The 72,089-nt window shown below is 37.8% G+C and overlaps 1 protein-coding gene across 15 annotated transcripts; it reads right to left on the bottom strand.

Annotated features, from left to right (window-relative positions):
* Window positions 1-14,054: 14,054 nt before the first annotated feature.
* Window positions 14,055-68,114, bottom strand: SETH5 (transducin family protein / WD-40 repeat family protein). Of its 15 annotated transcripts, none has more exons than XR_016041476.1 (20): window positions 66,235-68,114; window positions 57,880-58,191; window positions 57,512-57,763; window positions 57,251-57,374; window positions 56,972-57,114; window positions 56,173-56,800; window positions 45,303-45,367; window positions 45,127-45,228; window positions 44,732-44,874; window positions 44,173-44,228; window positions 35,832-36,496; window positions 35,515-35,705; window positions 34,929-35,238; window positions 33,105-33,392; window positions 32,888-32,997; window positions 16,530-16,857; window positions 15,289-15,782; window positions 14,795-15,038; window positions 14,580-14,697; window positions 14,055-14,424 (listed from the first exon to the last, which is right to left on the bottom strand). XR_016041476.1 is itself a non-coding variant. In XM_011622980.3 (19 exons), the coding sequence occupies exons 1-19, from the start codon at window positions 67,876-67,878 to the stop codon at window positions 14,663-14,665; spliced, it is 6,051 nt and encodes a 2,016-aa protein (XP_011621282.2). In that variant the 5' UTR covers window positions 67,879-68,114; the 3' UTR covers window positions 14,055-14,662. The 15 variants fall into 15 exon arrangements, 2 of the variants coding, with proteins under 2 accessions (XP_011621282.2, XP_020519433.2); XR_002280003.2 differs by having other exon boundaries at window positions 15,289-15,699; XR_016041474.1 differs by having other exon boundaries at window positions 15,289-15,699; window positions 16,530-16,821.
* Window positions 68,115-72,089: the final 3,975 nt, after the last annotated feature.

Here is a 72,089-nt window from a genome sequence, read left to right as displayed (position 1 = left end):
TTTCAGAGAGTACTGAGGCTTCTTGAGCAAGAAACGAGGCTTCTCATAGCCTTAACGAGATTTGCAGTGGTGCTCTGCCGGAGCTCCAACGCTTTTCCCGCCATCCCGCCGCTGAAGGGGAGGTTGCAGAGAGGTTAGGGAAATTCGACGGTCCCCTGGTTATAGGAACAAGGAGGAGGAGCAACAGTGGGCTCACCAGAAACTCAGTGGAATTCTGGTGAATTTCTGTCAAGCTGCTGAAGTGCGAAAACAGGGAGAAGGGAGACCCACAGGGTCACATGGAAGCTTTTTGGGAATTCCGGCAATTTTTCGATAGTTCCGGCTGCCGAAAAGGGGAAAGAACAGGGTCAGACGCGGATTCCTGGCTGACGGAGAGAATCTTTGGTGAAGGGGGAAACGTCGATGAGAACCCAAAGGGTTGCGAGGCCATAACAGTCGAGGGGGCAAAGCGTCGTAGGAAGTTTGACCGTCAGCGAGGAGCGACAGTTGGGGAAACCGAAGAGGCGTGGGAGTTAATGCCTCCTGGGAATTGGGGACGGTGGGATCCGAGGCACAACAAGGGCATGCGCATCATTAAGTCACATGCGGCACTGCCTTTGCAAGTCTCTATGTTGTGCATGGCGATAGCCACGCTTGGGATCATTCCACTTGCAGCAATGGTCTAATGTGGCATAGGCCTACCCGTGGTAATAGTAGCATGCGGCACTGAGCTGCGCACGACAGTGGTTACCTGCGGCATTAAATCACACGTGGCGATGATCATGTCTGGCATTGAGTTACGCGTGGCGATGGCCATGGATGGCGATGCCTTGTTAAGAGTGATGGAAAATGAGAAGGCCCAGTCACTGTGGTCTATTGACAGCCAAGTCTTCCAGCACAACAGTGAAGTCCATGTTTTTTGGAGGAAGGGAATCCATCATGGGCCAGCTCCTTGCTAGAGAAGTCTTCTTTGTATGTTGGATGGATTGAAGCTGACTCGGAAATGGTTGGTCTCTTCTTTTAGCCTGTAACCTTCCTTTTTGAGAACATCTGGCAGATGAATTGAACTTGATTTCCAAGTGGTTTTGCTTCTTCTTCATGCTGAGAGTGTTTCTTTTTGGCCTTTAATCGTCCTTTTATTCTCAGATACAAGAACTTTGTAACCTCCCTAATAAGGGGCTTTTGATTGTAGCTTGTAACCTTGTTTAATGCAATGAAAGAAATGAACTTCTTTTGAGCCAGTTTTTTGTTTTTCTTTTCCATTTCCTTCTTTTTATTGTATGCACTGAATTTTAGGGATATATCAGGGTTAGTACTTCTTTAAGTATCGCCCATTGCTAGGGGGCATCGCCTCTTCTCCATCTGAGTTTCCCAGTATATAGGCCATGTTTGATGTGACCATTTTTACTATAAATGGACCTTCCCACTTGGGTTCGAAATTTCCTTTCTGGTGCCCATGCACCACAAAGACTCTTGACTGCTAAGACTAGATCTCCACAAGTGAATGATCGAACCTTGACAGATTTGTCAAAGGCGCTCTTCATTCTTTCCTGATTGAGCTCGAGGTTCTGTTGGGCCTCAAGTTTCGTCAAGGGCATCCAACTCCTGATAACGGAGCTTGGTCCTCTCATCTTCGATTAGTCTTTGATGTATAGTGACACGGAGTGAAGGTATTTGAATTTCGAAGGGTAAGACTGCCTCACTTCCATAGACCAGAGAATAAGGGGTAGAGTTTGTAGCATTGCGAGTAGTGGTGCGATAGGCCCATAGAGCTTCAGGCAGCTTCTCATGCCAGTTCTTCCTTGACTTCGAAACTGACTTCCAGAGCACCCCACTGCACAAGGTTTTGTTGAACGCCTCAGTTAAACTGTTGGCTCGAGGGTAGTACATGGTCGAGTATTTCCCCTCGAAGCCGAACTAGTTGACGAGGCGATCAATGTGATTACTTATGAACTGAGGGCCATTATCAGAGATTATTTGGTCCGATTCCCCGAGCCAGTATATGATGTGGTGACGCACGAAGTTGGCCATAGTGGTCCCTGGAACATGCTTGAGAGGAACTGCTTCAGCCCATTTGGAAAAGTAATCTGTCATTGCTAGAATGAAGGCATTACCCAAAGCAGAAGGAGGGTCGATGGGTCATACAATATCCATACCCCATTGGGAAAAGGGCCATGAAGTTACTGTAGGATGGAGACGCTCCGGGGCTGATGAATGAGGCTTGAGTGAATTTGGCACAGCTGACATCTTTTAGCATAGTTTTGGGCGTTCGCCACCATTGAAGGCCAATAATAGCCGAGTCTGGATATGCACTCATACAGCTTAGGGCTGGATTGATGCAGCCCACAGATACGTGAATGCACTTCTTTGAGTACTTTGGTTGCTTCTTGTGTATCGACGCATCTGAGGAGAATTTCATCAAATGATTGATGAAGGAGAACATCCTCGTCGAGAAGGGTGTATTTGTTAGACATCCGTCGTACACTGTTGTGTTCCGCCAGATCTTCGGGCAGCCTTCCATGCTTTATGAAATTCATGATAGGCTTCTTCCAGTCTTCTACTTGTTCTACCTCTACACACATCGGGTCTGCTTCTCAACTTTTGATTCTTTACCTTGGGACATTTCTTCCTCTGCCTTAATGGTATACTTGGCAGCGAGGAGTGCTCTAAACAGATAAGGTGGGCATTTAGGGAAGATATCTCTCTCTTCGTCTGCATCAACTTTGGTTCTCAAGTTGATATGTCTTCAGTCTGTTACCTAGGCAGATGTGGGTTCTGATGAAGACATTTGAATGGTAGCCTCGAGCTTGGAGAGCGCATCGACCTGCGAGTTCAGCCTCCTAGGGATATGATTTAGAGAGAAATCATCGAACTGGGCCATATAAGATTTGGCTGTATCATGATAAGGCTTGAGAGTATCTTTCCGCACGTCATAAATCCCTTTAAGCTACTGGATGGCCAGCTCAAGGTCGCCGAAGATATTTAGCTACTCTAGTTCTACCTCTTGGGCGATCTCTAATCCGATTATGAGGGCTTGATATTCAAATTCATTATGAGAAAATGCCTCTACAAGTGAGAAGGATAGAGGAATCAATCCACCGTCAAGAGTCAGGAACACGACTCTAGTGCCCCCTCTATCAGACTGGAATGCTCCATCGAAATACATCTCCCACAGTAGAGCAAGTAACAATGGAGCTTACGTACCGTAAAGCTCAAGGCCAGGCACATCTTTTCGATTGGAGGGTAATTCTTCTCGGCTCACTGCATCCAGCGACTGAGATAATAGAGTGTTGTTTCCTTCCCAACATCGTTGTTCTGTGCTAGGAGTGCCTCGAGTGACTCATCAAGGGCTGTCATGTATAGGATGAGAGGCCTCCCTAACACTGGCGTAGAGAGCATTGGAGGATTCAATAGATACTACTTGATATCATCGAGTGCAGCTTGGCACGCCTCATCCCATATGAAGGGAGTGTCCTTCTTCAAGAGGTGTGAAAAGGGCTTGCATCATCCTGAAAGGTTTGAGATGAACCTTCGAATATGGGCCAGCTGTCCTTGGAGAGACCGTAGTTCATGCAGGGTTGTAGGCGGTAACATGTCTTGAATTGCCTTGATTTTGACCGGCTCGATCTCCAGTCCACAGTACCTCACTATGAACCCTAAGAATTTTCCTGAGCGTACGCCAAAGGCGCATTTGAAGGGGTTCATCTTGAGTTGGTGACGCCGCAACCATTCGAATACCTTTTTAAGGTCTTGTATGTTTCAGATTTCACCACCAAGTCATCCACATAGCACTCGACCTCCTTGTGGATCATATCCTTGAAGATGGTCGTCATGGCTGGCTGGTACATGGCACCGGCGTTCTTTAAACCGAAAGGCATCACAGTGTAGCAAAAGACACCTTTTGGGGTTAAAAACACAGTGGCCTCTTCATCCTCTGGTGCCATTCAGATCTGATTATAACCTGAACACCCATCCAAAAAGGAAAAGATTTGACAATGAGCCGTGGACCCGACAAGCATCTTGGTGAACAGTAGGGGGAAGTGGTCCTTGGTGCAGGCAGGGTTCAAGTTGCGAAAGTCAATACAGACCCTAAGTTGGCCATTTTTCTTCTTATCTAGGACAACATTCTCCAGCCATCTTGGGTATTTGACTTCACGTATGAATCCAAGCCTGAGTTTATTCACCTCAGCATCGATATATATAAATATATATATATATATATATATATATATATATATATATATATATATATATATATATATATATATATATATATATATATATATATCTTGTTAATCTTGATGAAATAAGACTACTTCAAACTTGGAAGTAGGAAATAAAAATATTTATGATGAAATAAATTAAAATAAAGTAAAATAGAAAAGCCTAGATTGAACTGAAACATATTTGTTTTGTATTTTTAAAAAATTTATTTTGATCTGAATGTTTTTGTGCAGTCACAAAAGAGTCCCTAGATCATATCCACAAAGTTCCAGAGGTTTTTGAGACCTAGTGTCGCCCATAAAACCGAAACCCTGGATTCTGGTCACAGCCGACGTTTGAGACCTTTTGTGACTGAAAACAGTGAATAAAAATTGTATTTTGAAGCTTGGATCAGGCTGGAAATAGCCCCACGGTGGGCGCCAAATTGTTTATGATGAAAATCTGACATATCTTTCGATGAAGATCTCTCGAATTTTAACACCTTAAACTAATTAAAAAGATGTAAATAAAGTGGTATAGAAAGTGTGACAGATCGAATTCAAATCAGAGGCTAGATTTGCCCGAAAACGAGCAGATCTACTCTCATATCTATGGCAAAGCCAGCATGATCTAGAGCATTAAAATACAATTTTTAATAACTAGTTAACAAACAAAAAATAAATAAAAGAAGCAAAACAGTAAAAAGAAGAAGAAAGAGAGAGGAATAAATAATACCAAATTGGGTCGGATGGCCCGGGATTCCCGAGCCTTCGAGGGCTCGTCCATATCAAAATTGGTCTTCTTTGCCTCTCTTATTCGGATGTTGACCAGTAGATCTCAGGTATAAAGGGTTAGATCTAGGGTCGTTGTGACCTAATCCTAGTTTTGATCTAGGGTTTTTGTGCCCTAAGTCTAAGTTTTCTCAGTCTTGGGGGATAGGACTTCAGAAGTCTAGGGTTTCAATCTTTTCTAGGGTTTTCAATCTAGAGATTTTTCTAAAGCTATCGGTCTTTCTCAGGGTCTGGAGGATATTTTTCTTAGTTTTCTAAGGGTTTTGTGATCTCCAGAGGTTGAATATGAATTCTGAGATTTTCTCTAATTTTTTGGGATTTTTCTTAAAGTTTTAAGAATTTTCTAAGGGTTTTCTCTATTTTTTGTATTTTTAGATAATTTTTCTAATTTTGAGAATTTTTAAGGTTTTTTGGTCTCTTTTTCTCTCCCCTTTGGGTTAGGGAGAGGGGGTATTTATAAGATTCAATTGGTGATTTTTTCTAAATTGTTTGAAGTTTTTTTGGAATTTTTTGGATTTATCTTGAAGTTTTAGCCTTATATAATTAAATAAAATGCGTTTCCTACGTCATCAGATGCGTTGACTCATCATCCAGCGTCTGGGCTTATCGAGCCCGTTATAGCCTGGCCCGTGGCCCGACAGTTGGGTCTCACAGGGACTAAATTGTTATTTGTTATATCTTTTTATCCGTAGGTTGGATTCAGGCAATTCTTGGACCGTTAGAAAGCTCTTAGGCTCTACTTCAAATTGGGATAGGATTTGGGTAGTTTTGAAGTAATTAAATTGGGTCTACTAGGATAATGTGGTCCTAAGGGTTTAGAAAACCATAGAATTTGCTAGATTTAAAATGGGGTGTCTACAAGCCTACATTTAAATAGTGTTGAAAAATGTGGTTTCAATACTGGAAATCTTTGTGATAGCACCTTAAAATATATTTTCATCTTGATTTACAAAGTTTAAGGTATAAAAAATAGTGAAAATTGACAGTTAAAAAATGCGTTATAAAATACACTATTTTTAAAATTTAAAATCCATTTTTTTTTCATGTCCATGCATCTTGATGTGAAGATAATCGATATTTAGGCATCAAAACAACCTCGAAATTTAGGCTTTTAGTATTAGGCCTAAAATGAATAATTAATTTGTTTGGGTATACAATAAGTTCTTCATCGGAGACGAATAACACAAGATGTTTTGGCCATGTGGTGCATCACGAGTCAATTGTCATTTGTAGGTGTTAAAAGTCGAACGGTTAAGGGAGACGATTATAATAGGTGGAAGGGAGATAATAATTAATAAAATAATAACATAAAAAGGGTGTGTGATTCAGAGGACGAATTTCGTTGTTTTATTTATAAGAATCTGAAAATAGAATAATAATAGTGTTAAGGAAAAAAATATTTAAAACTTTAACCACTAAGAAAATAATTTATAGGGTCACATGTATTTTTTTTCAAGTAATCAAAGAGAAATTGATTTGGAGATATTTATTGGGGAAAAAAGTTTATATAAGGATGCAACTTTATAATGTAAAACTACGGATGCACCTCAAAAATCCATCGAAAAAATAGTTTTAATGTTGAAAAATCCTTTGATTGATCATCTGGACATCGAGATATATGACCATGAAAAATAAAAAGATTTAAAGTTTGAAAAATAGTGCATTTTACAACATATTATCTACACCGTCCATTTTCAAGATTTTCATATGTTTATAGATCTACTTGATTTTAACCATTTTAAAATTTAAAATTTTATAATTAGATATAAAAATAAATTTTGAGATAATCCATACGCTAACTGCACCCTTGGGCACCAAATCGTTACCTTTTCCTAAAAATGACTTTGGAGCAATCAATCCAAACTTAATTTGCATCGTAAATTTTCCTTAAGTGTACTTGAGAACCATCAATCCAAACTTCATTTGCAATGTAAATGTAGGAAATTGTTGATCGACACCATCATCATCCATTATTATGATGACATTTGTAAGCGTAGAATTTCTGTGGTTAAAATGGAAATATCAAGGAGTGTTTCCATTAAAATATGCTATCATATATATCCTCAATAACTCTAGGGGAGAGAGAGATTGGGTCACATCCTCCTTTTCTTAACTATTTTCTCAGTAATAAGTAGTGATGGTCACATGCAATCGGGAATTCTAATGTTTCATATAGGATGAGGAATAGTAAGTACTTTAAATTTTAAATATTTGGGATGAGACTATAGTGATATATACATCTTACAACTACATTCACTAGACGTACCACCCTCAATACTTTTCATATCACACCACTTAAAGAAAGACCTATGTGATTTTTTATTGGAGAATATATTTTTGTTTTTGTTTTTTTCTTCACCTTTTTCTTTTGCCAAAAGATAATTTACAGGTTCGTCTTTATTACAATAAGATAAATTTCAAAATAAAATCAACATGACAATAAAGCCAAGATCTTAACAACTTGATGTCATTGAAACAACTATGCACTATACTTGATAATAAAAGATAAGATTGCAAAAAAGAAAAAGAATAATTCTGGAGATTATTTCAACTGGACTTATTACATGCCACACCGAGTCATCACCATCCGATGGTACGGGATCAATGATCAACCTTCAATCTCAACTGGGAAAACAAGTTTAGGCCAAACCACATCAATAGAACATGAACATCTTTGATTACAAACTCAAACCCTAGGTGAATTCTCTTAGCAACCTACTTTGAGAGAGATAGATTATCTTTTTGTTAAACCCTAAATCCCCTATTCATAAATCCATAGTTGAGAGATAAGAGAGAAAAAAACTCCATAACTTAAACCATTAGGTTCTTTCATAATGTGGGAGAGAGAGATCAAAGATAAGAGTGTGGTGCGTGCCCCTTTTGGCTTTCATAAAAGAGATAAGCTTTTTTTAAGAGAGAGAAATTCTAAGTGGGGCGTGCCCCTTTGTAAGATATGAGAGAGAAAGATGGGAATTAGGTACAAGAGATAAGGTATAGAGATTTTTGAGTAAAGACAATCCATTTTTATAGGCTTTGAATAATATTAGGGTTTCTAAGGGTTTTTCTTGCTTGCATCTTCTTGTGAGATTGAATATGAACCATTGATCTTGGGTGACTTGTGGGGTTAGAGATGTGAGTCATCCATTCCATAGATGGGGCATCAACATTATGGAAGGTACATGAATCATTATCCTCATTTCCTAAACCATTTTCCCATCAATAGAAATTAAATAAATTAAATCTAATCAAAATATTGTGCATACCATAAAATAACACAAGTCTACTCAAAATAACATAAGTCTACTCAATCATTCCACAAAAACTTTCAAAGATATATCAAGTCAATAGTTAATCAATATCTTCCAACCATATGGCCACATACCATATCACCAAAAATAAGAAAGAGACTAAGAGTGGGGCGTGCCACCCAAGGGAGGCACTCATAAATCCACCTTCTAGAAGTATGGGGAACCCATGTGCATAATGGGGCCCCATGATATTTTTATATATTTAAAATGAAAATTATCGCTAATATACCCATATTTTCAAGAAATTGGAAAAAAAACCCTAACTTCCCAAAACTTCACCCACACTCTTTTACCCCATTTTCACAAAATTCAGACAAAAATGCCCTTTACGGTCGTAAAAACAATTAAGGTCCTTTTATGACCACAATGTTATTTAAAAACATTACGGTGTAAGAGTACCGTAATGTTCATTATAGTACTAAGAGTACCGTAATGCTCATTACGGTACTCTTAGTACCGTAATGTTATTTAAAACCATTACGGTTACGGTACTAAAACTACCGTAATGGTTTTTTTTTTTTTTTCTTATCTTAGAGCATTACGGTACTCTTAATACCGTAATGTTATTTTAAAAAATTACGGTACTAAAAGTACCATAATGGTTTTTTTTTATTTTTTTTATCTTGGAGCATTACAGTACTCTTAGTACCGTAATGTTATTTAAAACCATTACGGTACTAAGAGTACTGTAATGGTTTTTTTTCTTAATTATATCGACTGACCAATCTAGATTACGGTATTAAAAATATCATAATTGTTTTTACGGTACAACGACTACGGTAAATGGCATTTTTGTCCGAAATTTAGCAAAAATGGGCAAAAGGGTGTCGGTGAGGTTTTGGGAAGATGGAGGTTTTTTTCCAATTTCTTGACAATATGGGTATATTAGCGATAATTTTCCTAGTTAAAATTAATAAAAAGATTTTAGAATATTATTTGAATATTTAAACCACTGTAAAATCAATATCTTTAATTGTATAAATCTAAAAATTATAAATAAAATATCCAGAAGTTCATAAAAATTCAAATAATAATCTTAAACTAATTTTCATCATAAAACGAACACAATTAAATTAATTTGATGGGAAAATGATCCATATGGTTTAGAAATCAACAATCATGGGGCACTCCACCTTCAACTATGGACTACAAACCACACTTACTTTATCAGACCAACCTAGTGTTTCTCGTGACCCACAGTCCAAGCAGCGGCTCATTAACGGGTCACCAAAGTCCGGTCGATGAGCCAAGGGGTCGCAATCCCACTCTATAGATTTTAGGTCCTCCTCTAGAGACGAGTTAAGATCACCTAGACCTAATGCGACCGCAGCTCCTATGGTGCATAAGAGAATCTCTCGCAAATGCATATGCTTCACCCGAAAGGTAGATTTCTGGCTTTTTCGAACGATCTATCGATATGCATGCCGTATAATGGCACACAAATGAAACTTTGGCTCCCGTCTCCATAGGCCACCATCACACACAATAGTCACACAGTTTATCGACTCACTTATCCAAGCATATTCTCCGACCTCATTAAGGGCTAACCCATTAAAACCTTTTTCGGTTTGTTCTTTATGCTCAGATAACATAGGTTTTTTTCAACCAACTGGTCTAGATCGTTAATCACAGTCTGATATCAGCAAACATCGTTTATTTAAATACGGTCCACAAGGAACCACACTTCTATTGAGTTCAAGTTCCATTATATCATTTCATATTTACAAGCACTCATAAGGCCTTTAAAAACAACATAAACCCAACAACCACTAACTCCATCAGTATTCATTTTTGCATCTCCCCCTCCCCCCAAATTGAAAAAGTAGTTCTTTTCGAATGAAAATATCCCCATATTTTTTATCTCTAAAAAGTTGAAAATTGAAATTAAAAAAGAGGACAACTACAAAAAATTTAGACAAAAATTATCTCAAATTTCAAATTTTAGTGAGATAAACTATCTCAAAATTTTTAGAAATAGAACCAATCTTTTTTAGATTGAAATTAAAAAGTGAAGGTATAAGAATGAATGTGGGGTTAAACATTTGAGGTATTTTTATCCTAAACAAACTAATTTTTTGCTCGGCGGGCTAGATGCAAGAATAAAGAGGTTAATGATTAAAGCTGCTAGCTGGACCCGGTCCAAGGCCCGGAACGCCCAAAATATTTCGGGCCGGACCACATAGGCCCAACCCATAAATAAGAGATGAAAAGGCCCGACCTGGAAGACCCAAAAATTGCACCAAAGCCCGCCGGCCCCGGTTAGGCCCGGTAGTCCCCTACTGAAAAAAAAAAACCTTGATCTACTTGTGCTACTCCCGGCCATTGGGGTTGTCTCTCTCTAAATATAATTGGTCATCCTCTCTCTAAATCTCTCAAAATATTATAGTTGTAGTATGTCTCCCTCTCTATCTCTTGTCTTTTTCTCTCAAAATAAAAAAAATGGATGCCTGTGTTCAGGCACAATGGTTGTTCCTTTCGGTGGGAAGAATGAAAAGCCTTGATCTTCATGGATAGATCAGTGAGAAACTAAACAAACCCTGGAAACATCGCATCACGAACCCAAAAATAAATCTAGAGAGAGATAAACCCTAAAATTCAAATTCAAGCCATACACTCTGGAGCTGGTGAACTTGGTGACAGCCTTGGTGCCCTCTGAAAATGTATGCTTGACAAGCTCACCGGGAAGAACCAAATGAGCAAAGGTCTGGATCTCCCTCGAAGTTATGGTGGGCTTCTTGTTGTAGCGAGCATGTTTCAAGGCTTCTTGAGCAAGCTTCTCGATAATGTCATTGATGAAGCCTTGAACATGTAGACCTTGTAAGAGCAGAAACGCCAGAGAGCACAGTGGCGAGAGAGTTAGGTTTAAGAAGAGAGAAGGTTTAGAGAGAGAAATTACTTTATTTTGATAAAAGAAAAGCTAGAGAGAGAGCGAGAACGCTTTTTTTTTATTTGGGTGGTAAATGAGAGAGACGCTTGGAATTAATCGGGTATTTTTGGGTTAAAATATTCTTTAGAGAGAGTTTGGGAGTTTTTTGAGAGAGTTTGATTGAGAATGGGTTTTTTTGGGAGAGAGATTAGATTTTTAAACAGATAATCGATTCTTATTAGAGAGAAAAAATATAATGGGTTTTTAGAGAGAGAGATTGGATTTTTTAAAGAGTGAAGTTGGGATGCATAGGTAGCTGTAGAGGTAAGGTGCACCTTCAAATTTTATCATATTATATAATTTTGAGGTGAAATATTCTTAGGATTATCTCAAAATCTATTTTTATATTTAATTATAAAATTTTAAATTTAAAAAATGATTAAAATCAAGTAGATCTATAAACATATAAAAATCCTGAAAATGGACTGTGTAAATTATATGTTGTAAAATGCACTATTTATGAGACTTAAAATCTTTTTATTTTTCATGGTCATGCATCTTGATGTCGAGATGATCAAAGGGTTTTTCAACATTAAAACTATATTTTTCAATTGATTTTTTAGGTGTAACCGTGGTTCTACATTATAAGATTGCATCCTTATATAAACTTCTTCCTTTCTTAGAAGAGAGGAAATGCATTTTTATAGAGAGATTGAGTTTCTAGAAAGAGAATATAAAAACAGAGATTGAGTTTTTAGAGAGATAAATAAATTGGTTTTTAGAGAGAGAAATAGATATTTGTTTTTAGGGAAATAGAATGACTAGAAAGAGATTAGATTTCTAAAGACAAAAGGTTTTAAATTTTCTAAAAATTATTTTAGCATATATTATTATTAGAGAAAAATTTATATAGAGCAGAGGATTGAAACAATCAAATTGTAGCCTACATCAAAAATTTCACTAGTTAAAGTTATTTTGATGCTCAAATTTCCTCAAAATGATCATCTCAACATCAAGATACATGGATAAGAGAAAAAAATGGATTTCAGATTTTTGGATATAATGTATTTTGTAACGCATTTTTAGAACTACGGATGGACCTCAAAAATCCAGCCGAAAAGGTAGTTTTAATGTTGAAAAGCCCTTTGATTGATCATCTCGACATCAAGATGTATGACTAAGAAAAATAAAAAGACTTTAAGTCTCAAAAATAGTGCATTTTACAACATATTATCTACACCGTCCATTTTCAAGATTTTCATATGTTTATAGATCTACTTGATTTTAACTATTTTTTAACTTTTAAATTTTATAATTAGATATAAAAATAGATTTTGAGATAATTCTAAAAACATTTTACGTCAAAATTATATGCCAAGATAAAATTTGAAAAAGTACACTTTACCTCTACAACTATAGATGCATCTATATGCCAACTGCACCCTTCACATAATTAGAAACAAAATTGGAGTAAGGGAAAATTCGCTTTATATGGACTTAATAATAGAAGTAGGATAGAAGGATGGAATTAATAATAGAAGTAGGATAGAAGGAAGATCTTGAAACACAAAAAATAAAGCATGAGTTTTTTTTTCTAGGGTCAAACTTCACCGGTCAAACCATTCGACAAGTGGTTTATTCTCAATTAAAGAGGCTTGGGAGTTCATTCGGGACTAGGGCACCTCTCAACCAATCTTCATAATCTTGTGATCATCAAAATGTCACCCCCGAACAAAATAGTTTTCTTGGTTGGCTCTTCACGACGGGTTACCCACTATATCTCTCTTGTGGAAGCGTGGGATAGCAATGGCTCCTTCTGTCTGTCCTTTTTATGAAAATAGTAATGACAATCCTTATCATATGTTGTTCCTTTGTGATTTTTCGTAGGCTATATGAAAGTCTCTTGTATGGCGAAGCGGTAAGCAATTTATTTTTGGCTCTTCTATTCCCGTTATGTTAAGAATTGGTTATCTTCCATATTCAAATATAATGGATTCTTTAATATTTTGACTTATTTATTTTTCACAACTATTTGATTTTTATGGGTAGAGCATAATCAAAGAGTCTTCCGATTCAAAATAATCAGGAGGGAATAATTGCTTCGATAAATCATTTATCATGTTCGGGAGCATTCAGTTAAAATGTTTCTCTTCAGATTAAAAGCGACCCAACATTGCTCGTTAATGTTATTAATGAACATTATCAGTGTTCGTGGAAGTTATATACAATTGCAACAAACTATCGACAACGGTTCTCAAATCATGGGTGGTTCATCACCAACATTTTTCATGAGGCCAACATGGTTGGTGATATTCTTGCAAAAAGAGCCACATCTCATTTACAAGCCATTGTTTGGCATACTCGTCCACCGGACTGTATTTCCCTTTGCTTTGTCATTGGTGCCCTATTCTAGGGCTGTAAAAAATTAGTCTGTAATCTTTATTTTAAAATATTAATAAAAAACGTGTAAGGGGACTTCTCCCCCACTAACTTACCCCCATAAAAAAGAACCATTCGCCACCGGCTTAGAAACCGGGGCTAGTCTACCACTAGGCCAAAGGCCTACGGGCAAGCTGCTTTTCCTCGACGTTAATTTTTTTCAGAAATAATTTAAGATTCGTTTCAACTTGTAAATTTCTTATCTGATTCCATAAAATCTATTTCTATGTAAATATCTAGCTTATATTTTTATCTATTTCTATGTAACTCTCTACCTTATATTTTTTGTTTAATTTTTTTTTCCCATTAAGATTTGGATCTCTTGTTATCAAGGACAATATTTCCAAAGAAAATCACATGGAGTTTCCTGGAAAATACTAAAATTCAATATATCAAATCAGGTATATGGAAAACCTCTAAGATTGCATTCGTTTATGTCATAAAACAAGGAAAAAGCAAGAAAGAAGATTTTTCATCAATGCTTGAAGCTTACATTATAAGGGGGGCTGATCTCTATTCGAAGTGAAGAATGACTAACATTGACCCAGAAGAAAGAAATTTGATGCTCTTCCAGCGATTCTCAATCTATACAATTGTTTCCTACCAAAACTAGTGGTGAACAATACTTTACATGAGGATGTATTGCTATAACATTCATGATTAAATAGATATTACACGAATAAGAGCATTGGGTATCAATGAAATTGCTAATCCAATGAAAGACTAAGATAAAGAACCTGCAAGTAAGCCCAGCATGGTTCCTCATTCTGAATTCTGATGCAGGTTCTCATATTCAGGAAACTTCAGAATCAAAATATAGTGCCTTTCCAATCAAGACCTACAATAGGGAGAATCTTCAGTGTAAGATTTTTGTCTCTCCAAAAATAAATTTAATGGGATACACATGGAAGACAAAATCAACTAGAAGAAGAGCATGCCAAGACCCGCAACCCCTTCCGAATGCACGTGTATCAACGTAAACATTTTAAACACCTTATAATGTCTGCCTTGATTTTCCCTTTTGTATCTGTATTCTCCACTTCTAAAACAAAATTAAATATTTTGAGAAGTACGAACTATGTTACTGTCCTTTTCTTTCTCTTCTCACTACCTGCAAAATGTGTTTATGCACATGGTAAAGATACAAACATTAAATTGCAGTTTCCTAGTATGGAGAAAATCAAAGAAAATAAACACAGGATACTTACTGAAGATATTGGATTTTAAAGGAAACTGAAACGATGAAGTTCCCCTAATTGTCAGCTCTCCAGCTCGCTGGTTTTTATTTGATTTCTCGCCTTTCCGTGAGCTGCTAGTGCTTCCACCTTTTGAATTTCCTGTATTTTTTTTCACCTTGTCATGGTAAATTGCTGGGGGTGAGAGCCTTAATTGAGGCAGTGGGTCAATTTTCAGAGATTTCAGGGTATTCTGAAGATTCCCCAAGATCTCAAACTGCACAAATAAAGAGAACGGAGGGAGAAAAATGTCCAATCACTATTCAATGGATAAAATGGAGTATGTACAAGTAATGAGATGCAACCAGAAGGCACGTACGAACACAAAACACAAACACACGTGCGTGTGAACACAGGCATGCTCATGCGAGTGCGTGAACACATCCATGCACATGCGCTCGCACAGAGCCCATGGTAAATGAAGGATAGGGCAAGAAGAAAAGAGAACACGAGGCCATATCATTTACCCGAGACATATGCTGAAGTCCGTAGGGCTTCTCAATGACATCAGATTCATGCAGAGGTTGAAGAATCATCCCTTGTGAATGTTGGGGCTCAGCATAAGACGTACTCACAAATCCATTCTCCATAAGGGTGCCCTTGCCTCTCACAGATGAAGGCTTTACATTTGGCATACAAACAGGACACCCAACTGAAGAATCTTTACTTAATGTGTTAGTTTCTTGAATATCACAATGGACATGTGCCACATGACCACAATGGAAGACACGGATGGCCATGACTGCTGAATCCTTGGTCAGGGAGCAATTACAGATACAGCAGTTTGTACTCAGAGGGGTATAAGCATGAGAAGCTCCCTTCTTGAGCAAGCTCATACTATAAAATGTATCATCCTCGATCAAAGCTTTGGCAGCATCCTGATTAAAGAGCAGAGCATAAGTTTTGCACCACTCAAGGAAAAAACCATGAATCTAGAAGGTGGAACAAGAAGGCACCAAACCTGTCAAGGTCACAACTTATCTATATAAATTCAAGGACCGCGGCAATTCAAATCAGGTCAGGAAGCCTTGGTATTACAGAAATGCTTAGCTAAGAAATTTGAAGTTTAAAAGTTTTAGCTGCCAAAGTCATTACACCTAATTTCAGGTGCATCAACTAAATGGAAGAAAAGACTTTGCAGATTTTTAAATATGAAACTACATATGCTTCATAAGTTAATGTCCCTCAAAAAAAAAAGAAACTACAGATGCATAATTGATTTCATATATTTCATGCAATTTAGAATGATTGGGGGCATCAACCATCAAGATAAACAAGGATACTTTTTCTTTTCTTTTTTTTTTTTTTTTTCTGTTTTTGAAAACTAATGGTCTAAAATGAGAATACTTTTTCAAGGAAGAAATGGACTACCTTTAAAGATTGACTTCCACTTCCCCTTTTCCATTTTTACCTCATTTTATTCAAGGAAAACACAAAAACTAACCTCATCAAAATTGCGTCCTTAGGGCATCCCCAATAGCAGAGCAAATATATATGGAGGAAAATCTCATGAGTAAAAATCTTGTAAGTTATCTTGCTCACATAAAATTTTGGCCTCAAATGGAAGAGCCTAAGAATTTGTCAATTTAAAGCAAAGAATGATAGCTCCAGACACTACAACTGTTATCGTAAGGACCAAATGGGAAATACTGCTATCAAACTCCACAAATTATTAAACATTAATGAGAAATTAGTCAAAAAGAAATACCAAGATTCTCCGTTCATAGCCATACGTAGCCAGCATCCCCATTATGGTAACTTTGAAATCACCAAACTCTTGGAACCCATTATCAGAGAGCAGCTTAGCCATGATAGTTAGAAGAGGTACATAACCCACCATTCCCTCAACAATTTCTCCAATGAATCGAGAAAGCAATCTTCGATAGACATTAGCAACTTTATCAAATTCTGCATCATGCCATCTATATGACCTGTCTCCTGCTTGAACTCCCAATGAGGCAGCAGGTGTATCAGAAATTGCTCGACTAATACGAACTGTTCTGTGATCAGACAAGTATCTCAGCGGCTCAGAAAAGCTGCATTGGAATCGTCATGGGACATTACAGAAGCAGTTATAGCACAGTTCAACAATCAAAGAGATAAACAGTTCAATTGGCAGTTCAGTTTTTAAATTTAAGGAAATTTATCAAAATACCCGTGAGAGATGAATTATTTAACATTCTACCAATTTGCAATTATTCCAACTCAAGATCACTTTTTCTTTAAGGGTATTTTAAAATTAAATCAAGAGATATGGATAAAGTGTCCAAATTCAACATCTCTCACGGGTGATTTGATAAATTTCCGTTTAATTTATTTTGGACTTGTTATTTTTCATGGCCAGCTGCAAAGGGACAAGATTTAAAATATAATAAACTAAATAGCAAAAACTACTCAATAGCCTGCACCATACACAAGCACAGCCAAGAGATCAAGCTCAAGAGATGTCTGTAAAAAGTGGAAAGAAAACAAGATATTGTTGAAGAAAATTATAGAAAAAATGAAAAAATAATTTATATTTCATTTGCAATCGACAAAGAGAGCATAAAACCAAAGGAATTATGATGCTCTTATCAAAAAAAAAAAATCCTTCAAATTCATCGAAAAATAGAGGGTCAACAAACTCAAAAAATTAAAACTTAGAAGTGCAGTCCAGTTTCAAATAAGAATATCAATGTCGTCAGCAATTAAAGAAAATCAAGACTCACAAAAGAAAAACTAAGAAGTGGATTTTCTGAATTGGGATACCAAACAAGTAACACAAAACTAGAAAGATACAAAATTATTTCAACAGAAAATCCAAATTATTAACTACCAAAAAAATCATACAATAAATATAGCCTGATGGTAAGAACTAGGAAGCTTGTGTATTCATACAAACATAGCACATCATCCTTTCTCCATTCTCCTATTTTGGAGCCCTTCCCTCCTAAAAAGTTCTTGTATAATCTCTTTCTAATTTTCAAGTTCGTATTGTTTTGGGGTTGCTAAGCTCAGCAATAAGACAAACTGAGGAGAAACAAGAAGAAGGGGAAGAGTGGAGGGCTGCTCATCCTTTTGAGACTGGAGTGTTGGATTAGGTGTCACTCCCCCTTAGATTTTCTTCAGTCTCTTTCCAATCTCTCAAGCCAACTTTTATTTCCTATGTTTTGGGGTTTCTAAGCTCAGCAATAAGACAGAGGGAAGAGAGACCGAGAGAGAGAGAGAGCTGATCCTTTTTAGACTTGAGTGTTGGCTTAGGTGCAAGGGTTAATAAATTTGACAAACTTCAAGGGGTTTTCTTAATATTTGAGACATATTATGAGTCCATATTTCAGGATTCAATAAACCGTACCAAGTACATAGCAAAAACAAAGAGTTGTGAATTCGCCTGATCATCTTTTTGCGACACACACAAGACAAATTAGAAGCCAGTATATAGAATATGAAGTGCTGTGATTTGTTGTTGTAGATCAATGGTTTTTATTCACTTGGGTATCCCACACAAGAAAATGATATAGTATGTGTATAACTGGAAAATAATGCTAATAAGGCCACCGAATTTAGAGGAAGGTAACTAGTGTAATGGTGAATAAGAATGCACCCTTTGATAATCACTTAAAACTCAAGCAAAAACTTTTCTGCACTCCACTCCCCCTCATCCTTCCCCAACCTCCCACCCTTTTGTTATCGTCAAATAGTTACCTAACCATTGTCCAACCTCGTAAGTGAGAGTGTTAACCATTGTCCAACCTCGTAAGTGAGAGTGTTAACGAGGCCGGGGCCGGGGCCGGGGCCGAGGCTGAGGCCGGGGCCGGGGCCTGGGCCGGGGCCGAGGCTGAGGCCGGGGCCGGGGCCGGGGCCGAGGCCGGGGCCGGGGCCGAGGCCGAGGCTGGGGCCGGGGCCAGGGCCAGGCCCGCCCCTGGGCTTTCGGGCTGGGGCCAGGCTTTATGTCTGGGCTCAGTTCAGCCCTGTACATTTTTCAGGCTGTGTTTGAACCTGTTCAAGCCCGGCACAAATGTTTGTCATTAGCTTCTGAAATAAAATTTTTCCTGCATTTATAAAAGGCCCAGCCCTAATTTTTGGGTTAGGGGCTTGTGTTCAAGATTTCGGACTCGGTCGGAACTGAAATTTATCTTTTGGGTCCAGGCCAGAGATCAAGCCTGATCGGCCGTAGCCCATCAAGAGTCCTACTCATAAGTGATGGCATCATGTTGTGAACTTGATAGCCAATTCATACATGATTGAAGGAAATCATAGCTGAACAGCCTAACTAAGCCAGGAAATCTACCATCAAATTTATCTACCCATTTTTTTCACACGAGATATGTTTATTGTCTATGCAATATATTGAAATCAAGTGTAAAACTAAAAAACCAACATTCTTGCTTTCGAGGAGTTGCACAAGCTTTCTGGAGACAATGAATGACATTCCATGAATCCCCCATGATGCACAAGAAAACAAACAGAAGTCTTTAAGTCCAAGGTCATGAAGAGGCTTCAACCCAAGGGCCACACAAATCCCATATTCAACAAATATTCTTAATAAGAACACCGCTGAACAAATGAACAACTCATCCTTCTAGATTAATATCAACCCTCCAATCCCCCCTCTTCCCCAACCTTCTCAAAAAAGAAAATTACCAACCCCAGCCTCAAATGAAAGTGACATTAATGAGAAAGCCTATCAAACAAATAACTGTTGACCTCGTCATAAAATATGCTAGCAAACAAAAACAAATTGTTCTCGTGTGGATGCTTGTAGGAGACAATAATATCAGAAATGACCTCCATTGATGAAATCAATGTTTTCAATGTGATCATTAAAAATGAAATTATGCATTAGAAAAATAAAAAGGCTGGATTTGAAGCAGTCTGAAGGATTTATACTATCAACAAGCCAGGGTAAGCTGTTAAAGAAGTGAGCGGTCTATCAAGATCATTGAAGAAAGAACTGATCCCTCTAACTTGGTTATTAATATCTGATAGGTCAAGTCCACATGCCCACCGACAATCATATGAGCACTGAACCAATTTTGTACATGTCTAGGCCACAAAGACATTCTTTTATATTCTTCTGCCTCACAAATTATGGAAGAATGTAAATTAAAATAACATGCATAAACATATCTAGAAAAATCAACATGAAGAAAAACCAACATTAACGATTCACATGTAATGGTTGAGACTCTAGATGAAAAAGAAAAAGAAGAGAGAGAGAGTAACAAAAATTTGGCTTGAAAATCTGATAGGGCACCCAACTTTTCTATTCTTTACTTCTCTTTTGAGGTGCTTTAGTGTTTATAGGAATTGGGGAAGTTTTGGACTTCTAAGGATTTAGTTTTATCTGAAGGTTACATTACATTTGATATTGTTTTGGATTTTTGGAGATTTAATTTTATGTGAAATGCTATATTTGGTATTTAGCAATGCTTTAACTTGAGTTGGGATTTAACGGTTGTGATTAGACTAAATGGATGGCTAGAATTTCATAGGAACTTTTAGGATATTATTTTGATTGTTTTAAATACTAGTTTCAAGCGAGGCAAGGCAGACTTTATGTTGGGGTTTGTGGCCTTTAATGGCCGCAAGAGCATGTAATTATAATAAATGATAGTAAATTATGCACTTCAATAGGAGAGTATGATGGTAGACTGAACCAGGGTTAGGCGGTCCATGGCTTGGGTCATGTCCAAAACCCTTTCCCTTAGGCACACTATCGTTGAGGGTTTATAAAGGTCATCCCTTGTTGATGTCAAAAAGATACCTAGAGACGTTTTTTATAGGCCAAGAGCCTCATCAATAGGTGAGCAGGTGTGGGGTGTGCCAAGTCTTAAGGGGGTAACCCTAGGCAAAAACATGCAAAGTCTTCCCAGTCTACTCATTTTAATTTGCTGTCCTAGCCTTATTTTATTTCCTAAGTTGTAAGTTTGAATTCAGATTTGAACAAAGTTTACTTGGCAGTAAGATTTTAACAGATCCTAGACTGCAATAGGTTTATTTTGGTATTGTTTTGGTGGCAATTGTATGTAGATTTCCAGCCATTAATATATAAAAGGAAAAAAATTTGAATTGATATTATGGAATTCTAGCCACTGATTTCACTTTTTGGAAGATTACTTTGAGAGAAAGGCTCCCCTATAGCTAGGGTTTGAGAGATTGGAAGTGAGGACGTTGAAGCTTGAAGCTCCATATCACATCACTTTGCCATAGAGAGCAGCACGAAAGGATTTTTACCTTCAATCCAGCTGCTGATCTCCTTTTCTTAGAGAGTATTTGAAGGTAATTGTGGGATTTTAAGTTGAAAATTAAAGGATTTTATTTATTTCAAGAAATTGCTCAATACTCATACTGCTAGTTCTTACATATTTTCTAGTTTGTACTACTCTTGCCTTTGATATGCATCAAGTGGTATCATAGCAAGTTTGTTCCTTATAGTTGTTCACTTTCCTTCTTTGGGTACTTATTTCTTTTGTTGATGCCTGTAAGAGGTGCACGTGGAAATTGAGGCCAGATGGGCAGGTATACGGTGACTCTTGAGATGTTTCAAGGGTTGCAAGAAGAGATTCAGCACCTTACCAATTGGTTACATGTGTGAAGGCCACTAATCGTGAAAATGGAAGTGATTGCAGCTCTAATCGTGTTAAGAGCAATGAATGATTTGGATCCTTTTGCCGAAAGAGAAGATGATAGCCCTAGTGATGAAAGAAGGGCAGATACGGATAGTTATAAGCATAACAAGCATGAAAGGGCACAATGATGGGAAGATCGCATCAAATGTGCTCTACAAAATAACAAAGAGTATGGTGTCCGTGGTTAAATTGCAAAGCTTGAATGCGAAATGGAAGCTGAAGAGTTTCTAGATTGGTTGACCATAGACGTAGGAAGACGTAGGAAGTTGGTTGGGGTGATGGCCCCCTTCAGAATCTCGCTTGGTTGATCCTAGAGCCAGAACCTGAGCAAAGAGCGCTCCTCCCAGCAAGGGAGATCGATCCCTATTTTATAAGGATATCGACCCCGAACTAAAGTGATCTTGATTACTTTGGAAGGGGATCATGACACCACTAAAAATAAGGTGTGATCATGGTTTGATGGGATATCGATCCTTGCAGAAGTTTCAAAAGTTACTGAATTTTGAAATCAACATCTTCTTGATTACTTTCAAAGGGGATCGCGACACCACTGAAAATAAGGTGTGATCATGGTTTCATGGGATATCGATCCTTGGCAAAGTTTCAAAAGTCATTGAATTTTGAAATCAACGTCTTTGATTTTGTGTTATTTCTATTTTTTGTCAATTTTCCAGCTAACAACCACCTGCAAACAATTTTTGTTTTCCATTTTCATAATCGTAGTCTGTCTAAGTGGTTGAATACTAGCGAGCCGACTTGGAATCGCCGGAATTGGTTTGGACCTAAAGGGCTACCCGGTTCTGGATGGTCCAAGAAGAGGGGAATTCTTAGGATTATTCAAAACCAGACAATTCTCACTATAGCGAATTGCCCTGTCTCATCCGGTTGGGGACTTGGGTGATTCCTATGTTTGGTTCTTATCATGGCCCTCCAATCTCACTTTCTCAAATTTGTTGGGACATTGAGACTATAAAGTTCTCATTGTGTATGTGTGAATAACACTAAAAAATGGATTATATATTTCTCAATTTTTTAAATCATCTATATATATATGGATAGAAAAAGATTATATAAGGATAAAATCTTCCAATTGATCATCTTGACCTCGAAGATGTATGGATATGAAGAAAAATCGAATTTCATGTCCTAAAAGTAGTGCATGCCTCCTATTTGTTCAGGGCGGGCGGCGTGAACTCTGATTCGATCCGGGTATTCAATCCCACCGAGTTATCTGGACTATCTCTTTATTGATATTTTTAAATATTTTTATACATGCTCGACCTATACCATTTTTTAAATGTTAATTTTCATAACTAGGAATAATAATAGATTTTCAAGCCATCATAAGGTTTTTGACACGGGGACAAATTTCAGAGGTGCGCCCTACTTCTATTGTGTGTGTGCATATATAGTGTGTGTATATATATCAAAGCTTTTTTCCAAACTATTTGGGGTTGGCTACACAAATCTTGGCCCTCCATTCTGCTCTATATAAAGCGAAATTAGTATCAGATCAAACATTTATTAATTCCCTTTACTCGTCCACAATTATCACAACCTAACAATAATATTATACATTGAAATTGAAATTATTGGTTTATACCAGTGATTTAAAAATTGCCAAGTCAACACGGACTCGGGCGAGTCAACACGGGAATCGGTCATCCCGTGTTGATTCCAATAAAAAGCGTTGTATTGCCCGGTTTTAAAGAAAAACGGGCGATTCTCTACAGTGAACCGCCCTAGTCAATGTACAGAATCGTTAGATGATGTCATGACTCGGTGTTTCAACATAATATAACGCCATATATCAACGAGTTTCGCGAGAAAACCGGACACGTCACCGTGTTTTAACAATACATTTGTTTTCAATTTTTTGCAAGGGTAATTGGGATATTCTTTTTCAAAATAAGAGAACTTTACCATGCTGAGCTGAAGTCACCACACAGACAATCACACGGCCCCATGTCTCATTCATTCGTCACCAAGTAATACGCTAGTCCTCAGGTCTTTTATAGATGTGAAATCCCCATGAAGTTTTCGATACGGGACAATTCCCACTGTAGCAACTTGAGAACAAGCCTATTAGCATGCAAACTGTTAATAGCGATTAAACCATACGCTTATAACCATTAGCTCTTATGGTATTCAATTTATTATAAAAAATGTTTATTAAATTAATAATACAAGTCTTTTAATAATTATGTTTATTACAAAAAATATTTATTTAATAGAGCGAGCCTTATATAATAAATTACGTTTATTATAAAAAAATATACAAGCTATTCAAAATATACATACAAGAGCCATCTTGTTTTTTGAATCATGTTTAGTATAATATTATAATTGATAATTATACTTATTACGTTGATAACCAAATCTTATATGTTATTTATTAATATATTTTTATTATAAATTATATAATTTAGTATATTTTGTTATAGTTGTAAATTAGATTTTAAAATTAGATGATATTACAAGACATATTTCAAATTTATTCTTATTTGAATAGTAAAATTATTATAAAGTATAAACCAATGATTTCAATTTCAATGTATAATATTATTGTTAGTTAGATTGTGATAATTGTGGACAAGTAAAGAGAATTAATAAATACTTTATCTGATACTAATTTCACTTTATATAGGATAATATTATTTTTTACCTTATAAAAAAATGAAAGTTCTTAATGTAGTACCCCCATTTCTTATTGGATTCCTAAAAAAACAACATTTATAATGATTTTTAATATTTTTTTTGCATTTTTTTAAGGCTGAATTCGACCGATTCGGCCAATTCTCGATCCTAAACGCCGATTCACCTATCCGAATGGGTTTTTGAGGTGCCCGATCCAGGGCACCGCTTTATAATAATTTTACTATTCAAATAAGAATAAATTTGAAATTTCTCTTGTAATATCATCTAATTTTAAAATCTAATTTACAACTATAACAAAAGATACTAAATTATATAATTTATAATATAATAAAAATATATTAATAAATAACATATAAGATTTAGTTATTAATGTAATTAGTATAATTATTAATTATAATATTATACTAATCGTGATTCAAAAAACAAGATGGCTCTTGTAAGCATATTTTGAATTGCTTGTATATTTTTTATAATAAACGTAATTTATTATAAAAGGCTCGCTCTATTAAATAATTATTTTTTATAATAAACATAATTTTTACAAGACTTGTTTTATTAATTTAATAAATATTTTTTTTATAATAAACTGAATTTCATAAGAGCTAATGGTTATAAGCGTATGGTTTAATCGCTATTAACAGTTTGCACGCTAATAGGTTTGTTCTCAAGCTGCTATAGTAGGAATTGTCCCACATCGAAAACTTCAAGGGGATTTCACATCTATAAAAGATCTGAGGACCAGCGTATTACGTGGTGACAAATGAATGGGAGACGGGGCCGTGTGATTGTCTGTGTGGTGACATCAGCTTAGCATGGTAAAGTTCTCTTATTTTGAAAAAAAAATATCCCAATTACCCTTGCAAAAAATGGAAAACAAATGTATTGTTGAGACACGATGACTTGTACGATTTTCTAGCAAAACTCGTTGATATATGACGTCATACTGTATAGAAATGTCGAGTCATGACTTCATCTACCGATTCTGTACATTGACTAGGGCGGTTCACTGTAGAGAATCGCTTGTTCTTCTCTAGAATCAGGCGATACAACGCTTTTTACTGGAATCAACACGGGGTGACAGATTCCCGTGTCGACTCCTCCTGGTTTTGTATTGCACACGGCCAGCCCACCAAAGCTTACTTTCTCCAATCTTATCGTCCATTGGTGCCACACTTAAGTTCTTCTGAATCTATTCATTTGAATTCCCTTTTTGTCTTGCCACTCATCCATCTCAACATCATTATCTCAGCTACACTCATCTTATAGGTATATGCTTCCTGATCACCCGATATTGTGCCCCACAAAGCAAAGTTGGTCTCCCAGCTATCCTATAGAACGTGCCCTTCAGCTTCAATGGTATGCAACGATCACGAAAAACTCTCATTGCACATCTCCACTTCGCCCACCCAACTCTGATTCTATGTGTGACATCTTCATCAATCACTCTATCATCCTGAATTACCGACCCAAGATATCGAAAGCCCACTATTTTTGGTATTTCTTGGATGTCAATATTAACTATTTCCTCGTCTCTACTCCTATTATTACTTAACTTGCATTCCATAAACTTTGTCTTATAATGGCTAATTTTACCTTATAACGGTTAATTTTAAAACCTTTATTTCTAGAGTATCCCTCAAAAATTATAACTGTGTTAACGTTCTTTCGGATATCATTAATCAAAACAAAGTCGTCTGCAAACAACATACACCACAGTACCTCATCTTGTAGGTGCCTAGTTAAGTCGTCCATAACTAGACAAGACAAATAGGTATGCGCTTAACGATGTCCCTTGATGTAGACCCATTGTCACTGAAAACTCACTCATCTCTCCACTAGTTGTTTACACACTAGTTAGAGCTCCCTCGTACATCTCTCACCAAGTTAATGTAGTGTCTTGAGACTCCTGTCCTTTCTAACACCCACCAAATTAAATATCGAGGTACTTTATTATAAGCTTTCTCTTGATCAATAAAGACCACTTGGAGGTCTTTTCCCTTCACCTTAAACTTCTCAACCAGTTGCCTAAGTAGGAAAATAAAATCAATTGTTTACCTCCCTGGCGTAAAAGCAAACTGATTTTCTAATACACACGTTTTCATGCCTTAATCATTATTCAATCAATCTCTCCTACAGCTTCATAGTGTAGTTCATAAGTTTGATCTCTCGATAGTTCCCGCAATTTTGTATGTCTCCTTTGTGATGGTAAATAGGTACAACTGTACCTTTCTACCATTCATCTAGCATTTTTTTTGTTCTCAACGCCTTTTTGAACAACTTAGTCAGCCAGTCAATGCCAATCACCCCCATGCACTTCGAAACCTCAATCGGAATATCATCCGGTCCTAAAGCCTTTCTTATCTTCATCCTCTTCAAAGCCTCTTTCAATTCTAATATCTTAATCATATAAATGCATCTATGACCTCCACCTTCATTTATACCAACAGTTCCTTCTACCAATATTGTTCCCATTGTGTTTGTCATTCAATAATTTTTGAAAATATACTCTCCAACTTTTGTTGACATTTTCATCCTTTTATTTCATTACCAAGTTTTATAACATGATTGCTTTTCGCTAATGGCCTTCTTAACCTCATCACTCTACCATCAAGTTTCTTTATCGAAAATGTTTTTCCCTCTAATTTCTTCTAAAATTTCTTTTGTCACCTTCTTAATACAGTCAGCCATCTCATTCCACATAACACGAGCCTATGTTGCGCAATCAAACTCTTTCCTGGGATAACCTTATAGTCTTTACATGGTGGTCAATCTACCTTCTTAACTAGAAAGAAGTCTATCTAGCTTTTAGGTGATTCACTTTTATAGATTATTAAATGTTCATTCACTTTTTAAAGTAGGTGTTTGCTATTGCTAAGTCGTAGACCATAGCAAAATCTAGAATAGCCTCACCCATCTTATTTCTTTCACTAAACCCATATCTCCCATGTACCCCTTCATATCCTCTATTATCCTTGCCTACATGACCATTTAAATCCGCTCTTAAAAGGGTCCTTTCCATTTGGTATGTTATGGACTAGTCCATATATGTCCTCCCAAAATTGTCTCTTAATTCTATCCTCCAACCGTAATTGTGGTGCATAAGCACTAATAACGTTAATTATTTCTTCCCCTAATACAAGTCTAATTAATAGGAGCCTATCACCTACTCTCTTGCCATTTCTATTATATTATCTTTTCCTCTATACCAAAGTTCATACCCATCTATTTATTTAGCTTTTTCCCCTTTCCATTTAGTTTCTTCTAGATAAGCTATGTTTACTCTCCTCCATCTCATTGTATCCACTATCTCCATACTCTTACCTATAAACATTCCTACATTCCATGTGGTTAGGCGAATCCTTTCTCTTGAACTAGCTCCTTTACACTCGTGCACATCCAGAGTGTCGTTGGAACCCTTGCCTATTTTTCACTGCAACTGAGCGGCATTGCGGAACGCCATAGCTAAACCTTGCTCATTTCTTAGTGTATCCGGGATCCGGTACAGCACATGGCTTATGGGGAATGCCCTAGCAATCCAGTATATGTATATAATACATATATCAAGTACTTTCAAGCCTGCTTCCTGAACAACAATCCAAGCGGTTCCAAGGTAGGAAGCTTCAGCCATAGGTCGATCCCAGGTTCCCGCTCCCGCTCCCAACAATTACGAAAGTTATTACGATTGGAAAGATGTCCCGAAGGGGAGAGAAGTCAAACTTCTCGGGGCCAAGTTGAGAGGTCCACCCTCTATGTGGTAGAAGCATTTTTAGCATGACCAAAAATTAGGCAAAAGGCAAATGGGACAAGATGAAGGACTAGTTGAAGGCCCAATTTTTGCCTCAACACTATGAGCAAATTTTTTGTATCAAAAGATACAAAATTTACATTAGTGGGACAAGACCAATGTTAAAAAATTCGCCCGCCAAAAAATTTCAAAAACGCCTAGGCACCAGTTAGGCGAGACTATAAGGAGTCCTGCGTTTAGGCACCCGCCTAAGCGCTACAGTCTAGGCAGCCGCCTAGTGACAGTCTGTCAAATGGCTGAAAAAACCCTTGGCGAGGGTCAAAATTTGTCACCTCCCCCCCCTAAAAGGGAGGGAAAACGGTTTCGAGGGATATTCTTAACCTCCAAAACAAAAATCATGCTTTTTAGAGAGAGAGAGAAACTCCCCAAAAAACTCTCTTTTGTAATTTATCAAAAGATTGATAATTTTTTTTACTTTTTTTATTTCTTCCCAAAATAAAGGAAAATAGTTCGTGGGTGTTTTAGGAGCTTCTAGTAGTCGATTTTGAGGGCTTTTGGCAACCCAATAGATGAGGTTTGCACTGACACCGATTTGATTTTGATATTTTTAGAGTATTATCATATTTGAATAAGGGTTTTGATTTGATTTTGCTACAATGTATTATGTTATGAATCATTTGTGTTTCCTTTGACCCTTTTTTTTTTATTTTACGATATATTTACATGGTTGTAGTTGAAAGATTGAATTTTTTTTTGTGATTTATTGAATTTTTTCTTAGTTGGACAATGAAATTGGGCTTTTGTGAATAGTCATAAACTTTGGATGAAATCGATATTTTGTGAATATTTGATATCCAAAACCAAATCTTATGAAAATTAATTAATAGATAATAATTATAATATAACTTCTATCTTAGTTAATAGTCCAGCCGCCCTTGTTCCTGGTGGGCACCCAGCTGCCTATATATACTCAAAGAAATCTACATTATAGAGTAACTTAGCTGAGAGTGAAGCCCAATGAGTTAGGGCCAATGAGTTAGTTAGCATGTGCATGGTCTTATGTTGGCGATACAAGATCAGGTGGGACTGCATCGACTCTATAAAGTGATGGATATCAAATCACCTCAATGCAAACAATGATTCACGCCAAAAAGTATCTTCAAAACCCGTTGCAAAATTGGAGGAAAACATTGTAACTTAATCATTAATAGTGCGATGCATATCAAATCACCTCAAAACAAAACTATGATTGACGCCATACAGTGTCGTTAGAACCTGCTCTAAAATTGGAGGAAAACATTGTGACCTAATCATTAATAGTAGGAGTAGCCAAAATTTGGTTACAGAGGTTGTGGATAAGTTGAAGGTCAAGACTGTAAAGCACCCGCAACCTACTGGATTCTTTGGTTCATCGAGGGAAATAAGGTAATTGTCTCTTCAAAATACATTGTCAGTTTTCTTAGTTAGAACATCCTTCGAAGAATAAGTTTGGTGAGACGCGGTTCACATGCCAAATCTTATTAGGTTGTCCTTGGCAATGTCATCATCATCATTTTAGCTTTTTCTTAATTAATTGGGGTCGGCTACATGAATCCTGGTTCTCCATTCTGCTCTATTAAAGGTCATATCTTCAGTGACGTCATAAGTCCCCAATCTTTTCGAACTACTTCCAACCACATCCTTTTGGGCCTATCCCTTACCCTTTTCAGTCCTTCCACTTGAACTAACTTGCACCTCCTAACAAGTGTTGTACTTGGTCGGCACCACACAAGGCCATCCCACCTAAGTCTACTCTCTCTCATTTTATCGCGTATTGATGCCACACCTAAATTCTCTTGAATAAATTCATTTCGAATTCTACCCCTTCGTGTCTTGCCACTCATCCATCTCAGCATCCTCACCTCCGCTGCACTCATTCTATGAGTATATTGTTTTATGTCCGCCCAACATTCCGCCCCATAGAGAAAAGTTGGTCTCACCGTTGTCCTATAGAACTTGCCCTTCAGCCACATTGGTATATGGTGATCACATAAAATTCCAGTTGTACGTCTCCACTTTGTCCACCTAGCTCTAATTCTATGTGCGGCATCTTCCTCGATCTCACCATTTCCTAGATTATCGACCCAAGATACCGAAAGTACAGTCTTTTTTATACTTCATGGCTATCAATCTTGACTACTTTCTCGTCTCTACTCCTATTATTACTAAACTTGCGCTCCATATACTCTGTCTTAGTCCGACTAATTTTAAAACCTTTGGATTCTAGAGCATCCTCCAAAGTTCTAACTTTGTGGTGAGACGCGGTTCACATGCCAAATCTTATTAGGTTGTCCTTGGCAATATGAGCAGAAAACTATCCATCATGGTGAAAAGAACTTTTAAAAGTTGATGAAGGATGAAAGCTTAGTTAAGTAGGGGAGTGGAGCTTCATCTGCCTACTAGAATCTATAATCTACATTATTTCATGGAAAAGATTGACAAGAGTGGGATGCACGATATCCTGACATGAGGCCACAAACAATGTCAGACAATGTGGAGGAGTTATTAGAAGAGCTAAAGGACATTTTGCGTGAGGAGTGATCGGTCATCCTCAACAGGGAGATCCAACACCATATTGATTTGATATTAAGAATTGTCCTACCAACTTGTCCACTATTGAATGAGTCCCAAGGACCACGAGGAGCTCCATAGCCAGGTATCTGAACATCACAAAAGGGCCTTATTCAAGAGTCTAAACCAATGTTTTGTACCTACCTTACGAAAGAAGGATAGGTCTTGGAGGATATTTGTAGACAACTAGGCTATAAAAAAAGATAACACCCAAGTATAAATCTAGAATACCGAGGTTAGACAATATGCTTGACCAAGTTATCTAGTTCTCAATTCTGCTCAAAACAGACTTAGGAGTGGATATCATCAAAAAAAGATTGGAGAAGAGATGTGTGGATGACAGCTTCAAGAGCAAAGGCTTTGTGAATGACTTGTTATGCCGTTAGGACTCCCAAAGACTCTTAATACTCCTACGGATATATTAATCAGGTACTCAAACCACACGTGGGAAGTTCGTGATTGTCTATTTTTGACAATATTTTGGTTTACGAAAAGGAGTTTAGGACTCATGTTGAACATGTGGGGGCTGTCCAATCGGTTTTAAGACAATCAGTTTTAGTAAACCTCTAAATTTTACCTTCAGGGCGAATATGCTGGAAGTGTCAACAAAATCTGTAGATGTCAAGCCGTTCAAGGTTCAAGCTATTACAAGTTGGCCTACCCCAAAGACCTTAACAAGGCCAAGTTTTGTAGAAGACCCATTAACAATTTTAGCACCATGATGGCACCAATTATGGAATGTTTTTGGGGGTGAAAACTACAGCTATAACTGTCAGGTTGAGGAGAGTTTTCATGAGTTTAAGAAAGGACGATAGAAGCATCAGTCCGAGCCCTACTAGATTATTGTAAGGTCTTTCAGGTGGATTGTGATACATCAAGTGGTATTGGGATTGTCTTAAGCCAAGAAAGCTGGGCAATCACCTGTTCAGCTAGAAGCACACTAGCACGACAAAATTACTCTACCTACGAAATTGAGTTCTATTCCATTGTCCAACCATTGAAATTTGGATACACTACTTAACTTAGAGGGAGTTTTCTTGCATCTAAACCACGAAGCTGTGCAATTCATCAATGCTGAAAATAAATTATGAGGGAGAAATGCAAAATTGGTAGAGCTCTTATAAGAGTATACTTTCGTACTCCGACACAACGCAATCTAGCAAAATAAAGTGGCTGATGCTCTAAACAGGAAGGTTTATTTATTGAAGACCATGTCAGCTAATGCAGTTGGATTGGAAGTGATTAAAGAGCTATAAAAGACTGACCCCTTTATTTTTTAATGTTGTCAAGCCAGAGAATGCAAAGTATTGATGATTAAAGAGCTATGCAAGACTGACCCCTTTATTTTTGAATGGTGTCAAGCCAGAGAATGGAACGTATTGACTAAATTCATAACTAGCAACAGTTATCTCTTTAAAGGCCCCAAATTAAGCATAGCCAAGGGGTCATTGCAAGCATTTTTTATCTTTGAGTCGCATGGAGGTAGCTCAGGAGGTCATTTTGGTAGAAGCAAGACTTTCGATACGATAGCAGAGAGGTTTTCCTTTGGCCCAAGATGCAGCTGGTTGCCTATAGACAGATTGATAGGGTTGCACGTGCCAAGTTTTGTAGGGACAACACCAAAACATCGGCCTATATATCCCGGTACCAGTTCCATGTGGCTCCTTTGGTTTAGATTAACATGAACATTGTTTTGTCTTGAGTTGACGGCCATTTTTTTGTACAATGCAAGACGACGTTGGATGCCACCCACATGGCAAACATATTCTCATGGGAGGTGGTTAGACTTCATGCAGTTTCAAAGACCGTCACATGTGAGTTGTGACAGGGATACAATGTGCTTTAATCAATGTTGGAGGACTTTGCGGAATTTGTTGGCAACTAAACTACAGTACAATAGCCCCTACCATCCACAAATGCATGGCCAAATAGAAGTATTGAATCAGAGTTTGGGAAATTTGTTGCGAAGCCTTATTGGGGACAAAATTAGACAGTGGGACTTGACTTTAGCACAAGATGAAGTTGCTTGTAATAATTTGGGGAACAGATCTGCTAGAAAGAGCCCGTTTTGAGATCATGCTAAGTGAACACATATTGCAAGTTACTGTATTTATTCTTGTTTGTACTGCCGTTGCCTTTGATTCACATCATTCTCCAACAGAGACATGTTTCAATGATAGGAATACTATCTATGTAAAAAGAAAATAAATGTCCTCAGAAACAGATGAACTATTTAGGGTTTAGGTGCAATAGATGCTCGATTAAACCTCCAAAGGAATTCACAAAACCAAGACCAGATGTCAAATATATTATATCCAGAGAATAGAAGTTCATCGGCAAAAGGTAATCTTAGATTGTTTCCTAGCAGTGCAATGTAAATAACAGGCAAATCCATTGGAACTTTGAGCTTTGCACATCACCGCTGCCAATTATCGAACTTACATGTCAAGTAATAAGAACCAGAGTGTCTCAGACTCTTGAAAATCTAAACGCAAGGTGTTCCGCTGACATAAACCAACAGCAGCAAGGAGTACATCATGTACGACATTAACCTGCACAACAGCACCATAGTAGGGTTACTGCAGAGAGATAAGAACCAGTAACATTACGAACAGGCTAATTTACTCCGAATAAAGTTTTTCTGTTCATATTGACAAACCTCTTTCATTTCTAAAACAATATTGAGCCACTCCAACTCTGTGAACTTAGTAGAACCCGCCTCAGCTACTTTATTTCCCACAGCAATATGAATCATGCTTATTTTTTCATCTATACCAGACAAAGCAAGTGATAAAGCACTCCCAACGTCTCCAACTCTTTCAAGCAAGAATGCAGCGGCATCTATGACACCATGCTCCTGGCACAAACGCAAACAGTGCTCCACCCTATAGTTTTCAAAAGTTTCCAAGAACTTGAGAACTGAATGAGGCTCGTATTGGCACAAGAGCTGCACACGAAAGAACACATTCAACTATTATGAAATATTTTTTAGGACAAGGATGACAGGCATGGCATAGCAAGGAAACAGATAATGCGACTGCTGTAAAAGTACTACCCGGTTAAAAGTACAAATGCAGCACAATTATTACTCTAGTAACTAAGAAATTTTCAGAAATGAGTTTACGTAGTGCATGTCACAATTGCATGCTACAGATCTAATTGTCACAGTCAGATTAACATAAACTATCAATCTCAAATAACAAATTCAAGGCGATGATAACTAGCTCCACTGTAAACATTAAAAACAAAAATTATAAGACAGCACGAAACGAAAATTATAAGACAGTACATTTTACCACTGCAGCCATTAAGAAGTTGCAAGACATGTGTTTACATACTACGAGATACATGATGCAGACCCAATTGTTGACTAACAATGATCTCCAGTATTTACAAAGAAATTTCAAGCATTATGATAATCCTGTTGTAAACATTAGAAATAGAAATTATAGAAATTTATCTAGAACATTTTCTTAAGAAGAATAATATACATCCCCCACCTTACAGTATACCGACAATAAATCCATTGCGCTGTAATACATGACACTCCAATAAACAACCTCAAACAAATAAAATTCGAAGTACAGCTCGGAAATGTTTAAACAGATAATTCAGTTTTTGCACTCATAATTTACATTGCTTATTTTCAGAATGGAATGTAAAAATCCTCTGAGAAGTAGATCATGCGTACTTTGGAATACATCACTCCGATGGTGAACTTAGAATAACTCTTAAATTTTGGATACAACTTAATTATTGCAGAATACTTGTGGCCTAGGCAATCATGTCATTTACCAAGGCAATGGTGACTAATAATATTTCGGGCAAGATTTAAAATGTATCAAGCATAAAAGGACATCTTCACCATTGAATCCCCTTCACAAATAGCACAAATTCTCCGATATGCAGCTGCTATATAAAACATATGTGAAGGAATTTAACTCCCCCTTGCATGCAGGTGGGTGGATGCATGGATCTATGTGTGAATGTATACTCTAGCAAGAAAGTTCATAAGAGAACAGGAGAATATGAGATTGAGACATAATAGGATCTACAGATCAACCTATTAAGAAAAGAGGAATCTCTTTTGTATCATTCATGTGTTACAAGCAAAGCAGCATGTAAAATGCATAGGAGAGCTCAAGCAGAACAGTGAATACACTGCATAAAAGAAAAATCAGAAATTCCCTTTAAACAGATACTACATATAATCTCTCTACAGTATATTACGAAGGCATCTAGTAAACATGACATAGTTCTAGGACATATATGAAAGTAGTAGTATTCGTTCTAAATTCAACCCAAGTGAGGACATGAAGCTAAGTAGGAACATCCATATGCATTTATAGAACAGAAACAGATGGAATGATCGCCTATCTCTTCCTCGTTTTGTTTTACACCCAGAGAATGAAACATTAAACCATTACATTTTAAAAGAAAGTTAAAGAAACCTAACATTATTCTCAAACCATGACATGCCCACCTCAAGATAGAGCTCTGCCATTTCATCAGTTACTTGAACGGAATTTTGCCTCAGCATCTTTGGTAGATTAGAGACCCTTTCCAAGTATGCTTCAATATCCTTGGAATGATCCGAGACTGTTTTCAAACCAAGTGGGGGATCTAGAACATGCCCTTTTCGCAATGCTGAAACATTGAGAGAGCCAGACAAGTGGACATCAATGACTGTCTTGAGATAAAGAAAAAGACTCCTAGGATGGGAGCGAAGCTGAAAGAGGATTTGATCACTTTCTTTACTGAAATGTTCGATGATAAAAAAAAATGCTCCCTCTCTGTAACCAGAATATAAGAAAACAAAGGAAACAATGCAAGGATTAGAATACTGCCCAATATCAACAACAGTTCAAACTACAAAACACTACTTCTCTTTTCTTTTCTTTTTCTGTGGTGGGATTGAGCAGGAGAGGGGCGGGGGGGAGGGGAAGGTGGGTAAGAAAAGACTTCCTTTCATTAAAAACTAAAGCAGAAATCCGTTGTCGCAACAGATAGCCAGATTACTCGATGATCAAAGAAATTGAGAAATAGAACTTCAATATTATAAGCTCCACCTGCTCAGTTTTACCAACTCTGGAATTCGAGTAACAACTGCCTGTCGGAAGTCAGAAGAATCATTATCTCTCATTTGTAGCAGTGTGTTGCTTATAAAGGCAAACGCATGGATAGGTTCATCTATTTCTTTCATGTAACTATCAAGGGCGGCAACATAGTGAGCTCTCTTAATGTGTATCAAGCTACAAACCTGCAGATTGAAAGATATATCACTTGACATAAAGAAGGCATGGAAATGCTCCTTTAATCCCATGTGAGCCCAAAGTAGACATCAAATAAGTTAGAAGAGCAAAGCATAGAAAGATTTATAACATGCCTGGTAGAACTGTGCCTTCTCACAAAGCTCCATTACATACAATGAGTCCCATTCTGTTTCAGCCACCACTTTCAACAGTGCAAGTACCATTTTTTCTCTTCTACGAGCAATTTCTGGTTTTGAATCAGAATCCCATGGTGATACATCATTGTCACATGTCAAATACTCCAAAATACGATTCAATAAACTTTTGGGAACAACAGCATGATGGCATGCAACAAAGCAAGCAATAAATTCTAGCAGCAGGCCAACATCCTTTTTAGATGGCCAAACTTTTAGTGATCCATCATCTGAGCCAGAGGATCTAACTACCCCTGTGAGTTCCATATCAAGAACTTGCACCAAAGTATTCAAAGTGTTCTGCACCAATGAGTTTTCACCTTCCACATTCTCTGAACCACTTATCATGCTTGCCTTAATGTCCGTGTTGACCAAATCATTCAAATAATCACCACCTTTAAGATTTTCTTCTTCCTGGAAAGCAAACTTCAGAACCTCTAAAGTTGCCTCCGTATCAAGCCACAAAAAGTAGCAGATGTTTAGACATGGTCCACTGGTAACTGTTGAATTTGTCACTATTTCAGATGTATTTGAACTTTGTAGTAGAAACTGCATCATTTCCTTTTTCAGAGAGAGCAAGCGGGATGGAATAATGCTGCCACGTCCTGGAAAAGCAAATATTCAGAAGTTCAAGCTTACTATTTTATAATACTCACAACTCTGCACAAACTTTGTGAGGAAAAGCAACCAGAACTCTTTCTCGTAAGATATCAATAATTTGGTCAAAATGAACATTTTCCATCTAAACCATAAAGTTACCAGTTCATTTCTTAGTAGTTAGAAGTTGTTTAACGATTTAAAAAAGAAGAGATAGAGAGAGAGAGTGGCAGCAGCAGGGGGGGGGGGGTGTTGTTTATTATATGCCATAAACTCAACACACTAAACAAATAATAAACCATTTCTTGAAAGTCATCAAAGGAGTGGAAGACATAGATATCGATTTCTCTTCAATCAACTGTTGGTTATTTAAGAATTATATGAGAAAAAAAGGTGGGATTGCAACAAGCAAGCACCACTAATCAGAACGGAAAGAGATTCAATTACTTACACATCCTTCAAAGCAGGGAAAACTCTGCACTAGATATAGCTCTCCTTCATTTCCTTATGGAAAAGTATACAATCACCACTATTGTGCAGTAATTGCACACCATGGGTTACATCCACTGTCTGTTATGGACAATGGATGGTGGAAATTAATATTCCCAGGAGAATGTCCTTTTTTTTTTTAAGAACGACTATTTTCTGTTTTGTAAAAAACGGATGTATGCCATTGACTAATTTCCACCATCCTGCATTGGGAACGGATGGTAGATATGCCCACATCGTACCACCATGGCATACATCATGCAGAACCATTGTATAGCTGTAGATACCTGACACATGTAGTTCAAAGACAAAAAGCAGCAGACATTCATAAAATACACTCCATGTAATTCTCAGACAAACAAAAGCTTTCCAAGATCAACCTCACAAAGGACAAAATGCTCTCATATATCTTGTCAAGTTTCATTTATTTTAGATTAATGACTTAACATGACCAATTCAATAGACATCCTAGATGAAAGTAGCCAGTTCAACCTTTGATGTGTTGGAAGATTTTCTACACCACAGCCATAATAACAACTTAACGAACATTCCACAGCAACCTTTCAGTAAATTCATACTCATCACTCTGGGATTACATGTTCCACTTGTTGCTTTAAAGTCTAATGGCATAATCAATATATCAAAGCAACTTTTCAACTTTTCAATAATTTCATAATTATGATTTCCCTAAAGAAACTCCAGGATTTCCATGTTCCATTTGTTGCATAAAAGTATAATTCAATAAAGCGAGCTGAAGCATAAAGCCATGAACCTTTTATGCAGAAGCTATTTTATTATAAATAATAATAACAATAATAACAACAATAATAATAATAGGAGATTATCTTTAATAATAATAATTAAAAGATATATCACTACTAATAATAATCGAAAGAGTTATTATCATTATTATCATTACTACTACTACTACTACTACTACTACTACTATTATTATTATTATTATTATTATTATTATTATTATTATTATTATTATTATTATTATTATTATTAAAAACATTATTATTATTATTATTATTATTAAAAACAGAAAAGCAACAACCCTTTCCTGGAGTACATAACATTTCATGACATCTAGGAGGCTGCGTGCTACTTGTTCAAACATGAGCATTTTGAAAATGTGTCGCATAAGAAAATGGAAAAGCATTAAAAACCAAGAATCTTTCTGCTATTAGCAAACACTAATGCCTCTAATCCTTTCTTCAGACACTAATAAAGCTCATCCGCTAAGTTGCACCACCAACCTGTAGTTGTAAAAATGAAGTGCATATATCTTTTACTGCCAGTACTCATGTCGCTGACCTGGACACCACTTTCTTGTCAAACTTTATACTACAGGTGGGGGCAAAGCCTCCCATGTCACTTTGACTTCCATTACCCAGCCCCTCTCCAAAGTCAACTCCCACGAGGCCTACCTAATAAACATGCATACCTTCACCAATGTTTTTCAAAGTTCCCAACAATAGCTTTTAAGCTTGTTGAGTGTCGATGATCCAATAAAATGCTGGAACTCAAGAGATTGGCTTAATAAGAGGAGGCACCCCAAAGTAGTACCCAAGTGTTGCACAACACATACCCAAGTGTTGCACAACATGGCTTGATTATGAACAGTAGTAAATATTTTAAAACAACGGTCAGGTAAACCACAGCGAAGGAAAGTAGAACTGAGGTCTTATGGGCTCCATCTAGGCCAAGTAGTTAACCAAAATTTAAACAACTTTAAAATTTCCAAATCTTAGCAATGTGTTAGGTAACAATCAAATATGAAAATACAGACAATTCAAGAAAAGAGCCAACAAGTTCTTCTGTAAACCTCTCAACAAGCTGAGATCCACACCATGTATCGACTCTTAATAGTGGTATTTGCAAGAATTATCACTTTTATGTTCTTTTTTTCCTTTCATAAGAGAATCAGATGCAATGTGAACTGCTCTTTGATTAGCATGCCACACAGGCTAACTTTATTTGTTTCTGTCTTGTAGCTCACTCAACGCATTCAAATAAAGCTTACTAGTAATTGACACCAGTGCATAGTATACTACTTCAACACACAGGCTAACTTTATTTGTTTTTCTCCTCTAGGTTACTTGAGTCATCCTTGTAAAAGACAGTATCCAGAGGTTGATCTCCATCCATTAGCACATTTTGCTCAGCTTGAATCACTAGAACGTGTAAGTACCATTAGAGGACAGAATAATACCACCCCACAGATTAGAACTCAGTATCCCTCATTGTTCACGGACAACCCAATAAAAAGAATGCCAAGTTGCTCACCTTGCTAGATAGTACAGTATGTTTTTGTGCCATGGAAACCCATTGTCAGCTGCTAATTGTCCTTTTCTGCCTGACAAGGTGCATACGTTATCAAGACACACAAGACACCTGCTCCCATAGACAAAACACCGACTCCAGAGGATTTGTTTGATATGAAATTTTAGAATCACCTTAGAATCACCAGATAAGTAATTTTCAAAAGAGAAAAGAAAAACCTAAATATTTTGAGTTCTTGAACACTTATATCTGAATCCCCAGAAAATGGACAGTTTGTGTTCAATCCTTGAGCATGAATTTTTTTATTTTTTAGGTTTTTTCAACATGATAACTATTGTATTAAGTAGTAAGTAATTAACTCAAGCATGAAATTTTTCAGCCTCGTTTGGAATTTTTCTTTTTTCTTTTTTTTCGTTAGTCTCTAGGTTGAGTAAGTTATATCCCCAAAATTTGGGGCCATAGAAATGTCCCTAGCCAGAGTATTGCCCAAGGGGAGCAAGTGTACATTTTGCTCTCAAGTAAGTTATATCGCCAAAATTTGGGGTCATAAAAATGTTCCTAGCCCTCTATTGCCCAAGGGGAGCAAGTGTACAATTTGCTCCTAAGAGCAATTATCATCAATCAAACAAGATTATCAATACTGCCCAACATGAAGGTAATAAATCAAATCATACCATCCCCAATGAAAACAAGATTATCAACAATGACTAACAAGAAGGTGTGTCTCCAAGAGCCCTATTGAAAAGAGGATAGCTACAAATGGACTCCACCAGACATTGCTTTTTCAACTGTTGCCGCAAGTATTGTAGGAGTTTTATGCAATTTTGTTACGAAAGTTTTGCTAGTTTTTGGAGGCCCACTGGGCTTGATAGACTCAACTACACAGAGTTATCAACCCTTCCAAATGAAATAACAACATAACATAGAGAAGAAACAACAATTCATAGGTCAACATCAGAATGTTTGGTATGTAAAGAAGTTTTTAAGGAGATATCTCAGAACATACAATTAAGGATTGAATCATCTCATAGCCATGGACATAGTGAGAAAGCTCAGGAAATGCAGGAGCATACCATTATCAAGGTGCATACCATTGTCATGAAACAAACAAGTAATTTTGGAATCACTGGATAAGTAATTTTCTAAAAAACTAATAAATAAATAAATAAAATGTTTTGAGTTCCTAAACACCTAGATCTATCATACAGAAATTGGAGAGTTTGTGCTCAATCCTCGAAAATGAATTTTTTCCAGACTCTTTTTTGGTGTTTTTTCTTTTTCATTTTTTTCTTTCTTTTTTTCTCTTTTTTTTTTGTTTGGTAGCGGCCAGGGGGAGGGGCTTGGTTGGGTTGGTCTCTAGGTTTTTTAGTGATATCCCCAAAATTTTGGGGTCATAACCAGGGTATTCCCCAATGAAGCAACTGTACAATCTGCTCCTAAGAAAGCAAAACATCTTATTCCTATGTTAAATATTGATTTTTTTATTCAAAATATCACTTGCACTTATAAATGTAATCATATTATCATCAATCAAAAGAAAACTACCAATAGTAACTAACAAAAATATGTAACTCACCAGTTATAAATTATTATCACTAATCAAAACAAGATTATCAACAATGATCAACAAGAAGGTGCATCCCCAATGACTAACAAGAAGGTTTTATCTCCATCAGTCCTATTGAACACGGAACAGCTACAAATGAACTTCACATGACATGAATTTTCAACTGTTGCTGCAAGCATCGTAGGAGTTTTATGCAATTTCATTACCAAAGTTTTGCTAGTTTTTGGAGGCCCACTAAACTTGACAGACTCAATTTCACAGAGTTATCGACCCTTCCAAATGAAGTAGCAAATATTAAGGAGTTAAGGCAAACAACAGTTCAAAGGTCAAACATCAGGATGTTTGGTACATATAGAAGTTTTTAAGGAGGTAACTGAGGACATGCAATTAAGGGGTTGAATCATCTCATAGCCATGGGTATAATGAGAGAGCTCGGGAAATGCAAAAGCATACATTATCAAGATGCATACCATTATCAAGAGATATAACTGATTTTGGAATCACCTAACAATCACTAGATAAGGAATTTCCAAAAGGAAAAAAGTTGAATATTTTAAGTTCTTGAACGCCTAGGTCTGACCATCCAGAAAATGGCAGTTTGTGTTCAATCCATAGGCATAAAACTTTTCTAATCTCGTTTAGATTTTTTTTTTTTTTTTTTTTTCTTTTTGTTGGTCCCTAGGTTGAGTAAGTACACCATCGTCATCGTCATCGTCATCGTCATCGTCATCGTCATCGTCATCGTCATCGTCATCGTCATCGTCATCGTCATCGTCATCATCCAAGGCTTATCCCAACTATTTGGCATCGGCAACACAAATCCTATTCCTCCACTCCGCTCTATCAAGCCATTACCCTCAGTCAGACTATCAGTCACTATATCTCTTCCCACTACTTCTATCCACGTCCTTTTAGGCCTTCCCCTTTCCCTTTTAGAGCCTCCCACTTGAATCAAATCACCCCTCCTAACCGATGTTGTTCTAGCTCGACACAGCACATGGGCAAACCACCTAAATCTACTTTCCCTCATCTTATCACCTATTGGAGCGATCCCTAAGTTCCCTCAGATGTAGTCATTCTGAATTCTATCCTTTCTTGTCTTTCCACTCATCCATCTCAACATCCTGATTTCAACTACACTCGTTCTATGGATATGTTGTTTCTTGACTACCAACATTCCAACCCCTAAAGCATAGATAGTCCTACAATCATCCTATAGAGCTTCCCCTTCGATGATCACATAAGACTTCAAAAGCACATCTCCACTTCATCCACCTAGCTCTAATTATATGTGTGACATCTTCCTTAATCCCTTCGTCCTCATGGATTGTTAACCCAAGATATTGAAATCACGTCACTTAGGTACCCCTCGACCACCAATCTTAAATAATTCCTTATTTCTACTCCTGTTATTACTAAACTTGCATTTCATATAAGTTACATCCCAAAAATTTGGGATCAAAAAATTACTCTTAGCCAGGGTATTCCTCAAGGGATTAAGTGTACAATTTGCTCTTAAAAGAGCAAATAATCTTATTATTAATTTAATTATGGATTTTTAACTCAAGATATCAGTTGTAGTTATAAATTTAGTCATATTATCACCAACCAAACAAGATCATCAATACTGACTAACAAGAAGGCATCCCTCTTCAATTTGAAAGCAAGTACAGATTCAAAAAAAAAAAGGCGCGACTCACCACATATAAATAAAAAGCACATCATCACCAATCAAAACAAGATTACCAACACTGACTAACAAGAAGGTGTAACTCCATGAGTCCTATTGAACAAAGAATAGCTACAAATGGACTTCACAGGACATGCTTTTTCAACTGTTGCAGCACACACTGTAGGAGTTTTATGCAGTTTCATTACCAAAGTTTTGCAGGTTTTTGAAGGTCTACTGGGCATGACAGACTCAACTTCACAAACGTATCAACCCTTCCCAATGAAATAGCAAAGATTAGAGGTAAGGCAAACAACAATTCAAAGGTCAAACATCAGAATGTTTGGTACATAAAGACGTTTTTAAGGAGATATCCAAGGACATGAATCAAAGGGTCGAATCATCTCATAGCCATTGACATAATGAGAAAGCTTGGGAAATACAGGAGCATATGCAGCCGGGCTGAAGTGAATTTTGGCATTAGCAGAGAAGGCAGAGATGGTGATGCAAGTTTTAGAGGAATAATTTCATGATTCCAAATCTCCGACAGTTAAGTTTGCCATGCTCTGTAATTTCCCCAGGCAGTAATGACTTGAGATAAAGATAATTACAAAATAATACATAGTCTTAGCCACACATGGAGCACTTTATTCCATCATTGAAGATTAAGATGGATGCACTCAATACTTCATTAGAAGATGAGCTAAACTAAGAATACAAGGGAACTGGAAAACTTGTATTTGGAATTCTCAAGTTTTTTTTCCTCTGCACACTAGACATTCTCAAAACCACCTACAACATTCCAAACCTTCTTTCCTTGTCACCATCTAACAAATGAGTCACCTTATTTGAAACTCAGAGCTCGCTGATCCACACCTACAAAAGCCCCAGAAGTACCTTTATAATAGGCTTACAGCCTTCATTTCCTTTTCAATTGGATGTTTCATTGATGTGAAATGTATGATTTGCAGACACTACTACAAATCTAGCGACCAGCTTAACCAGTCAAAGAAGGGCCATATTGACTGATCTCTTTCAACAATTGATCCATACCTTCAAAAGCCGCTAAAGTACCATTACCATTGGTTTATAACCTTTATTTCCTTTGCAATATGATGTTTGATTGATGTGAACTGTATTATTTATTCTTGGACACTACTAAGGAATCCAATAAACAGATCATCAAGTTCACAGAGATCTATATACTTGCTGAGAGGTTCTTTAGTGGTAAAACTAGTGCTGTTCTTCCACTAAAGGTTCGCAAGTGAATTTCCATTCCCTGTGTTATTCTTTATCCATCTAAAAGATAAATATAGAAACCAGTGAAAGATACAGCAAGGAAAACTTCTGAGTGTAATTATGACTATGTCATACATCAACCAACTTCAATCTTGAAATGTAAAATATATCGAGTACTAAGCTGAAAAGAAACACGTGAAGCACATTAGGCAAATAAAAATGAGGAAATTCAAGAGGATAACTCTAATTTCACATCCCTGCACTTGCCAGATCTCATTATAAAATCTCAGCAACAGCATTTAAAAACACAATTATCTCCATCATATTGGAAATCTGAGTTTTGTTAAACAACAATATCTGTTTGTAAAATCTGCATACATGTCATTCTTCATGAACATATTGACTTCATTGCGTAAGATGCTTCAACGTACCTGGAGGGAATGCAAGACCCAAGAAGCAGTATTTCAAGTAAACAAGCATCCGATACCTGTTTTGAACATTCATTTAGAAAGAAAACTTCATGTGAATGACCTTCAAAAAAAAAAAAGTATAAACTAATGTTTTAGAACTGTAATGGTCAAAAATGAAAGGAGTGAAAAAGCCTAAAAGCACATGGCTTAACCAATTATGACATATCAGGACAAACGAGCATATAAGTGCAAGATAAAGATGATCACTCAGTCCAAAAGTAGTCAGCTATGTGAGCTACTGAATAAGGACTAGAGAAGGCTATTAATAACTGATCCAAGCTTATAAGCAACTTCAGGAACTTCCACTTCAACTATTTGGCACACCACTCAGTTCCATGGATATTCACTTTCAATCTTTGCTTTTTGACATAAAGGTGACCAAAAAACTACACCACACTTTATATTAGTGTCCAAAATGGATGATATATTAAATGATTTAAAAAATAACTAACATACGGGGTAAACCGCCACTAGGAGAGTAAATCAATGGAGCTTGTATGAATAAAGCAAAGCAACATACCCGATGGCAACTGCATTCACATTTTGGCTATCTTGAGCAACCACCAAAAGTTCCTCTAAAGGTGCCTTGAAATCATCCAAACCTCTATTGAAAAGATATATCAAGGCACTGTACAAACCATGCTCCCGGCAAAGCCTGACCACCTACAAAGACAAATAACGATAATGTTAATGAGATTTTTAGCGGAAAGACCATGAAACTAATTGGGAGAACCAGACACACAAAGTTGAACACCCTTTAAGTAAGATAATATGCAATAATAAATAAAACAAATCCAAATGACCATCTTTATTCAACTCAAATATCATTCCAAAAACCTAATTGAAAAACAGCATCCCAAACAACTCATAATAACCAAAAGATAACCGATCATGAAAATAAGAAAGTAAATTTACCTGGTTAAAGTCCAGGGAGGAAATGTCCATATGAAGAACGCACTGCTCTACCCTTTGCAACCACCCTTTGCTGCTGTAGTGCTCTACGAGTGCTTGCATAATCTGCCAAGCCAGTAAAACAAGTAAGACTACACTCAATTATTCACATGCTAATTCCATAATCATGCATCCAATACCTCGGGAGGTAGACATCCAAGCATATCTTTCAATATATATGGCTCCAAAAGTTCCAAAAAAGTACCTGAAAACAGAATACATACAAACTAATGACCAGTTTGTCTCATAAAAGAAATACGCTCATTGTTTGTCAGTACATAATAAACAGATTATTAATTTTCATAAGAGCAGTAGAACACTAATCCGTGGACCGGAGCTGGCATTAATAAATATTGAAAGTTGAGCATGCAGGATGAAGTCACTATTATTCAACAGGCACACTGCCTGTAAGGAATCAATTGAAGGAAAAAAAAAACAATCTGGATCAACCACTTGCAAAGATCACCTGAAACCACTTAAATTTTCAAGTAATACAAGCTAAATCTGAAATCTAAGCGAGTTGTTCTCGTATTTAAGCTTAGCTAAAATCAATACAACAATTAAGAGAAACATAGACTCTTTACACCAATCCTGACTTATAAGGACATTGCCCATTAACTTTGTTGTATCCAATCCTGACAAGCTCATTCATGCAGTAAATTATTCCAGATCTGGTCAGCTCAACAAGATGTAGCATATGCCACCTTGTTCACCTATGTATATGTTTTTTGAGGAATATGTTGACTTTATAAATATAAGAGAAAATTACAAAAACTTATCTAAAAAACGGCATCCCACTCACTCTTTTACTCTAATACAACTGTTAAAAAACAGCATCCCACAAGTTGCGTGCTCATAGAGCGTACAAAAAGAAAAGAAAAGGAAGCAAAATGTTAAAGAAAGCAGAAAGATACAATATAGACATGGAAGTACTGCAAAAGACCTCATAGCCAAGGCTGAGATACTCCTGTTCCTGTTGGCATGAGGGCAAAGCCTGAAAATCCTGTTGGACGATGGAGCTTGCAGCGGAAGTAATCATAGGAAAGTTGTGATCTGTGGACAAATTGTTCCTGTGTGCTGTGTATTGCCTATCAGTCTTCAAATTTATTCGCCAACCTCTCGATGGTGAGGCAGACGACTGGATAGTGAAACTGCTGGGGAGGGTTGGAAGGATGAGATAGTAAGCCTTCCCCTGCTATCAGCATATCTTCTGTTGCTATTAACCTCTAATATGAAAGCAGGAACTTCTTCTGCAACTTCAAAGCTTTGGGGCCTTAATGCTCACCGAGAAGTGAGAGCAGAAGTGGAAGGAAGGGAGTCATATACTCCAGAGAGTAAAGTGGAGAGGGTGAGAGAAAAGGTTGGGAAGGGAGGACGGGTATAAGTGTGTGGTAGGTTTAGAGCAAGATAGGGGTGAGATAAAAGCAGTGACATGAAGAGGGGAGATCCAGAGGTGAGAAACATGAGGAAAGAGGGAGGAGATTAAAAGATGACAGACATAGAGAGAGGGAAATATGGGTAAAGAGAATAGAGATAGAGAGGCAGAAATAGGGAGGAGAGAGGGAAAGATGGATAGCGAGAATAGAGATATAGAGACAGAAGTTGGGATAAGGAAAGACAGGTAGAGAGAACAGAGATATAGAGACAGAAATAGGGAGGGGGAAAGATGGAAAAAGTGTAGGTAGAGATAGAGTGAAAGAGAAGGACATCCAGAACCAAAATTTCTAATTTTCCCGCCTTCTTCCCTTCTTTTTTTTTTTCCAAATTTATCTTTTTTCCTTTTCTTTTTCTCTCTTTTTTTTCCTCCTCTATTTTTTTCCTCTTTTTTTTTTGTTTTTTCTCTCCTTACCTTTTTCCATAACACAGGGGGTGGAGGAGGAGATAAAGTAGAGGTGAGGGAAAAGATTAGGGGATAGCGAGAGAGGGGAAGTGATAAATAGATTCAAAAAGGAGGCTATGTACCTGCACCCAGGGCTGCTCCTTCCTTAGCCACACGATCCGTCACTGCATTGGCCTCTCAAAAGATGAGTGTGAGTTGAACTTGGCGATAAATAGATTCAAAAAGGAGGCTATGTACTTGCACCCAGGGCTGCTCCTTCCTTAGCCAGACGATCCGCCACTGCATTGGCCTCTCAAAAGATGACTGTGAGTTGAACTTGAGGGCGATTGCTGCGAATGCAACGAATTTACTCAAAAACTGTGCTAAGTCTCCAACGGGACCCCTTGAGGTTGGAGGCCCAAAGAATAGTATTCTTGGAGTCTGATTCTGCTATTATCCCACTTGAGATATCATCCATTAGTGCCTAACTTTTTGAGCCCTCCCATTAAGGCAAGGGCCTCAGCTACAGTGGAGTCTTGTATCCCAATGTAGTCCAAGAAGGTCCATAGGGTTGAAACTGAGTTTGAGAGCATCACTCCAATACCAAAGGAACCTGGGTTTCCTAAGGAAGAGACATCTCTATTCAATTTTAAAAAACCAAAAGCTGGTAGTGACCAGAGAGACCGTGGTCTGTACAAGGGGCTTGATAGGTTAAGTAAGCATCCCCAGTTATTCCGAAAGTGAGAAATTGGGTTATTAGCAAAAGTCGGTATGTTTTTGGCCTAGAAGAAAATTAGGGATGAGAATGTATCAAAAATGGAGCTTTGGGATTTAAGAATTCCTCTAAAAGTTCTAGAGTTTCTCTCTATCCACAAGCTCCAAGGTAGAGCCGCTATAGCAAGACGCCACAACTGTTTCCCAGAGGTAAAGAAAGGGGGGTAAAAAACAGAGACTTAAAGAGGATATTCAGAGATGGGGTTGGGGGTGGGGGTGGGGGTGGGGGTGGGGGTGGTGAACCATTGAAGACCAAAATGGTTAGGGAGAGAACCAGAGTCCCATAGTGATTCAACAGTGAATAAAAAGGTGTGGAATGGTCTCTTCTTCTTGGTGACAAAAAATACATCTATTGGGGAACAAAACTCTGAGCCGTTGTAATTGGTCTAGGGTGAGGGTCTGCCCATGAAGGAGGACCCATATGAAAGCTTGGACTTTATGGGGTATAGGGAGGGATCAAGACTTGTTAATCAAGGGTTGAAAGATGGGGCTCTGGAGCAAAGAGTTGTAGAAGGAGAACACTGAGAAAGTGCCTGAGGGGGACTCAGACCAAATTAGGGCATCTTGATGATTCAGAGCACAAAAGAAGCGTGTAGAAGTTGGAGTACAGAGGTCAAGGAGGTAGATTCCTGTTCTGAGAGGTTTTTCTGAAAAAACTAGATTGAACCCTCTGATCTCAACATATTCAGCTATAAAAGCTGATTGGTTGGTAGCGAGAGAGTAAAGGAGGGGAAGGATATGTTGACAGGGGTGTGGCCTATCCAGAGGTCTGTCCAAAACTTTATTCAGTGACCATTGCCTAGTTTGAATCTAGTATGGCTCAAGAAAGCATTCTTTGTAAGTGAAATGCTTTTCCAAGCACCTGAAGACCTATGGGGAGGGGATCTAGGCAACCATTTATCATTAACCATACCATATTTGTCGTTGATGACCTCCTTCCATAAAAGTGGGTGGGGAGAGGAAAATTTCCACCACCACAAACCTAATATGGCCAGATTCATAGTTTTCAGGTTTTTTATACCCAATCCTCCAAATGTTTTTGGGACACATACCTTATCCCAAGCTATTAAATGATATTTTTTGGAGCCTTCTATTCCAGACCATAAGAAATCCCTCACTAATTTTTCCAGTCGGAGGATGTCCGAGATTGGGATTTGAAAGAGCGACATATAGTATATGGGAATGCTAGCAAGTGCGGCTCTAATCAGTGTGATTCTATCCCCTAAAGATAGGAATCGCCCTTTCCAGGAGGCAAACGTCCATGTGAATTTATCTATCAGGTGATCCCAAAGGTGCTTCCCAAGTTTACCTAAGCACAAAGGTAGGCCTAAGTAAGAGGATGGGAGGGTTTCTATTGAACATCTTAGCCATTGAGCTAGAGCAGCTAGTTCTGCATTTTGAACCAGAATGCCTATCCTTTTAGTTTTTGTGAGATTGATTGTCATCCCTGCGAGAAGCTCAAAGGTTCTGAGAAATCACCAAAGGCAACCCACTTGGTCTGGATTTGCATTGTAGAAAATTAAGGTATCATCTGCGTAAAGAAGGTGTGAAATGATAGGACCATGTGAGGAGGATCTAAAGCCCGATAGGAGCCCTCTGTCGTACATTCTAGAGATGGATCTAGAGAACAGTTCGCCTATTAGGGTGAAGACGAACGGCGAGAGGGCGTCTCCTTGCTTAAGCCCTCTGCCTGCTTGGAAGAAAACTTTTGGGGTACCATTGAGGAGAATTGGAAAGGAAGGATTGGATATGCATGCTAGTATCCATTTCCTCCAAAGTGTCCCGAAACCCATTCTGGCTTGGATTAGGTCTAGAAGGTCCCAGTCTACCCTGTCATATCCTTTCTCCCAATCTAGTTTAATTATAAGCCCATTTTTACTATAGAGAGTCCGAGAGTGTCAGACCTTGTGCTCTGTTAAGGCGCCATCTAGAATTTGCCTATTAGCAACGAATGCAGATTGGGTAGGTGATATGATGGAGCTTAGAACGTCCTGGAGACGAGTAGCTAGGACCTTTGTGAGGATTTTATAAGACGAGTTGAGCAAGCTAATAGGGAGAAAGTCTCTCAATCTATGGCTCCTTTCAGTTTCGGCACTAAAGAGATGAAGGTACAGTTAATAACTGTATTAAGGCCTCTTTGAAAGAACTCTTCAAAGAAAGCCAAAAGATCAGGGGAAGTTGTGTCCCAAAAATTCTGCAATATAGCTACTAGGAATCCATCAGGACCCCGTGCCCTATCTCTATGGAGATTGAATACTGCCTTCTGAATTTCTTCCATGAAGAAAGGCCTCTGTAGACTTATAGACTCAGCTGGGGAAATGCTTTGGAAAGTTAGGTTTCCTAGTGAAGGGCACCGATAGATAGGTTTAGAGAAAAGATTCTTGAAGAACCTGATGAACAACCCGCTGATTTGGAAGGGCTGGGAGAATGAATGAGGCCCTACGGAGATTTGACTGATAGCATTACCTCTTCGTCTAGAACTGGCCTTCTTATGGAAAAAACATGTGTTTCTGCCCCCATCTTTGAGCCACTTAATTCTAGACCGTTGGAACCAATATGTTTCCTCTTGCTTAAGGATTTGGGAAAGATTATATTTGGCCTGAAACCTACAGTCTCTTTCCTGTGGTATGAGAGGATAGAATTCTTCTACTGAATCCAAGGCTGCGATTGAAGCCGACCAAATTCTAATAGGTTCCCTAAAGTTTGAGGGTAGATCTTCGCTCCAAACTTTCAAAGAAGATTTAAGGATTTGAAGTTTTTGAGTGAGTCTCAAGCCTACCCAACCAGGGACAAAAGCAGAAGACCAAATAGAAGAGAAGAGAGGGGCAAAGGAGGGTTCATCCATTAAAAAAAGCTCGAATCTAAAGGGTTTGTTGATACAAGGGATCGAGTTGGTATCTAAAAGGATAGGTCTGTGATCTGATGTGGATTTTGGGAGGACACTGGAGCAAGTACCACCCTCCCACGCTTGGTTCACGAGGAATCGGTCTATTTTGGTCAAAATGGAATCTGTAGTATCGTTGGACCAGGTAAAGGAAGCCCCAAATAAGGGAATGTCTATGAGAGGAACGCTCTCAATGAAACCATTAAAGGACCTCACCGAAGAGGTTAGACGGCCACCAGTGGATTTCTCATGGGGCCATCTAACTGAGTTAAAGTCTCTCCCTAGAAGCCAAGGGGTATTAGATGGGGGAGTCCGAGCCAGAGCCCTAAGTTCCTGCCACAAATTTTCTCCAATAGAGGGGCTGTTAAGGTCGTAGACCAAGGTGGTCTGGAAGGGAAGATTATCGGAGACTCTCCTAAACATGATTGAAACCAAGTATTCAAATAGAAGAAATACCCTGTAAGATGGTAGGATTCCAGATTACCCAGATACCCCCGCATGCCTAGGGAATCTTTGGCTACCCAAGCAACAGGGATACGCCCAAAGGTTTCCCTAATCAGGGTTATCTGGGGAAGGAAGCTTGGTTTCAAAAATTGCTAAGATAGTGGCGAAATTGGACATAACTAAAGAGAGAATAACAGTGAGCTTGGCATGGCAGCCAAGACCCCTAATGTTCCAACATAAGACCTTCATCTAGGTGAGTTAGGGTGGCGAGAGGATCTTCTTGCAGATCTCTTTTTAGAAGGACGAACTCCTATTGGTATCATAGTTAATCCCTGAATGAAGCTGAGATAGTTCCCTAGACACCTTAGAAGATGAAGGAGAAGAGGTTACATATGGCGCTACTGCTTCCGCCCTAAGGTGGTCAGAAATTGCCAATATATCTCCATCGAATGAAAGTTGTTGTCTTCAACCTTGGCCTCCAAATAAGCCCCATTCTTATCGATCCTCTCTATCTCCCTAGAGTCAGCGGCTACTGAAGACTGGATGTCAGAGAAGAATTCAAGGTCCAGAGAGAAATTTGAGGTCCTGAGAGAAATTTAGAAGGGCTTACGGTATCTGAACTCCTGGGGGAATTGTTTGTAGGGGAGCAAGGGAGACAGAGGGTTCTATCAAGGATGTGGAGGATGGGTTTGATGGGGGGAAGAAATAGTTGAGGGGAGGAATGCAGGGGGGTAGGTTTCCTCCCGAGGCTTGTGCAGCATTGAGAGCGAGGTTCATCTCCAACAGGATTGGGACCCGCTCATCTAGGTCTCAGAAGAGAAGACCTGTGCCAGGTGGGTTGGGGAGAGGGGGAGCGAAAGGGTTTGAAAGAGGGGGATTTTCTGGTGTTGATCCTATCAAAACGAAAAGAGGGGGGCTGGTGTAGGAGTCGGGAGGGGAGATGGGAACCCTAGGTAGTTGATGTATTGGGGGTAAGGTAGGGGGTTTGTGGTAATGGGGGGGCCTGGGTCTATCGATGGAGTTGAGCTAGGCAGAGCCTGGTTTGAAAAATCCATTTGGATTTGGTACCAACCAGGGAAGGCTGGTTTCTGTTTTTGACAGGGCATTTGGGGGGATGAGAAAGGGTTATGAGATTCCGACGGGTGCAGGGGGAATGGTTATGGGTGTGAAGGTTTTGGGGGGAGGAAGAGAATCAGGAGTCAGTGAGCTCCGGCAGGGGCTTGGGAATGGGATAAGAGAGGCGATATTGGTGATGAGATAGTGGTAGGAGAGAGAGGGTTGTTGCCATCATTGCAGCCGGACGGGATTCGAAAGAAGGAAATCACCTCCAGAGGTTCTAGAGAGGAAGACAAAAGAGCAGGGAGAAGGAAGGGTAGAGAATTGGGACTTGAAATTTGGGCCACGAAGAACGGGAAGCAATGACAAGTGGGACAGTGAAGAGGGATGGTGAGTCAGTAGCATAGTTGTTGGAAACGCCTAGGAACCCGAATCGCTTTAGGAAACGGAATCACGGAATCGTGGCTAGCTAAAAGATTCCTATCTTAGGAATCGTTGTCCATATAATAGGAATCGCTAGGAACGAGATTCCTAGTTTTTGAGAATCGTGTTTCGACCGAAAAAGATCAAAGTTTTATCCACATATGGAATCGAGATTCCATCAATTTGGAATCGAGATTCCCATTCCCCTGGAATCGACACTCCAGGAGTCCAGATTCATTAATATGCGGGATCGAGTTTCCGACATCTATGGAATTGAGTTTCTGATATATGTGGAACAAAGATATGTTGTTTTGAATCATGATTCTATCATATTTGGAATCAAGTTTCTGAAGTATATGGATCAAAGATTCATGCCAGTTTGAGATCGAGATTTACAATAATATGGACTATGGAATGCGTTTGACGACCCCTACCAGGAATCAAGATTTCATTTTTATGGAGAATGAAGCCACAAGCACATCTTGATCCTTATCAACTTTAGAACCTAAATTGGATGTCTCTTTTTAGAAGGTTTTCCAAATTTGAAAGTAATTGTGTTGACTATTGAACTTATGATCATTATATGTAAAAGACACATATTTTCTAAATTGTGATTTTCACTTCATTATTAAAGACAAAATAGAATTATGTCTACGCCATGGTTTTACTTTTAATTGTATGTATTGTATTTACGAGTTATATTTTAAATTTAAAGTAAAGGCCGTTCAGGGCAGAACAAGTAAAATAATGAAACCTTACAATCACTGGAAGCATAGATTTCTACTTCAATTGATGTAGAATCAAGATTTAATCCTCATTAGAATCCATATCAGTATATTTGGGAACATCTACCGACAATTAATGGGTTCAAGTTTCTAAAGATGTGTTGGATTGAGATTCTGAAATTAAGGAATTGAGTTTCCTTGTTTCTGATAAATGATTTCTAATGATGTGTTGAATCGAGATTCCGAAATTAAGGAATCAAGTTTCCTTAATTCCAAAAAATAGTTTCTAAATATGTGTTGAATCGAGAATCCGAAATTAAGGAATTGAGTTTCCTTAGTTCCGAAAAATGGCTTCCGTGGAGATTCCTTAGCGAAAAGGTAGAATCAGGTTTCGAAACTGAAAATGTAAGGTCTGTGGAGAGATTCTAGTAACTATGGTCAGTAGTAGGTGGTTGTGTATTAACTACAGCCACCCTTGGGGATAGCAGGGGGCAACATGTGGCAGCCACGAAATATATGTCGCCCTTGAGCTCTGAGATTGAAGTCTAGGGGCTTGGGAAATCTGGGCATGTACACAAGTGGGACACGTGGAGGAAGGATCATGATCTCTGTTAAGGAGACCATTAATGGGGAGGAATGATGATGAGTCAGAGGGCGGCTTCAACGAGGCGATCATCAATACATGTGGCTGGGAGGTACCCCCACATTAATGGAGGGAGAGGGGCACAGATGTCGAAGTAATCTAACGGTTCACGAGGGTAGGGTTTGGAGGTTGACGGGTGGCCATGATTAGGGTTAGAATCTTGAGGTGGAGGAGCAAGTGGAGGGCAGACGAATGAGGGATCTGGACGCTGCTCTTGGGAGAAAGGATGGATGGAGGAATTTGTGGTACCGAAGTATGGCGCGGAGCACCTTTCTTACGGTGGACCGCAGTCCAACCATCGAGATCAAGGGCATGTCATTCAAGGCGAGTAAGGCCCTGCATAGAAACCGCAATGAGATAAGAAAGGCCAAAACAATGCACTACTAGGAACTCTGGGATCGGATCTTCAGTAGAAGACTCGATAAGGAGGACCATTTTCCCTAAAGGGAGAGAATCTACTGATTTCCAGTTGACAGAGATGAACTTCCTGCAACTATTTCCTAGAGCTTTGAAAACACTATTGGTCGAAAGGTGAAGAATTATTCCTTCTAGTGTAATCCAAACTTCCTTAGACTTTTGGGCTCCTGCTTACAAACTCCACTTTTGTAAATACAAGAGGGCTCCTCTAAAAGTAAGGTTTCCTTTAGGGAGAATCTAAGGTTTGAAGTGCTCAGGGAAAGAGACCATGTACTTTCCATTGTGAAGCAATGTAGAAAAAATGTGGGGGTTCTTGAATGTCCTCTGCAGCCAAAAGTTGATACCTATAGTATCATTGTGTTTTGGTTAAAATGACCCTATATCGGAGTCATCCAAAGCTGAAACACGGTCAGAGATTTCAAGAGTTGTATAAAGCCAAATATGGGGATGGGTTTGGGAGAATGAACATGGTAATCTTGGAGCGAATTTGGTGGAGGGTTGACAGGATGGGGGGTTTGGGAAGATGGTTGAGTCTTGGAAGCGGTCACATGTGCGTAACTTCAAGGGAAGCTGAAGGGGGGAGAAAAGTTTTCTGGGGACGAAAGTAAGGGTTGAGGGGGACATTGTAAGGAGTAGGATTAGGGAGAGGGGCCAGATTTCTAGGATTAGAGCGAAAAGGTTTCCTGGGTGGAGATTGAGTCTTGAAGATGAGGTATCTAACTGGGGGGTAGTTTTTCCGGGGAGCTAGGGGAGGTTGAAGGTGGTGGGGGTTCCTGTTTTGCAGAGGTGGTTGGAAATGGTGGGGGTTTTTGGGATTCCTAAGGGGGGGTTGTTGCTTGAGAAGGTGGGGGGTTTGTAGTAGAGGGTTCTTATATAAGCAATAGCCAGAGATGAACTCTGAATGGTATACAATAACATGTATAAGCACTGAAAGTTACAAGTGAGACATTCATGTGAAATTCTGCCGCATTGTGCTTCTCTTGAAAGTAAAAACATTAGCCTTGTAGTAAATAGACAAAGATTTAACCTAAAACTTTAGCTTGTGGCTCTTCTGGATTTAGGTTTTGATTGCCTAGGGGAGTGACACATCACGGTATATGTTTTTTATCAAAAAGGTACTGAGACAAGCAGGTTATTGATTGGATCTATATTGATTCCATTCAGAAATCATGAAACGATCATTATTCTTCATGGACCGCATCTTCCAAGGCATCTTTCCACAGGGAAGCTTTTGCTCAACCTTTGTTGGTGAAATGATCTTGACTTCCTATTAGTCACATGGTTTTATCCTGAGGTCATTCTCACCAAATAAGAATCCAATTAGCAAGATTTAAGAAAGAGAAACTGACCCTGAACAATCAACAGCCACCGCAGACAACAATAGATAATTTATAAATAAGAAATTCATGAGTGACTAACCATTATCCTTCAAGTCAAATTCCATAAAATCAAGTCAAGAAAATAAAATGAGTCTAGCTTTCCTATGAAAGAGAAGTCAATCATGTGGTTTTCTTTCCTAAAATAGAGTCCCTCACCGAAACTATGGCACAATGGCAACCAATACCTACAAAACATCAATGAACAGTACTAAGGGGGGGGGGAAAAAACATTTTCATAACCATGTGTCGGTAAGGGGCACTCAGATGTCAGATCCTCAAGAAAAAAAATTTGATAAATTCAGGTAAGCCAAAGTTAAAACTAGAATTTCATAATCCGGGCACTATAGAACCAATAAAATAAAATAAAATGAATTGCAGAGTTCTACATTCAAAAGGACTGATTTCACAAATTTCCGAACTTATCTTAAGTAGATCACAGGATTTACCTCCCTGTTGGACAGCCACAAATTTGGAGAAAATTTCATCAAATAAAATGTCAATCCTGCTTATATGAACACAGAATTCTACTGCAACACCACCAACACGAGCAAATTGTTCTTTGATCTCCAGGTGAAAAGACCTGCTTCCATCCTGTCCATTTTGATCCTGTTTGTCAATTCGGTTGTGGAATGCCACTGATATGTATGAGAACACTTCATCAACATAGCCTGTGACCAACTCTATCAGGTAAGGCATTATGGTAACTCTGATAGAATCTAGAGTTCTTGGAAGATCAATAACGCCATGAGCATGACCATCATACAGTCTCAGTGCCATGTCCAATGCCCCCATCCAGTCACCTGCCCTTCGCAGCACTTGAATACGCTCTTTCCATGGAAGAAGCCGAGAAATTAATAGGTGTGAGGGCCCTAGAATATAGATACTTGCCCCTCTTACAGCAATGGAATTATGATAAGCCTTCTCAGGGTTACCGAATGAATTTGTGAAGAGAGTATGATAGACAATGACATCATCCCCTCCAGAAGCACCTTGAATGAAACTTGTTCGATGAATCTCATTTCCTTCCTTTGTAAACAAACATAGTTGTCCTTTCAAGGTTAGAACCACCAGCATCTGTAAGTAAGCCACAATTCATCTAAAATAATATCATATACTTAATTAATTAACCTGAGGAAAACAAAAATATAGAGGTCCAAAGGAGAACATGAAAAACCAGGGAGCAGAACCGTGAAGTGCTAAATCAAGTAATATCATGCAAAAAGGAATAAACTCCTCTCAACTCACCCTATCATCCAACCATGAGACGCCTATTGCTGCACTATCAAGGCTCCACTCATTGTTTATTTTCAGCTCTGCTTTTCTCAATGTTGCTACTTGGACTTTTCGGTCCCACGCAATTGCAATCAATGAAGCCCTATCTAACCCCTCTATTTTCATAGATGGCGCAGCATGATCATCATGACAATAATGTATAACGTACAAGTAACAAATTAGCATAAGCAGCAAGATCGTCATAACAATCCATATGAATAATATAATATTAGAATAAAAAGTGAACTGTACCAGTAGACACATCTCGTAAATTAGTTGCACATTTCCATGCTGTATAAGGCAAAGAACCTTCCCGTACCCCATCAGGCCTTGAAAGCCTTTCATAGGCCTCCACAGATGAAGGACCAAGCTTTACCTGAAAGAAGTGTCACTGCTTTTAATGACTGCAACCATTGACAACTGGAAGCACAAGGAGTTTCATTCTGCCATAGTTTCGGAAACCAGCGAAAAATGAAAGCATCTGGTATTGCAGAGCCTCGCAGAGATCCATACCACAAGAGCAGTGTGATGGTTGACAAATATCACAACTCCTTCCTCTTCAATTGAAGATCCATCATTGAAAAGCTTCCATCCTGAATCACCTCCGACTACACCACCAACAACACCTCCCACCATGCTACCAAGCCCGCTCGAAGAAACCATACTGCCACCCTGGATGGATGCCATACGACCAACTTGAATATCTTCAAACAGAAGCGGAGAAGCAGATAGAACTGTGCCTGTTTTTTGCCCATCGAAAAGACACTGCAAGACCACAAACCCATCTTCAACCAAGGAAAGAAGCCAACACAGAATTACAACAGAAAATATGATGACATAAAGGATCTCGTTCTGGGACAAATTTGATGATGTATCCAAACCTGAGTTTTAACTGAGAACCTATTCAATAAAGGAACAACTGCAAAAGTATGCAGCAGAACTAAGCCTTTGCAATCACCACTGATTACTCTAAATTGCCGTGTAACTTGTGAATCCTGCCCCTGGAAGAATAAATGAACTATTGGAGCTGTATGTTCCCCAGTCAATACTTTCACAGATGCTCCTTTCTGAACATCCCAAACTGTTATATTGGCATTTCCATAACCAACTAAAAGCAAATCCCCTTGAAGATTGAAGCACATGGCCGTTATAGGAGGATGAGACTTTTCACCAGGAGACCCCAGCATAAACACCTGAAAACTACTAAAGCAGAATTAAAATAAGCAGTGACCAAGTTGTGAAGATCCTGAACGGTAGAAAGTTCTAACTAATTAATGGAAGGAAGTCAAGAGCTCGCAAAAGTTATACCAATAAATAAAAGAAATATATGAATCTTTGATCTCTCTAGAACACGTTCACTCTTTTAGAGATGCACATACCAATACATGTAAGAGAAGCAATTCTGTTCTTTTCATACTTGTATTGTTCTTAAGAGTATTTCATAAAACACAGAGCATGAAGGTCTTTCACCATCAGTTGTTCTACATATCTGGGTGATTTCATTATGCCCTCATACTTAATTAGAACTACTTTGTCCGCAACATTTGCTTTCTGCCATGGTATTAGATGTCGATGTGAACATCTTTGTCCACCATGTGCTTTTATGATTGAACAGATTATATATTAGTCCACTAGATGGAATGCATGTATGTATGAATCCATTTATCTATGTATCTCTATATGCATATATCCATGTACATATGTAAATGCCTATGTGTGTATAAATGTATGTATATGTGTGTATTCAAATGCAAAAATATCAATAGAATCCAAGATCCCTCTAGATCTGAGAACAGGTTCTGCATTCCTTACATCAATTGTGTGAAATATGCCATATATGGGGGAAAAGTATGGAAATACATGGGTGATTTGCATATTAAAAGTTCCGCAAACTTGCTAAAAATAACAGCAAAGTCATTACATAGATTTCAAGTTATTTTTAAGCAGGAAGCGCCATTAGTGCAGCCAATATAAAATTGCATGTACTATTCAGAATTACTTTTTACAAGTCATATTATGGGTGTACGACACAAGATCATGTAAATTTGTTAAAGCCATTAGGCTAATGTCTCAAGGCAACAGAGGACTTTTAACAGTTCATCTTAATTTGACACAGCATGCAAAAATGGACTGCAGAAAAGGGGGGGAGGAGGGGCAATAAGGAAACTGGATAGCTTCACATTTTGGTACTAGCATTTTTGCATCAAAAATGAATCTGCCTTGTTCATTTGTTGATGGAGCCAAGCATTGCATGCTGAAAATAGAAGATGCATCCATGCCACACAGACCAAATTGAATCCTAGTTAACAAGGCCATAACATAACTCAATGCAACAGAACTTGGGGGGGTTCAAACAGGTGAGCCCAATCATAGCCTTCATTTTACCAGAGTTGTGAAGAAACGTGCTGTTAGTAGTACCAGATGGCAATTTCGAGCAATGTCTTGTTGATTATGATGTTAATTTTGGGCCACACTGTGTCCCAGTCGAATCCCATGCTGACCTAGCCAAAAAGAAAAATGTGTACTATTATATTAATTATAGTTGTTGGAAACGTCTGTGATTCCGAATCGTTTCTGGAATCAGAATCAAGTGTATCAAAAGTTTCGGAATCTAGGAATTGTTGTCCGTGCGATTCGGATTTGAGAAAATTGATTTTCACCATTTCGTAATCGCAATTTAAAAAATTAAGGATCGTGTTTCCTAGTTGCAAGAATCGATGACCCTTCATGTTGGAATCGCGTTTCATACCTATATGGAATCACACATGCCACTTGTTTCGGTGGATGCTGGAGTCGTAATTCCTACAAATAAGGAATCGTGATTCCTAAAATTCTAGAATCGTTTTTCCCATCAACTTGGAATCAACATTCTCACCATTCCGGAATCGTGAGATTCTCCCCTTATAAGAATTAACCAATTCCCTCCGGTATATGAGAGAAGTATTTAAAAAATATATAAATTTACCCATTATTACAAGATCCAATTTTGGCTTGTATATACTCAGTCCAAGGCTCCAAGTACTAAATGTCAACCTTTATGATATATTTGTGGAGAATCCCATACAATGGACGCGGTCTACTGATAACCCTATGATGCCTACATGGTCTGGAGCTAGTCTACGGCATACAAGGAGTGAGAAAAAGTGCAATCTCTTTTCCTTGAATTATAAAATAAGTACATGACATAGTAATTATTCTTTGTTAAATGTAGTTTTGAGTTTTTTGACTTTTGAAAATTGAGTTATTCAAATTTTAGTCAATTTCTTAGATATTTAATGATTAATTTAACCTAAAACACTACACAGGGCACTTCGCTCATATCCTTATTATCTTCTTATTTTACTTCAACAAAAGCATTTTTATCCTCTTATTCAACTTAAAGAAATGACGGTGCCGATCATATATTAAACATTATTACATTAGTAGTTTAGTACCCACACCATTTACCAAACAATATGAACTTTGAAGTAACATATGTTTTCAGTATTATTTATTCTTGGTAAGAGTTCTTAAAAAGTAACATGGAATGAATGATGGAAATTTGTAAATAAGAAAATAAAAAATTTAACATATTACTTATATTTTAAATTTTGATTTTATTGACGTGTGTAACAACTTCAAATTCTCTCACACTCTCATACATGTCACGCTCACTCATGATTGAGCACACATCGAAGGGTTTCTGCATGCTCTCCCTATGCTCACATATTACTCATATTTTAATTTTTGATTTTATTGCCACGTGCAACAACTTCAAATTCTCTCACGCTCTCATACATGTCGCACTCACTCATGATTGAGCACATATCGAAGGGTGTCTGCTCTCCCTATGCTCACATTGCTTCCTGACAACATGGATTCACAATTCCTTAACACTTTGAATCAACGTTTAGCATAAGTAGAATCGCATTGTTGTGTAGCAATGAATCGCGATGTTTGCGATATAGAAACTTGATTCCAAACAACATGGATTCGCAATTCAAAAAAATTTAGAATCCACGTTTCTCACAACCAGAATCGCATTCTTGTGTAGCTAAAAATCATAAAGTCCTCGATATGGAATCTTGATTCCGACAATCCAAGAATCGAGATTCCTAACCTAGGTGAAATCATGTTCCACAAAAGAAGAAAACGTGATTCCCTTCCTTTAGAATCGACTTTCGCCAGAAGAAATGCCGAATCGAGATTCCGAAACGGAATCGCTATCCTCATAGGTGATTCGGGTAACTATAATATTAATATCACGGTACACATTTATCCTTTTCTTTGTAATAGTCGTGCTATCCAGTAACCATATGAGAAATGTGCACATATCAGCCCTCGCATATATGAAATGGTTTTGGAATGAGTCCTGCATATTCTAACATCATTATTTGAATAACTTCGGATATTCCAACAATATGTAGTGAGCATGTTTCAATTGTAATTCTGTTCTATGAGTTCTATAACCCATTTTCCATCATGTGGTTTAACGTATGGAGATTCTTCAAAACAAGTTTCTTCATGTAACTATACTAGCATGACCCGCAAGTGGCCAGATCCAGCAGTTGGGCCTCCAGTTCCTGGATATTTCTTTCATATGTAAAACTGTGGATGATACAATGGTCCATCTAATACTACGTTGTCCTTCTAGGTAATGTCGACATTCTTTCTTTGACTTGTATGGAAATCATTAGTTGATCCAAGTGACTTTTAGGTTAAGCCAAAAAGGTTTGCCACAGGAGATTGTACCAACAAAATTTGGAATGACTTGAAAAGAATGAGGAAGGCAGAATAGCATCTTTATAAGGATTCATGTGAGCTTGGACATAATCCACAACAAAGTGAGGGCATGGTAATCAAAATAGTCCAGAGAAAAATTGCACGATTTCGGAGATTTGGACCTCATTCACAAATGGCGAGTTTTGGAGAAGGGTTGTCAAAGAATCATTGTTTTATTATGCCAAATAAAATAACACTTGTAGAATTTTAGCCATTGCAACTTAACAACCAGTGTCATCAGAACTGGACCACCATTGAATCGGTGAGGGGTCTGTTCAAGTCAAAACCAGTCTCTGCCTAAAGAAACTATAGGAAAGATTGTTTAGAAATATAAAATATAGCAGTCTAGCAAATCAAAACCAACAGATCTAACTAGCTAAACTAGTCAGAATTTAAATTTGACTAGTTTTCCACGAAGTTTTTTTTTTTATTCAGTTTAGACCATATTGCGCCAAGGCACCAACTAGTGGTCTACTCAGCCTGTCAAATCCATTTTCAATAACTATGATGATAAAAGAAACAAAAAGGCGCAATCATAAAAATTAGACAAGCATTCATCATGATATAGAAAAGGTAGCAACAAGAACTACTAAACCAAACATAAGCTAGAGATTTGACCAATGTTTTAAAAAACGGTCCGCCCAACACCTAGGCAGCCAGAAAAAAATTTCCGCACACCTCGACCCAGACGCCCCTACACGGGCGGTTGTACCTAGGCGGGCGCCCAGGTGGGCTAAGCGGCCGCCCAGCGCCCAGTTCTGGCAAAAGCCCAGGGCAGTGGGGCGTTTTATCGTATTTAAATTCGCCCAAAAGGGCAAAGGAGGCCATTTTGACCCCCAAGTTTGTATAAAAAAGTTTTGGGGTTTATTTTTTAACCCCAAAGTGAAAAAAAAAAGAAACCCCCAATCTTAAACTTAGTTCTGAGAATCTAAAGTAATTTCTGAAAATCAAAAGTGCTTTTTGTGGATTGAAAAAGTTTTCTTTTCTCATTGAATTATATTTAGGGTGCTATTGGTGGTATAAAAAGACTTTTGAGTTGATTCGTAGCTCAATTGAAGTAACCAACATCCAAAATCAGAGATTGGGTAGAAAAGGCCAGTCTGTAATCTTTATTTGAGTTTTATTTTTTTCAATTTGAGATGTCTTTTGGGGGCCCAATAGTGGTGGAGATCCGGGATGGAAATATTGTGTTAACCCTGATAATAATGACAAAAATAATATTATGTACAATTTCTATAGACATGTTTCTAATGCCAGCATAAATAGATTCAAGAAACATCTTGCAGGTATTAGAGGTGATGTTGCCCCATGTAAGAAAGTCTCAGATCTTGTAAAGAAAGAAATTTTGGAATACATTGAAGGTGAAAAGAGTAAAAACATTGCCAAAAAAAAAGGATATAGCAAAATTAAAGTTAGGGGTCCATATTTTTTATAATAATATTGACATTGAAGAAGATGATGAAGAGGGAGAATAAGAAGTAGCCATGGTTGGTACTCAGAGCTCTAAGACCAAGAGGGCTTTTGGGTCTAAGAAGCCTTGTATGAGAGGGCCTATAGATAGTTTTTTTATCCCTAGCCTTGAGACAGTAATTGAGAAAGGCAATGAGGAAAGGGGAAAAAACAATAAAAATAGATTTAAGAAGGAATATAAAGCCAGGGTGATTGAGTATATTGCTCGGTGGTTTTACCATGCGCGCATTTCTTTGAACAATGCTCACTTGAATAGCTTCCATACAATGTGGGAAGCAATTGGGCAATTTGAGCCACGTTTGAAAGCTCCAACTCCTTATGAGATTGGAGAGCCACTATTGAAGCAAGAAGTCGAGTACACTAATGAATATCTCAAGACTCATAAGGAAGGATAGGCTAAATTTGGGGGTTTTTTAATGACAGATATGTGGAGTGATAGGAGAAAGAGGAGTAACATGAATTTGTTAGTAAATTGTCCTATGGTTACAATTTTTTTGCGCTCAATCGATGCTTCCAATGATATTCATAATGCACATTATATATTTTCTTTCATTGATAAGGGCATTGAGGAGGTTGGAGAGGAACTTGTAATCAAGTGGTCACAAATAATGTTGCTCCCAATCTAGCTGCAAATCATTTACTTCGACAGAAGAGGCCTTGTATATTTTGGACTCCTTGCACTGCACATTGCGTAGATCTTATGCTTGAGGCAATTAGTGAATTGCCTACTATTAAAGGAATTATTTGTAAGGCTAAGGAGGTTACAATCTTCATATATAATCACATATTTACCCTTAGCATGATGCGCAAGTTTACAAAAAATAGAGAGTTAATGACGCCTGGGGTCACTAGATTTGTCACTGCCTACCTTAGTCTACAGAGCATGTATAAGAGGAGGATCGCATTAAGGACTATGTTTGCTTTAAAGGAGTGGAGTAGGTATAAGTGGTCTAGATATGCCAAGAGAAAGAAGACATGAGATATTGTTCTTTCGAAATATTTTTAACATGGGGTGAAGCATGCAATATTAGTATTTCTTTCCTTGGTGAAGGTCTTGCGCTTGGTTGATGCTGATAAGCCCTCCATGGGCTTTATATATGATGCAATGGAAAGGGCTAAGAATGAGATTGCAGAGAATTTGAGCAATGATGCAACCAAGTATGCCCTAATTTGGGAGATTATAGATGACAAATGGGATAGGCAGCTCCATAGACCATTGCATGCAGCGGTATACTACTTGAACCCCAAATTCTTTTATGCAGATGCAGATATTGAGTCAAAAGGGATAATTATGGAAGGTCTTAATGAGTGCCTTGAGAAATTAGTTGCTAATCCACATATCCAAGATAAGTCATCAATTGAAGAGCTAATTTCGTACAAGTGTTCTTTGATGTCATTTGGGAAAGATATGGCATTAAGACAGAGAAACAAAGACGAACCAGGTAGTATTCTTTTGACTTTTGTTTTATAAATTATAAATTTATAATTTTCTTTTAAGTTTCAACTTTCAAGTTCTGATAATATTAAATACCTAAAGGTTGTCACATATTGAAGCCCAATGGTAGAGACAACATGGGAGTAGCGATCCAAACCTCCAAAAGATGGCTATACGGATCTTGAGTTTGACAACTACATCTTCTGGTTGTGAGCGCAATTGGAGTTCGTTTGAGATGGTATTTTACTATTTTATAATTTTTTATGCTTTTTTTGTTTATAAGTTCATTTTGTAATATAGATTCATAAAAGGTAAGAAGATCATAGACTCATAGAAGTTACTTATGCATTATTTTTCCTTATAAGTGCATACAAAGAGAAGAAATAGGCTTGAGCAAAAGAAGCTCAATGACTTGATTTTTGTTAGAGAGAATCAAAGGCTCAAGGAGAAGAAAAACCAGCTAAAGAAGGATCCTATCTCTTCGAAAGACATGGAGAATGCTTCAGTTTGGCTAGTTAGTGACCCTGGTACTGAGGAGGTCTTCCCTGTGGAGGGTTTGACATGGGAAACGGTCGAGGAGGCTTTGGGGCAAGCTTCTGATCCTAGGAGGGCCACTCGAGCAACTTCTTCTGCTGGTACTTCACATAGGGAGATAGAGGAAGAGAAGGCAGATTCAAAAGAATCTCTGGAAGAAGAGGAATATGTTAAAGAGGGTGATGATAATGATGACGGCCTCAATTCTGAAGCAGATGAAAGCAATGAAGATGATGATTTTGATTCTTATTGATGTCTTGATTGTCTTCTCTCTTCTTTTGTAGTAACTTTATTGCACCATCTTGGTTTGAGCTTTAGACATTTGGACGATTTTTATTTTGTTATGTGGTTTGTACGTTTTTTGCCTTTTAAGGCTATTTCGTTATGTGGTTTACTAGTTTTTTATAGTTTTGAAAGCCAGTTTGTTGAAGAATTGGAGAGTTTGAGACTTGAATGTTATTATGCTTAATTTTATGGATATGGAATATGGAGAATATGAGAGTTGGAGACCTTACAATAGTCTATTAGACTTTTAAACGTTTTGTATGGTTTGAAATTTTGAATATGTTTATTCTCAACCTAATTCTTGAGAGGGTGAGACATGTGATATGTTTGTATATAAAAACGTATGTTGCGAACTTGCGATACAAATGAAATAAATTACAAAATTTGACACAAATATATGCATATATGTGCATTTGGAAAGTAAATATATAAAAAAAATCTAAGAATTTGCACCACAAGGCACCCGAGGTTCTGGGCGCCCGCCTAGGCGTTGGGCGCCGGGCAGGCTGCCTAGGAGCCACCTAGCGTTTTTTGAAACCTTGGATTTGACTAAACTTCTAGCTCTTATAAGACCAGCAAGCCCAACTAAAGATATAATAATGCTATGCAAGTGCTATTCCCAGCTTTTAACACAATAAAGACAAAAAATGAATGCAAAGCAATCTATCATAGAAAGTTGAATGACCCTAATTCTGCAAATGAAAACTACTCAGAAAATTGAATGCGGTGAAGAGAAGGTGAAACGAAGAACCTTAGAATCCATGTTGTCAGAACTATGAGCAGAATATCTACTTGGCATGACAAGCACAACCCCCTTCGACATTCCAACAGCAATATAATTCATATGGACAGCCAATGCCTGAGGCGAACCATGATCACGCCTAAACCCATAAGACAAAATGGCATGAGAAATTGCATTGTCAGGATCAATCTGCAAATACCCAACAGCTGGGGGACCCCTCCTTATGCCCTCGAGCCTCATGGGTTGAGCTGCAGCACCCTCTTCCCAGTGCAACCCTGAGAACGCATTTTTCTTCTCCATCTCTTCAGCCAAATCAAGTGGCTTCATAGCTGACCGTAGCTTCTTCCCTGCTCTTTTACCAGACCTCTTGCTCTCATGATGAATTGATCTGTCCTCAGCAACCTCATTTTCAGAGAGCAGTTTCCTTTGGTTAACATCAACAGTTTCTTCAACAAGCTTTGTTTCCTCAGTTTCATCACTGAGAGAACCACCCATCTCCAAATCCTTTGTTCGCACAGCTGCATTGATAGAGCTCTCCCCGGAATCATTTGTTTCCGCAGTTTTGTTAATTGTATTCTCTACAATCTCGGTCGGATTTTCAGTAACACGAAACTCCTGCTTAACAGTAACACTAGATTCCACTACAGTCAATCCCAAGTCTTCAAATTCCTCCACTTGATCCTTTTGCACCACTTCAAAACAGTTCTCCTCATTTGTGCTTTTGTTCTGCTCAAGTTCATCCCCATTTAAAACCTTCCTATTCAAAACTGAGTCTGCCTCTATGGATTCAACAACTGAAGGAACTCCAAATTCCTCCTCTCTGAAACTTATCACTTCTTTCCTATCAACTACTTCACTATCACCACCAATTCCCACTTCTTTAGTATCTAAATCTTCGACTTTTTCACCAGAGACTGAAGCACTCTGCTCAGATCCCACACTGCTGAACCCATCCCCCTGATTATTCTCAGAAATGTGTTCTGAACCAGTTTCATCATATTCATTCAATGAACTATTCGAATCTTCTCGAATGAGCATCTTCTGAAGTGCTCCTCGAGCTTTTCTGAACTTTATTGCAGTTGCATGAGGAGTTGGTACTGTGCGTGAAGCTGCTGCAGCGGCTGCTAAGGCAGCGCCAGGCTTAGGGCTACGTTTTATCCCCCCAAAAAGCCTAGGCAGAGAAGAATTGGGGTTTTTACGGTTCAATAGAGATAAATTGGAATCAAATGAAGGTGACCTACCAATTGATTCTCGAGAAGCTGCTCTTCTCCTGATACAATCGAGCTTCGATCCTAATAACGAATGGTTGAGAGAACTATTAGAAATGGTTGGGTCATCCAATTCTAATCTAGATTTTGGGGTTTCGATCACAGAGAACTGCGAATTTAGGGTTTCAGCAGCTGAGGACTGTGAATTAAGCGATTCTAGTGTGTGGGATTGCAAATTTAGAATTTGTGATTCAACTGGTTTGATGGAACCAGATAGGGAGGAGGAAGACAAAGACGAAGACAAGGAATTGTCTGAATCATTGAGAATGTCATCTAAAGTGGGATTATAGCCACGGATTGGATCATCTTCCTCTTCATCACTGCTCTGCAATTGAAGGAATGAGTCAAGGTCAAGCTCCATTGGAGCTTTGGGTTTCACCTCCATTAAGACCAGACGACATTCATCCTTTGGTGCATACGCTTATCTATATCATAAACAGGGAAGGAGAGAGACGCACGAAGGCTTAAGCGGTACGGTGGGCTGCGTGGGAGGTATGGAAAGGGCGTTATTCTCTTAAGTTACCTCTAGCTATTCTTGGCCGACGTGACTTTTTATTTTTTATAATTCCCATCGCTCGCTTCAACGTTTTTTTTCTCTTCCTTCTCTTTATTTCTTTCTCTCCTCTTATTTCTTTCGAGGCGATTTAGATACCTGTAAATATATTATATGTGAAATATATTTTTGGTGTAATACATTATTTATAAATAAATTTGGTATAATACATTATCTATAAATAGATTATCATTGTTTGGGTAGTATTTAGATACAACCTGAGAAATACATTATTATTGTTTGGGTATGTCGTGAAGAAATATGGAAAATGCATATTACCATTTTTTTGTCTTGCTTGGAATCACATGTTTTCAAGAGGTTAACATTTTGGAATAACATACTTTTATTATGATAAGCCATCATATTTTTTATGTTTTTTTTTCTTGGGTTAAACCCTTTCAATCATCTCTTTCCAGAAAACTTCTATGGGCAAATTCAAAAGAAAAATAATAATTTAGAGAAATTGGCCAGTAACCTAGAAGGCTTTATGAGTAAATGAGATGTATTTGATGAGAAATTATGTTAGGGCATTGGAGGAGAATGAAGTGGTAAATTACTTTTAAAATTTTCTAAAAAAACAATTAAAGCACACTGATTTGACGATTCTCTGTGAGTGAACTCAAGTATTTCGAATTTATCAACAAACAATAGCAGCAAAAAAGAAAAAAATAAAGCCAAAAAAATAAATCTTGGATTCAAATCCGTTTATTTTTTTTGGAACAATAGCTACAACTGTGGCTGCAGAACCCAAAAAATAAATCTTGGATATCTAGAAATAAACAATAGCTACAACTGTAGTTGCAGATGGGCTGTCTGGTTTTAGCAGCTAGTTAAATAAGATGGGGCTAATTAAAGAAGATGGGCTGGTGTATGATTTTTTAAGTTTAAATATATATGTGATTCGGATTGCAAAGGAGCTATTAGCTCTAGAAGATGGGCCTAGTGGGTTTGTATGATTTTTTAGGTTTAAATATATGTGTAATTCGGATTGCAAAAGGGAGCTATGAGCTATAGAAGATGGGGCTACTGGGTTTTAGCTGCTAGTTGAAGACTTGTTTTTGGTTATTACAAGGTGAATCAATGGATTTTTTTGCACAGTATTTTTGGGTAGCGAAAATCACCAAGAGAAGCGCTATCCTTTACCACGCATAATAGATTTCTTTATTTTTTGGGAAATGTCGGGTAATCTTTTTCCATTTCCGAAAAAAGTTTATGTAAGGTTTCAACTTTACAATGTAGAGCTACAGATGCACTTCAAAAATCCATCTGAAAAGGTAGTCTATGTTGAAAAACCTCTTGACTGATCATCTCGACATCAAGATGTATGACCATGAAAAATAAAAAGATTTTAAATCTCAGCATTTTACAACATATTATCTACATCGTCCATTTTCAAGATTTTCATATGTTTTTAGATCTATTTTATTTTAATCATTTTTAAAATTTAAAATTTCATAATTAGATATAAAAATATATTTTGAGATAATCCTAAGAATATTTTACATCAAAATTATATACCATAATAAAATTAGAAGGCGCACCTCACCTCTACATCTACAGATGCATCTGTATGCCAACTGCACCCTTTCTTTAAAGGGCGTGGTTTCCATAACTGTAAGGACCAAGGTTTTCACGTAGTTGATGAAGTGAGGCCTTTGTGCGTGTAAGGGAGGCCACCGTGCACCGAAATTCCAAGAACTATACATGTTTTTATTTGGGATTGTTTACTGACCACGTCATGTCCAAATGAACTCAAACCACTTTTAAATGTAAGATGAGTGAATCTATTTCGAAAATGGTTTTGGAAAATTCTCTGTATTTGGAAACTATGCTCATTTTCTAAAAGACAGTTACACTGAAATTTTTGCTTTGTTATGAAACAATGAATGCTTATGAAATATTGAATGCTTATGAACTATTGAAAGGCATGGTTGTAATAAGACATGCTTATGGAACAGTGAATGCTTATGAACTATTGAAAGTCATGGTTGTAATAAGACATGCCTATGGAACAGTGAATGCTTATGAAATATTGAAATGCATGGTTGTAATAAGACATGCTTATGAGAGAGTGAATGCTTATGAATTATTGAATGTGCATGGTTGTAATAAGACATGCCTATGTGATATACATGTGCATGGTTGTAATAAGACATGCCTATGTGAGAATGTGCATGGTTGTAATCAGACATGCCAGAGATGTGATATGAGGCACTATGCAACGGGTCACTCATTGGTAGTGTAATGTGATATGATAAGTAAATTGTGGCGACAGTTGAGATTTTTTCCTGACTCCCCATGATGAGACGGGGTTAGGATATGAATGAAATATTTAGGGGGGTCGCCCCCCCCCAAATCTAAATGAGCACTACACATTGGGTCATCCAATTGTAGTATAACGCTCTCTCGCCAGAATGGCATAAGTAGAGGGTCTTATCTTGCAAGGCCTCTGCCTATAAAAAATCCCCAAAACACGCTGGGGACTGTGTGTGTGCGTGAAGACATTATGAAATGGATCGACCATTTGACATTGTCTTCCCTCCTAAGTAAGGGTAGAAGTCTCAAGTAACAAGATTGACTTGACCAAATTGACCTGTAGTTAATAGAAGTAGGTGATGTTTGGATTACCTGTAGTTAATATATCAATATATATATATATATATATATATATATATGGAAAAAGATGTTATTAGCCCACTAGCTCATATGAACATATGAGCCTAACGGACTAGATTGAATATGGGCCGATTTGACGATCACGAATGTTCGATGGTGCTTGAATTTTCTTTTATTTTCTACAAATCCAAATCAATTAAAATTTTAGATGTATGTTTTTATCATTAAGGTGCACTTAATAAAAATATAAAAAAAATTATTAGTAATAAACACAAATGACCAAAATACCCCTCAAAATATTTTAGGGGTATTTTGGTCAATTTATTTCACGTAAAATATTTTTTTGATATTTTTTGTAGATTCATATTTTTTATAAATACACACCTAAAATTTCAAGTGATTTGGATTTGTAGAAAAAAAACTAAAATTTAAACACTAGCAGACATCCGTGATCATCAGATCGACCCAGAATCAATTTGGGATGTTGGGCTCATATGTTCATATGAGCTAGTAGGCTAATCCCATCTTTTTCTTTTATATATATATATATATATATATATATATATATATATATATATATATATATATATATATATATATATATATATATATATATATATATATACATCTGTTATCTTAACAAACAAGATTGGATAGGCTGTTAGCTCATGAGATGTATGATATTATGATATTTGATTTGTGCTTATTCTATTGTTGCTAATGAATTATGATACATGGCTCCATGGTATGACACCTGCATGAATCTTGGGCAGGATTAGAAATAAAATTGTATAAGCAAGAATGCATGATGCTTGATTTGCTTACTAGGCTTTATAGCTCATCCCTTTGACCTTCCTCAATGTAGAATTATAGCTCACAGGTGAAGGACGGACGGTTGGGCATTTGCTACTAATGGCTGAAGACTCGCACTCGACGAGGTGACTTCTTTTAATTGTAGGTGTTAGATGGTTGTGGGCCATATAGTTGTTTTATGTTGAAGCTATGTATTTTTGGTATTTGGGCCTTTGGTGCCCTGAACATAATTGTAATGAATTTTGGAGCTTATATATAATTTGGTTTTGATTTGTCCAGTTCCTTGCATGGTTGTGTTTAGAGTTTTCTTTTTCTTTCATGGTTTGTGTTGATTCATTCTTTATAAAGAGTAGAACGCACTCTCATCTAAGTGGCATTCGCTACCTCTGGTCGTGGTCCCGCACCCTGTTGGCCCCGACAAGTACGGCAGGAGGCAAGGTTATGATAATTTATGGTATCAAAGAAGCCAGGTTAGGATTCTTGGCCTAGAGAGTTTTAGAAATGTCTTTAGAATGGCTTTTAGATAGGCTAGTAACTGGGTGTTTCTGTTTTAGGTCAAAATGATAAGGACTCGTGTCAACAATGCACATTCTAGCAATGAGATCACTGAGGAA

This window comes from Amborella trichopoda, chromosome 9, assembly GCF_054954075.1.
Source record: "Amborella trichopoda isolate Santa Cruz 75 chromosome 9, AtrichopodaSantaCruz75HAP2 v2.0, whole genome shotgun sequence".
Lineage (NCBI taxonomy): Eukaryota > Viridiplantae > Streptophyta > Magnoliopsida > Amborellales > Amborellaceae > Amborella > Amborella trichopoda.
Note: the sequence above shows the minus strand (reverse complement) of the source record. Positions and strands in the feature narration are given on the sequence as shown.

Coding starts and splice junctions, on each gene's coding strand:
- SETH5 (XM_011622980.3), bottom strand. CDS start 67,878: ATGGAGGTGAAACCCAAAGCTCCAATGGAGCTTGACCTTGACTCATTC. Junction 44,229..44,731: donor GTGAATGCAGTTGCCATCGG/GTATGTTGCTTT, acceptor TGTTCAAAACAG/GTATCGGATGCTTGTTTACT. Junction 32,998..33,104: donor TTGTTTTAGAAATGAAAGAG/GTTTGTCAATAT, acceptor GCTGTTGTGCAG/GTTAATGTCGTACATGATGT.